We start from the raw sequence: 72,089 nt of genomic DNA, 5'->3' as shown, positions 1-72,089 counted from the left end.
CAAGTTTTATTACTGTTTCTGTAACTAGGAGTCAGAGGTGAACTGTAGTTCAGAATAATATCCTGATTCACCATCTGCAACCTGAACACCATAAATTAAGAGCAGGACAAATCTTCTGGGTGGACCACCTCTTCAGCAGTTGTCACAATGATTTTTGCTTTTCTATCTTCAGTTTGCTACAAACTGTTAAACTGGTCTGCTAGATGCAATTGTCTTTTTCATTTTCCTGTATCATCAGTGGTTTTACTGTAAATGTTACGAGTAGATGACATTTTTTGTTCTCCTGATGATAATAGATCGAATCTAGTGCCCTGTTACTGGAAAACAATATTATGTATGGGCTTAATCCCTTTGGTGAAGAAATGTAGCAGGAACAGCACACACTGGTAGCAGCTTTAGTAATAATAAATTAATTTTATGTGAAATCTTGTTATTTTCAACAAGACCAACACCAGTGAAAAGGCTTGGTGGCTATTGTAAAGGCTTAACAATGCCTTTAAGTTAATTCCTGGGCTAGCAATCTCAGAGCAGACCTTATTATTGCCAAACATGAAAAGTCATTAAGAATATAGAAAATTGTAAAACTACAGTTGTAGATTATGTAAGAGATGACCAAATTAAACATTTTGAGACCAGAATTCATTACTTGCATAAGGTTCCCTGTGTTAATTTTTCTCTAAATGTCTAATCACTCTGTAACACGTTTTAATGGTCCACTTGAGTCTTTTTAGAGGCTCACTTTTAGTTTGAGGTAGCGGTGAAGAGAGGCAATATAGTGTGGAGAGAGGCAACACAGTTCCAGTACAATATGGTGTTCAGTAACACTACTCAATGCAGTTGTGGGAAAAATTTATGGCAAATCTAGATCAACACCAACAGTACATTATTAAAAAAATAGTTTAAATGCAGGTGACGAGTCTCTCCTTGACCCACAAAGGAAGGATAAAATTGTCACAACTACTATGGCAGTAGCAATCTGAATGGATTCAGTTAAGTTTCAAATTTCTATGATGTAACCGGAATTATACATCACTACCAATCCCCAGTTAACCCTCAATTTATACCCAGCAATTTCATCCAAAATCTTAGCAAAGGAAAACAATCTGGATCACAGCTCAATAAAACATAGCTCTAACAGTCACAGAAAATCAAAAATGTCACTTCCCATGGAAACAATGTGGTTTATTTACACTTTCACAGGCCTCAGAGGGCCAGTACCTCCTCTGCTAGTTGTTTGCTCCATATGGCTACCTCTGGTTAACAGCATAGCTTGGAAGTCCCACACACTCTCCTTGGAAAACCAAATTGCAGACCAGCTATCACTACTGGAAGTTGACACCATACAGCCGTGGGCCACTATGCTAAATTACAACACTCGCTTCAAATGTTGGAAAATGCTGATGAAACTTCATATCTGTGAACCGGACTATAACAGAGTTTTGCACCCTTTTTATATTAGAAATCTAGCTTGGCCACTCCATATAAATCCCAAATGTTTGTCTTGAGAATCAGACTACTGAATTTCATCAACATATCCAAAGATTCCTCTGGATACTGAGACCCTTGACAAGGGCGGCCACTATCTCTTGTATTCTGCGAGTCCCCAGAGACCCTGTATTGTTTAATATCTACACATTTTCATCATTCAGCGCTGTGAGATCTTGGCACAGCCATGACCGTTTGGTCAAATGCATCTTCATATGCCCTTAATAGTACTACCCTATAACATGCTGTGTCCTGGCCAAGGATCTAGTAACTTCAATTCTCACCATAACCAGTAGAAACATTCTCAGTACGACACAGGAAAACCTCACTTCAGCTCCAGGACAATCAGCAGAATTTACACCCAACCACTAATAGCTGTTTACAAATGGAGGCATCCAGATCATGTTTCAACAACAGTGTGCTGAATTGAGGATTCCAAGTGACTTGTTAAGTCAGTATCTTCACTCCCAAGAAGAATTTGCAATCACAAATGACATGCGGTCCCCAAGCACTGTTTTCTGATATTGTTTGTCCATGTAGAACACATGTTAATCAGAGTGCAACACATAATCGTTTAAAAAGCTAATGCACAGGAAAATTTAGAACAGTGAAAGATGGGTTTCAGAGAGTTGCATTCAGTTACAAGAAGAGTACTACTTAATGTTGCAGTCATTATATCAATTGCACCATCATAACCCTCAAATGAGTACCTGTATTCTAATATCCTAGAGGCTTCATTAGTATGAAACTAATAGAAATTAAATTAAGAGCAAAAATCAAAGATTATGGGGCACTACGTAGATATTCCACACCTCTCAACTTGGTGGACCTCTTATTTTTTATTACAGTTTGAAGAATGCTTAAGACAGGAAAACAAAAATAATTATGAGAGCTACTGAAGAGGAGGACCATCCAAATAATTCTCCTGCTCTTAATTGTGCTATTCAGAATGCAACTGGCAAATCAAAATATTATTCATAACTACATTTCAGCTCCAAACATTAATTGAAGAAATCTTAATAAAGGTCATTGGCCTATTTGCTTGGTATTTTGCCCTTGACTGACAAGCTATGCAACATAAGAAATAGTTTGGATGTGGAAACATGTTCTTCCTGTTGCTAGTGTAACGAGACATTGCAATGTTACAAAACATGCGATTGAGTCTAGGAAGATCATTCCACACAGAAACTGCAACTAACCTCATCTTTCATGTTGCATATCACCTACCTTAGCTATTGGTGGGACAATGAAACAGTTAGGAATGAAGCAGTTATTTGGTAGCTCAGCAGTAACATGAGAACATAGTTTTTTGTGACAACATTCTTGAATAACTGCTTCATGGAGTTCTTGCCGCATCAGATTTGCCAGTTTTGAGCTTTTGACAATTTCCTCCATTATCAGGAGATATTTTAGTAGGCCATTAGGAACTTAAGTTTGCCAAATTATGTCATGGAGACATCACAGAGTCATGGAACAACCATATGCTACCAGAGATATTGCTGACATCTGTGACTGAAGAGCTTTGGTAGTGATGGTGAATTCATTACATTGTCGATGAGTCATCTGATTTTTCTGTTGTCTTTCAGAATCATGTGGCTGTTTCCACGCACCATTAGGAGTGAAGCCACTGCTGAATTGTGGTTTATTTGTCTCATAATGTACATAATCTAAATCATTTGATTCAGATACAGGAGATGGCAGTTTATTAATATTTGTAACTGATAATTTTTGAATGCTGAAACTGGATTCTTAACTTTCTTCTCAACACTGAGAATTCTGTATAATCTCAAAATTTATATAACTGAAGGTGGACAGGGGAGAAATGAAAGGGAAAGGACTGATGGTATCAGCTGCAACGAGGCTTTGTGCGAAATCGGCAGCAATGAGCGAAATTGAGAGCCAGACTGGGAATCAAACCCGGAATCTCTAGCTTACTAGGCAATTGCATTAACCACTATGCCATCCAGATACAGTTTTACTGCATGTCCATGGACTATCTCAGCATGCTCCCCGGCTGACTCATATTTCACCTAGTGGCAGCCCCATCTGTGTCCTCCATGTTCGCTAATTTTGTATTCCCACTGGAGACTGAATGAAATATGCATCCACACTGAAGGTTGTGGACTCATTACCCATCACAATCATTAAATTACATGAATGTGTGGTGTCTGCTCATTTGGAGATGTCCAAAAGAACAGACACCACGCTTCCATATAAATAACAATCAATTCCCCTTGTAAAACACCATGGTTCTAGACATGATCTCAAATGAAAATACCCAATTTCTAATAAACTCCATTCCAGTAACAGTTTTAGCCACCAACATGACATTTCCAGACACTTGCACAACCTATTGTACACAAAATTATGAGCTTTTGTAAGATCTTTAATGTGGTGCATCAATTAAACTATTTATATTTGTAGTACACAAGTATACATATGAAAAATACCATACACAGAACTTTAATTTTGCAAACACACAACTCAACTTGGTGTCTGATTACCTTTCAAGCTAACCTTGGCCACAGGCTAAACAACATCACCGAGCAAGGTGGAGCAGTGGTTTGCACACTGGACTCGCTTTCGGGAGGACGATGGCTCAATCCCACGTCCGGCCATCCTGATTTAGGTTTTCCGTGATTTCCCTAAATCGCTTCAAGCAAATGCTGGAATAGTTCCTTTGAATGGGCATGGCCGACTTCCTTCGCCATCCTTCCCTAATCTGATGAGACCGATGACCTCGCTGTTTGGTCTCTTCCACCAAATCAGTCAGTCAGTTAAACAACATCACACCACATCGCAACATCTGTCACCACAAACCTCATTCACAAAACAGCAGCACTGGCATGAACATGCTTGGAAACATTTTTCTATGCTGCATCGTCTCTAATACTTACGGCTGAGCATGTGACCACTCAGGCCAATTCACGAGCATCAACGACAACACCGTTTTCTAGTAGGACAGCTGTGTGATCAATGTACTAGGCAGAACACTTCGAGAAAGTTATCAAATGTACTGTGTGTGAAAGACTGATACTTTGCCTGTATCACATGATAAATTAATGTACAGAGACAGTTGTAAATACTCATGACATTCCTGTGGAAACAGATTGTAAAAAGTTAAGTAATACTTCCTACCTACGTTATAATAAAATGTGAAATGTTCCTCCTCACCCATTGTCTCAAAGCTTCTGTTGCACTTCGTGAAGTCGTGTCACGGCTGCAGCCAGAATCGAAGAACTCTCGGTGCTGTGCGGTGTGCAAAACAAATCATGCAATGTATCACTCCTTAGACTTTCTTCCAAACGTTTGTTGGCAGACCTGGATAATTTCTAGGCTCTCCTACACCTACGCTATAAAGACAAATAAGGGTCATCAGCCTCGCTTAGGCCCATGAGACAAGGTTGAATCAGTCATTTCCACTGTGCAACTACTCCCTCCCCTGCAAAAATGTAACTATTCTCAACAGACCCCCAAGTCTGACCACTGGATTGGACAACAAACACCGCAATCAGTTTCTTTACCATCACCAACTGGTTTCTACCATCTCCTCAATAAATCACACAGGAACACAGTCTAAAATCAAAGAGGGTAAGAGTATACACAAGAACCCCTCTCTTCAAATTTCTATTGAAGCAAAACACAGTTTACTCTCTTCTAGTATCCCTTGCCAAGTCTTCCTCGCCCATCAGACATGTCTCCAGTTAGCCCATTGCTTCACGCTCTGTTACGCTGCCCTTTAGTCCATGTATACTTGCTATTACCAAGCACCCACCTCGAAAACCAGCAACAGATTAAGATGTTTCCCATATTTGTGAAAGGGAATGCACTTCTGAACTTTCCACATCTAGAGAAAGAACCTTACTGCTCCGTGATTACGCACTTATAAAATACGCCTCCATGCCACCTATGTCTTCAAGAGCTCAACTCGCCTCGTGCACCTTACCACTGTCACCGACCGACCCCTCAATTTCATGAGGTGCCACAGCTCCAAGACATTATTTTCACATGCCAACATTTTGGCCAATCAGCCTTCAGAGTAGAAAATAGTCACTGTGATTATTCATTCCCTCCTAATGCTCAGAGTACATCAGTGCTGCTGCCTGTTGACACTTCCAGAAGTCTGTTCCCATAGGGTACCAGGAAACACCAGCCATTCTGTGGGAAACACATTCGCCTTGGCAGACCACCCAGTCAGGCCAGGCCAGCACCCTAAGTTGGATTGAGATTTATCTCTAGACAGGAGAATAGCCACAGTCCCACAGACACTGGCCAACTGTCACTGTCACTCACAATAGTGACCAGGCACTCGCTGACTATTGTGGTCCAGAAATGATCTGTTGCAGGTGAACTAAAACTTTGTGAGCAATAGTATCCACTCCTCCTGGAGAAAATGAAAGAACCCACTATCGTACCAATGAGTATACTTCCACTCAATGTAACAAATGGCACTGAGGCTGTTCATTATAAACTTGCCTTGACTGCTTCCGAAGTGTTACTGTGAGCATGTCCCGTGTGCTTTAGACACCTGGGATTTGCCTTGCCTCTGATACTATTTTTCTGTGTATTACACCAAATGTCTAACACTGTCTGAGCCGCAACAGGCAATGTCTGTGAATGTAGTTGTTCAGTTTCAGGTGCAGCAGACTGAATGACTGTCGCTCAGTGTCCAGCAAATGACTCAATTCTTCTCACAGCAAGCAGCACTGCCACAGGTTGCTGCATGTAAGTTTCGCGCTTTCAGTAATAAGGATGGGGAATGGTCAGAAAATCGGACTCAGTTGGAGGCCCACTTTGACACATAAAGCATTACAGGTATGGCCCGCAAAGCATTTTTTCTGTCAATGGTTGGAGTTGGCATGTACCATTTGTGTTTAAAACTGTGCCCTGATTCTCGCCCCGAGACTATTAGGCACTGAACTGGTTTAGCTGTTGACCGAACATTATGACTGTCAAGTCCATGTCGCTGCACCAAGAGTTAAATTTTGTAGACTTAAGAAGCAGCTGGCATAAACTTTCAAACATTGGATTGCTGAAGTCAAAGGGCTAGCAGGAATTGTAGGTTTCAGTGTTCTTATGGGCTCAGTTATAGTGATGTCATGTTATGTACAGAATGTGTCAGATGCATATATTCCCACTGCCTGATCTGAAAACAGATCTGTCTATTGTGGAACCTCAAACTCTTGTGGACACAAATGAAGCTGAGTTTGAGTCTACATGTATTTGCGTTGTTCAAAGTGCACACGACACTCAGTCTGAAGTTACTGCTAGTAATAAAGTGTATAAAAACAGGGCTCAGACACAAAGTAAATGTAGAGGTAAGCACTTTCAGTATCATGGTATATGACATATACTACAGAAAACTGTTAGGAAGACTTGTCCTCAGTGCTTACCGAATCATGACAAAAGCTTGTCCTAGTCATGATGCAAAATGCTTCCAGTGTGGATGGCAAGGTCATATTCAGACCACGAGTTTACAAGCCAACCCAGCTTAGGCAACATCCAATTCAGTACAGGCGCATGGCCGCAGCGTAACTATCAACAAGTGCATTCCGTAATGGTGAGGTAATTAAAGTCAGTCCAAGCAATGTCTCACAATTCTGCAGTATGAAAACCAGAAACCAAACTTTTTGTCCAGTCAAGAGCGGCTCAAAAGACCGTAAAATTGCTGTTAGACACTGGTGCATCTGTTTCCCTTGTTAATAAAGAACCATATGAAAGTATCAGTACCCCACAGCTACAGCAGCCTCCTCTGTTTTGCCTGCATACAATGGACACGAGATAACCGTATTTGTCATGTGCAGTTGGCCAACAATTTTAAGTAGAGTTACAAAAGTGTGTCATTTCATGTAATGTTCTAGAAACAGTGTAAACATACTTTGTTTAGGCTTGTCCACCCTGTGTATATAAAACAGTGTGTTACAAATCAGTGTTTCGGCGCCCCACACTAATGTTTCTGACTTGAGTAATAAGTAGAAAGAACTGTATGAACCAGGTTTATGAAGGGCTACTGATTTTGAAGTGCACATTACTGTTGAAGACAGTGTGCAATGACAGGTTTTTCGCATAAGGCTGTTCGGGAGCAGGTTGCAGAACCGCAAAGATTGAAAGACAAAGGGGTTATTCAACCCATTTCTGTGAGTCAATGGGCATTGCCCTTGGTAATTCTCAAAAAGCCATCAGGACATTTACATCTGTGAGCTGACTTTAAAGTAACAGTAAACCCACAAACCACGATGGATTCTTTTCCTTTGGAGACTTTGATAGGGAAGATTCTTTTCCAAGATTAATTTATGTGAGGCGTGCTTACAGTTACTGATGGACATGCAGTCCAAGCAATATTTCATGATAAATACTCGCCTATGTTCGTCCCAGTTTCAAAGACTACTGTTCGGAAGTACTTCAGCTCCTGCCATTTCTCATTGGTTCCTGGAACAATTAACAGCAGAAGTCCCTTATTGTACAAATTATTTGGATGATACTGTGGCTGCAGATCATACGCCTGCTGAACATTTGACAAATTTTGACTGCTTGTTTCAAGTTCTTTCCGTGGCTGGCTTAAAGTACAAAAAGGAAAATTGCTCTTTCTTCCAAGAACTATTTGATGGTTTATGGCATGTAATGAATACACAGGGAATTCATCCTGCTACTTCTAACTTGTCTGTGAAAAAAGATCTGCTAGTGGTCATAACATTAAGGAGCTCCAATCTGTCACGAGTCTTACTTATTACACCAAATTCATTAAAAACTATGCACAAATTGCAGCTCTGCTGAACTGGCTGCACTGGAAAAATATTCCTGTTGTGTGTTCCCATGAATGTCACAATGCATTTTAACAATAATGGATGCATTAAATTGTCATTTGATTCATTTTTATCCAGGTAACCTGTGGTGTTAACTGTGGATGCATCTTTTTATGGTATTAGGGTTGTGCTGTCTTGCAAAATTGGTTCTTCTGATAGACCTATTACTTTGCCTTGAAATTCTTAACAAAGCACAGTGTAATTACAGTCAACTTGAAAAAGAAGTGTTCACCGTTATCTATGGGGTTACCAAGTGCTTCCAATATGTGTACAGTTGGAAGTTCTATTAGATTACAGATCATCAGCCTTTAACAGCCTTGTTCAATTCTTCCAAGCCTGCCCCACTTTGGACAGCGCAAAACTTGTAATGTTGGGCTCTAGTATTGTCCAACTATCAGTACGAGTTTTTGCACAGGCCCACTACCCAACATTCGAATGCTGACTTCTTGTCTCAGTTACCGCTCAATACTGCCACAGTGGTTGATTCATCTGAGGAATTGTGGATTCAAATCGATACTCAGGATTTTGAAAGTATTCAAAATTTTAAGTGTATTGCAACAGCATCTGCTTCTGACCCAACTCTTAAGATTTTTTTGCAACATGAACGCTATAGGTGGTTTGAAAACCATTCCCCACCCGGTGGTGTGTTGCTATTTTTCACATCACCATGCACTATTTGCATTGTCAGGTTTTCTGCTGCTACATTTGCAGAATGACAATGTGCATGTTATGATTCCTCAGTCCCTGCAGCAGGAAGTTTTGTCTTTAGTACATCAAGGCCACTGTGATGTAGCTCGCGAAAAGCAACTCACCCATCGTCATTGTACATGGCTGGGCATGGATGCCCAGACTGAGCAAATGACCTCTCGTTGCATTGTGCATGCGTAACATCAATCAGCTCCATCACAATGCCTTTTTGAGTGGCTGTGTCAGTCTGGACCATGACGACCCAATGGTTGTTGATAGTGGACGCATAGAGTACATTTCCTTGTGTTTTTATCATGACATTCACCACTGATACAAGTACAGTATCGGCTTTGTCTTCTATTTTCTGTCTTTAAGGTCTTCCCACGGCCATTGCCTTGGACAATGGACCACAATTCACATTAGTTTATTTTCAACAGTTTTGTGCTGTCAACAGCATCCACTATGTGACTAATTCACCTTTTCACCCTCAGACTAACAGTGAAGCTGAATGGTTCATTAGAAAGTTCAAAGTGACATGGAGAACCTCTGTTTCTTCTACACATACCAACAAGCCTTAAAAAATTTTCTGTCCTCCTAGCACTCGTTGCCATGTGACAGGAAGTCGCCGGCAGTATTATTACACAGACAAAGACACCATGTCCTGTAGCAGCTTCTACAGCTGCTACAGAAACATTTTGTTTCAGCTGCAGGATGAAATGTTTTTTAAAGTGTTTGGCAAGAAACGGAGTTGGGAGCACAATTTCGTGGTCTGCATTGGCATCACCATATCCATCTGCGGTGCGTTTCCGAGCATGTCAGAGACACTGCCATAGAATTTTTTCCCACAGACCCAGCTTGCTGTTGGGGTTAATAACAGCAGTCACCTCCACCTCTCTGCCAGACGCAGCTGCCACCATCCACGAGGGTGCCCATGGAGGTTGACCCGCCACTGACGTCATCGCCATTGGCATCCTGCAGCCTGGACCAATGTCCACGGACATGCTGCAGCACCCCAAGATGGTCATCATGTCAGCCCAGAAGATCCCCTTGCTGTTCACATGACTACAGCATCTGTGTCTCCAGATGCAGGCGTGCATCATGTAACCAGTTTTTTGGTAGACATTATGGTCACTCGCGAGGTGGATACTGGGGCATGGGAAGGGAGCTGCCATCAGGTACAGTTAAGCTCTGTGTCTCCTCATCTGCATCCACATTTAGTCCCCCCCCCCCCCCCTTTTCCCTATCATCGCCATATGCTACTACACAATGATGGCCTGGAGGTTTGGGGCAGGGAGTACTGTGGTGTCATTCATAGAGCAGGGTGCAAAAGCAAGGTTGGTACCTCACAACGCAACCACAAGAAAAGATAGTCCCTGAAAGTCGCACTGATGAATGAGCAACACCATTGTAGCCATGCACAGAAACGTTTCGCCACGCTGGCACATCGGCTCTCGTACTTACAGCCGAGCACATGACACCTCAACACAGTCCGCGATCACTGCATAAGACAACAGCAGTGTCTCTTAGTAGGTCAGGTGTGTGATCAATGTTTTAGGCAGAACACTACATGAAAGTTATTGGTAAATGTACTCTGAGTGAGAGATCTGTATTTTGTCTCTGTCAAGTGATTCATTAATGTGCAGACAGCTGTATAAATGCTCATGACTTTCCTGTGGAAATTGATTGTACAAAATTAAGTAATTCTTCTTATCTATGTTATAATAAAGTGAGCTAATATTTTGTGTGTTATAGTATCCACTCCGATCTCCTCCCAGAGCAAACCAAAGAACCCCGTTGTACCGATGAGTGTATTTCTCTCCAATATCACATAATAAAAATTGAAATAAACATGTTCAGCACTCTGTTTTACAGCCAGAAGTACATTTGCATGATGTCATGTGTCCTGTGCTGTGATTGCCTGATAGAAAGAATCCACGTGGGTGCCATGTTGATGTGGCAATTTTCACATTTATATTTGCATACCACAGAAATATGCAGTTTAACTCATGAATTGCATTAAAGATCTCCCTTTGGTATGATTTGCTGTGCAAAAGTAGAGGAAAATCTTACACCACTGAATGCAACCATTATCTGTATTTCAAGTTGAAAATAAACATTTCTTCATTATTAAGGACAAATGAAGTTTTGATGTTTAAACCAACAAACTTCTGAGAAAAGTGAAGGGCAAATACTGCAGGCAGAGGAGATTGAAACAGTGAAACACCGGGTTGTATCTCTTATGATTACAGATCCGTGTAAGTCTGTGTAAACAGTTCTAGGTTCTTATTGCGACCATGGGATGATACTTAACTCTATTAATGTGCCTAGAATGGCCATGTAAGGTATTCTGAATGGATACAAAAGACAACTGCCATGTCATCATCCGCCAACTTTGTTATTGGATGCAGTGTGAAAAGGATGTGGGGTCAACAAATCACTCTCCTGGCCATGGTCAGTTTTCATTACATGGAGCTGCTACTACTCGATCAAGTAACATGAGGCTGAGTGCACCCCCTTCCAGTGCACCCACCATGAAAAATCCCTGATAGCCCCAGGAGTCGAAACCACGTTCTACACATGGCAGTCAGCTGTGCTAACACTCAGCTATGGAGATGGTCTCTAACAGCACACAAATCCCTTTAGAATTCAATAGAAAAGTAATTTTCCATCCCAGCAGGATATGTGCACATTGTTATATGTCTGGTGTTGTGCTGCAAGTACTTTATTGTTTGTGTTCAGATTTTGGTTCTGGGCAGCTGTTCTGGCACTATAGTGCTATAAAAAAAATACTAGGGCATTATTTTATGGACAATCCTCATAATATCAAAATCAGCAAAAACGAATGTCAGAACTGGGTGAAAATAAACAAACCAGGCAGACAATGACAAAAAAAGAAAATTATATTTTCCTGTCTCTACCCATGGGGTAAGGAGTTTAAAGTAGGAGAAGCACACAGTTGTACACTGAAATCACAAAGATTAGCTGAAAGGTAGCATAACACTTTGGAAGGGATACCTAGGGAAGAGAAGAAGACACTCCTAATTCCAGGTCATGATGTGAAATAGTCAAAACGTTGGCAGAGAATGTCATTTCGGCATACAGGAACACTAATTATTTGACAGAAATGTTATTTCTTTGGCTGGCACATATAAGAAAACTAAATAAGCAACTTTATTAATAAACTTTAGAATTACAACTGTCTTTAAATTTTTATAACAAAAACTACTTTGTACAAAATTAGCACAATTTACTGACTAATCCTTTTGAAATATTTATTTTCAATCAATTTGCACAACTGAATTATGTTTGAATAGCCTCGGAGAATGGCTGCAAATTTGTTGTTTGGCAATGGAGTTGTTAAGATGCTAAACACGTGTCCAAATACCAGGGCATCCAACTCTGTTGGACTGAAAAATGAAAAAAGAATGTCAAAAAATCAAGTAATTATAAATGGACATGATGATTACACATCTATTTTAAAATGAGTACAATGTCAAATTCAGCATCAATAACATAAAAACAATTATGAAAGTAATACTATTTTTAAGGAAAAATACACATTCAACTGTGTTCAAAATCTTACAAATTAGTACAAACTATGAAGCAAAATGATGCTGATGGAAGAAATGTACTTCACAGAAAGTAATGCACACCACAGAAGAATTAACAAGCGCCTTATAACATGGTGCTTCATGCAAAAATTGCAGTTTTCAGATAATTCTGAAATAATAACTTAATAATATAAAAGCAACTATAAGAAGTGGAAAGTCACACAGCAGATAATCTAAAATGCAAGGTCACAAGAAACTTAGTGCAGGCAGTGGAGAAAGGTTTTAGTAGAAAGAGGTTTACAATAATGGCCATTTTCATATACATATATTTTCAGTACCCTATTGCAAGCAACACAACATGAAAGGCCTTGGAATATGCAACATTTCACGCATTTCAGGTCATCCTTTCAGAAGATACCTGCTAATGTCAGGTTTTAAAATGCCATTTCACATCTTTCTTGTCAGTAGAATTTTTCTGTTTTTCTTTGTTATTTCCTAATTTAATATATTCAGTAACACCATAGTACATTTTCAGTAACACCATAGTAGGTACAGTTCTCCAACTGAGTGTGATACAAGAGAGGAGCGATATAGCACAGGATAACAACGGGAATATGCAGGTAAAGAAAACTTGCTCAGGTGCAGGAAGGTATAAATCCACTGGGATAAAACAGAATGGGGGTATGGGAAAAAGATGAGAAAACAATGCACAGGAGTAAATTATTCCTACACACGTAACTGGAATGTCAGATATCTATGAAACTGGTGAGAGGTTGTAGTTAAGGCAAATGAGGGGGCACATGATCCGAGGGAGTACATGAATAAAAAGAAGAGAGTGATGCATTCTGTGCAGTTTTCCCCTATCAGCCTGACACTACACATTTCAGTTGTTCCCTCACCTAGCAAGTCCCAACAATAGGCATGTTCCATATGGGGATGCAATTCCTGCTTCCAACTGTCCTGAAAAAAATTGATATAAATAGGAGGGTACCATTCTCACTTGTTTGTTTAATATTGATAACCCCATAACAAACACTATGATTGCAGAATAGGCATCTCCATACATGCATTAACGTAAAATTCCAAATTTAATGTTCAGCACACATGTAGAATTTCAAAAAATAGATCAAACTACTTCACACACACACACACACACACACACACACACACACACACACACAGAGAGAGAGAGAGAGAGAGAGAGAGAGAGAGAGAGAGAGAGAGAGAAGAGCATCCTGGCCCGAGATGCAGAGTAACGACACCAGAAAATGTTGAAAGGGTAAGGCAAGCGGCAGTCAGAAACCCAGGACGGTCAGCTAGACATCATGCTACTGAGTTACGAATCAATCGTGAATCGGTTAGACGAATTTTGCATAAAGAATTAAAATTCCATCCCTACAAAATGCTTATTGTCCAACAACTTAAGGAAACTGATTTTGCTGTACGAGAAGACTTCGCATACAGAATGCAAGTGATTTTGGGATAGAATAAAAATGAAATTTTATTAATGAGTGATGAAGCTCATTTTCATTTAAACGGGACTGTGAATAAGCAAAACCTACGTTACTCGGCTCCAGAGCATCCACACCTTATCCACCAGCGTCCTCTACACTCAGAAAAAGTAACAGTCTGGTGTGCTCTTGGCTCTGTTGGCATTATTGGACCTTATTTTTTTTTTTAAGAGAACAGGGCCACAGTTACTGTTAATTCGGTTTGTTACATTCGTAAGCTTGAAACATTCTTGAAACCAGAACTAAGAAGACGACGAATCCCTTTAAAACGCGTTTGGTTCCAGCAGGATGGGGCAACATCGCACACCGCAAACACTTCAATGACCGTTCTTAGACGCATGTTTCCTGGCCGGATTATCTCACGTTTTGGCAATGTTCCTTGGCCTCCCAGGTCTCCCGACTTGTCAGTATGTGACTTTTTTCTGTGGGGGTACCTTAAGAACTGTCTATAACCACAAAATTTGGATGAGTTGAAGAATGCAATCATTCAAGAAATTGCTGCCATCCCTGCAGAGATTTTAGTCCGTGTGATGAAGGATTCTGAGAAGAGACTTGAGTCCTGCATTCGAAATGATGGAAATCACCTTGACGACATTATTTTTCACAAATAACTTTGTTAACTAAAATGGAAAATAATGAGCTTTGATTTGCGTAAATAAACATGCAATAATTTTAAAGTTGGCCAAGTATTATTTCATTAAAAACCATCTGTCTCCCGTGTGTCACCCTCTACCTTTTATTAATAGTGTGCGAATATTAGAGAATATAGTTGTCTCATAGTTTAGAAACTTTATTTCATTGAGAAACAATTGGAAGCCACCTGAATAACAAAATCCTTGTACTAGTTAATGTTTCTTCATATCAGAAAATGGATCTGAGACTAACATCACATCCCAGAGAAGACAATGTGTCCACCAATGAAATAACAAGTACAAGTAGTATTTTATAACTATAGATGTGGATGAGGGATGTGATGCAACATACTTAAAATAGTGATCAACGTCTGTTTCAAACACAGATCATTGAACATTAAGAACTGAAGAACCCATTATGCAATGAATCCTGAAAAGAAGGGGAAGGTGGACTACTGTGTGGCTTAAACACTGTGGTTTAAGTATTAGCAGAAGGGTGAGATATAACACACAAGATATGTTGGTGGACGAAGTTTGGAGGGCAGTGCCTGTCTGTGATGGCCAGGGTTAAAGTCTTCATAATACTGAGAAAGAGACTGCTGATTAATTGTCTTCACTCATTGTATGCCATCCAGTAGTTTCCATTATGATATAAGATGTAATAGTTAAATGTTTAAAAATGCCATGTATGAATAAGTAATCAAATTCTTCACAAAATTCTTGAATTTTGAAGAAAAATTCTTGCACTCTGTTTTACATTAGAGACTTCTCCCCACTCTGATTATCCTATCTCACATCTCAAAACTTGACATTTTTAACAAAATGATATGAAAGTTGCATCTAATGTATTACTACAAGTAACATTAACTAAACAGCCATGTGGATGTGCACAATATCAGGAATTAAATCCTTTATTAAAATTATCTGATTTTTATAATTTACAAAATTGTACACTGCTTTAAATAATTCTCATTTTATGCATATATTTAACATGCTGGCTCAATTTTGAATACAGGGTATCAAGTGGAAGGAGAGAATCCATGTGACTAAAATATAAATATGTTGCTTGTTACATTAATTAGTAAAAGCTGGTAAGTGGATCATACAAATGAGGGGAGGGAAAACTTACTTGTCTCCAAAATAAAATGGCTTGTCACCCAGTCGCTCAGATAAGGCATTACAGCAGGTTTCTACTTCTTCGTACACCTACAAAATAAACAGTTCCCTAACAATGAGCAACAAATATCTGAAAACTGCTTTGGCCATAAAAAAATAAAACAACTTGTAATAGCATAAATTCTAAGAGAAGGAAATTGTTGCAAAATATATCTCATAGTATATCACTTTGTGAGTGCACTAGCAGCTGAATCATCTTTCTTTTATTTATTTAATCTGATTAGATTAGAGCCTTCTTATAATGTACCATGGTTTTACACCTAAAGTATTCTTTACACCATACCTATTTAAGAAATGATACTTTTAATATGATAAGTAGTAATAAAATGGTATTAATATAACTGAAAAAGATTTGACTGTATATAAAGAGAATGTGAATAACAGTACTGAATCCAAACTAACAACATTAATACTAGTGGTATTGCCACTGCTGCTGCTGCTGCTAATGATGATAATGGTAATAATAAATAGCTAATTATGAGGGACAGAAATTTAGATACACTGCACCAAGTAAGAGCTTTGGGAAATGAGGAACATCTGGTTGGAAAGAAGTGTACTTAGTTGTAAAGTTAATTCAGATATTACTGTTGCTTTAACAGATATGCCATTAACAGTCTTCTGAAGCTGGGACTGTTATTCAGCTCTCTGACATAATGGAGGAAGTCATTTCAGAGTTGGCTTCCTACTACTGAAAAGGACTTAGAGAAAGCGGTCTAGTGATGGGACCGAAGTAATTCAACTCTGACAGGAATGAATGTTTCCACTGCACTGTTTAGACAGGGCATTAAAGTTGAGGAAAGGTATGAGGGACTGTATACACTGATACAACAAGAGAAGAGAGAGAGTGTGTAAAAATCTCTGTTCCTGTATAGTAGCCAGGATAGCTGTGCATAAGATTGTGAAATACAATCAAAAAGTCAAACATCACAGATACAGATTGATGGTCTCATACACTTACAAGCTGTCAATATACCATGTTTACCCAAATATGAGATGACCTTCAATATAAGACAACCCTCCCTTTATTTTTTTTTAAAAAAAAGGCTCCTTGAGAAAAATTTATTTTTCACATATTCTGAATAATCAAAATTACAAATTTTTATTGACATGAAGTATCTGCCAAAAAGTTAAAATTATACATATTATATACTTATGCCTTTTGTTGATTGTCCACACATTTTGATAACACTAGGAGAAATAAAATAAACAAAAAGAAATGGTGTACATTAATTTTCAGACCATTTTCTTTTCTACCTGTTTTGCTTACTAACCCAGCAGTCTGTGGTATCACTATTTTAATCATCATCATCATCATCATCATCATCCAAACAGCATAGCTGTGAAATTTATATATTTGTTGTCACAAATATTTGGTTGTTTTGTCCAAATATGATGCTATTTTTGAGATTGCCATTATGGTAGGAACTGTGAACAATGCCGTTTTTTCCACATACATATCAGATTTTGCTTCCACACTGACAGGTGAATGTCACAATGTCTCGTTTCAAAACATTTTGCCTGCCTGCTGCTCTGTCATTCGCTGTGTAAGGCCAGCTGCCACATTCCCTTTCATTCTGACATATATGACGGTGAGCACTGACATATTGCAGCAAGAAACATGTAACTATGCCACTGGTCCCTTCCTATCTAGACTTCTACCACCTCCTGCAGAAATTAATACTATTGTTGAGTATTTATACAATTTTAAAGTCAATTCAATTCCGACTACAAATGGATTCAAGCAAACTGTGGTTTAAACATGGTAGAAGCTCATAAAAGCCAAAGCATGTGGTGTAGATTTCCACGGTTGGCAACAACGAAATTTGCTGCTCGCTCACCTCTCCCCTCCCCTCTATCATAATAGTTCTCTGCTGAGCTGGTGTCACTGTTTCCTTTCCAACCCTTCCTAAGTGCTGACCTTGAGCAACTGCGAAAAATAGATTCCAACATGATGAAATTTGCTGCTCGATCATCACTCCCCTACCAACAATCATAATAGTTCTCAACCAACCTGGTGTCACTGCTCCCCTTCCAACTCTTCTGAGGTGCTGACCTCGAACAACTTGAAAGACAGATTGCAATATCTTCTAGTAAGCAGGTGATATATATATATATAAAAACAACTAATACATAAATAAAAGTTTACAGTTACAATTCAGTCCCATTCTTGAACTTTTGCTCATACCGCGATCTAGTGATGTCTGTTGGTACTATCTCCATGACAGGTCTTGCCACTGCAATTTATTCTTGTGATAACAATTATGGTCAGTTTAATATGTTTTATTTCCTTTGTTAGACATTACATTCTGGATTAATTTTCCTTCTCATTTCAACTGAATGTCACCATCATTTTCTAGAGTTGGTAATGTTTTTTACCCAGTATTCTAATAATACATGACAGTGACTGAATTTCTCATTTGCAATGCACTTAGAAAAACAATAATCATTAAAGTCTCTCATAACCAAATAAAATATTGGTATGGGTTCTGAATCAAGTAATGATTTTTGAAGGAGTACATGTCTGTTTTGGAATGTTACCTTTATTTAAGAAGCAACATTAATGTTTGTACACTGTATCTGTACATGTATTAGAATGTTTATTGTAAACCTGTTCAAATACAACAAAAGTTTGTAAGGTGATAGAATTTAATGCTATTTCCTTCTCCGTTTCACAAAATTATCAAATTTTAATCAGAACAATAGACCGTCGCTGTGGCTAGTTCATAGTTTCTTATGTATCTCGTGCAAGTCAATGTCACATGATTGTATCAAGTGCCTAGGCCTATTGGGAAATCTTGAGCCTGTTGGAACATTAGTATCATTTGCAGAGCCCTGCCCTTCTGCATTCTTCAGAAGAACTCTGCACGTGACCTCAATAGCCAAAGCTTCATCTCTAAATGTAAGATGACCCCCAAATACTCTACTAAATAACATAAAAATGGTAACCTCAGCAGTAATAATTTAATCTGCAAATATAAGACAACAGTGTATTGTTTGAATTATGAATCTGGGAAAAAAACCTCATGTTATAATCGGGTAAACATGATATTTTATTTCTTTAGCCTCTGATAGTCTACAATGGTCTGCATTTCAACATGAAGTAATAATAATGTCTTCAAAAACATGTAGGGGTAATCACATGACATAACATTTCTTCTGTTGTTACAAATGAACTATATGAAGAAACTATTCACATTCTATATTAAGAGGTCAAGCTAATAATGTTTGTTCCTCACAACTTTTAGTTATACTTCCAAATTTGAACTTCAATAAAACTTTCAGTGTGCAGTAGAAGGTACACTGTAACAAAAGCTTCTGACACTAGGAGACAAGTACTGTCATAAAAAAGCTTTGAGTTGAGCCCCAGTGAGTGTTCGTACACAATTTCAATTTCTCTTCTAGGCTATAGTCTGTAGAAACTGATACATGCAAATTGCAACTGCTTACAAAAGTCCTGTTGGGAATCTTCCACTGTGAACTCTAAGATTTCCAGGAAGAACATCAGGAATACTGTCCACCATTTCAAACGAACAGACCTCTCTTTCTTTAAGATAAAACTTTTTCCTCTCCTTCACTGTGGTGATATTCTTTTTACAAAGAGTTCATATATGAAAGCATAGAAGTATTCAGAAAGCAGCTGAATACGTTTTACAATTCATGCAACATGGACACTTAATTTGAAGTTCTTAATGTTAATTTATGGGCACAGTGTTGTTAAAAAACAGTACGTTGTCTTTTAAAGAAAATCTATAAAGAGGAAAAAATAGAGAAAAGTCACAGAAGTTAAAGAAACATACCTCCTCTAATGTTTTGTTTGCCCATCCGAGAACTGATAATTTCTTCATAACCTGACTCCTCTTTTGCCAGTTAACAACATGATTCAATGGCCACGGATAAACTGAACCATTTCTAGGCAATGTAACTTCTTTCATTGTTCTTTTGTCACACCAGCAAATATAAAGCTGAAATAAACATAAATAATGTATATAAAATGTAAATTTCGCAGTTTTAATTTTTTAGACTGTCTTCCACAAACACAGAGGGCACTGAATATATTGCACACTTTTGCTATCCTCATGAGCATCTTTTATGACTATTCACCTTAGCTTGCTCCAAATCAGTTAGGATAATACTGCCAGGATATAACACAGCCATCATCAAAAAGGCTTTCTTTATTTCTGCATGTTCTTCACACTCTAATGAAGGTGCTAACCCATAATTTTATCTATCGAATAACTTGTCAAAACAGTTACACAGTCAGGCACTGACTACATTACTACGGGCCCTAACTGTTTATGTTTGTTTATAATTACTAGATCTGAAATGGTTAGCAGTAAAGAGAAGCATAGCGACATTTTGTTGCTTAAGGCGGAAACTGGAAAATATATATTAATTATACACAGATAAGGCTGAGGTGGCAGTGGTACACATGTACCCTCTGCCACACAATGTAAGAAGGCTTGCAGAACATTGATGTAGATATAAAAACACTAGGAAGGCTACAAATGAAGTGTCTATATAAAACCAAAGGGTAGTGTATCTGCAGGTAAACTGCAGCACAGGACAGAGCAAGTTTGGTTGCCAGGTATAATGTTTTCTTTTATTTTTACTTCCTTTCTTTCAGTTGTCCTCTTGCTCTCGGCACTGGTAAACTGCTACTTACAACATTAACTACACACTTCTTCTCTATTCTGAACCTGAACTACATGTCTCATAATCATTTCTTCCTTTACATAGGGAATTGCACTACTCAGTTTAATTATTGGAAAACCAAATTGACAAAAGAATTTATTTAAAAATGTGAATGATATACACTGAGGTAACGAATGTCATGAGATATCTCCTAATATCGTGTAGGACCTCACTTTGCCTGACACAGTGCAGCAACTTCATGTGGCATGTACTCTACAAGCCCACTGCAGAAATACTGAGCCATGCTGCCCCTACAGCCATCTATAACTGTTGAACTGTTGCTGGTGGAGGATTTTGTGCCTGAACTGACCTGTTGATTATGTCCCATAAATGTTCCATGGGATTAATGTCAGGTGATATGGGTGGCCAAATCATTCGCTCGAAGCATTCAGAATGTTCTTCAAACCAGTTGTCAACAATTGTGGCCCAGTGCTAATTCCGTCACTGTTTGGGAAGATAAAATGAAGTCCATGAATGGCTGCAAATGGTCTCCAAGTAGCCGAACATTTCCAGTCAATGATCAGTCCAGTTGGGAGAGAGGACCCAGTCCATTCAACGTAAACACAGCTCACACCATTATGGAGCAGTCACCAATTTCCACAGTGCCTTGTTGACAACCTAGGTCCAGCTTTGTGGGGTCTGTGCCACACTTGAACCCTACAATTGGCTCTTACCAACTAAAATTGGGACTCATCTGAACAGGCCACAGTTTTCCAGCCAACTAGGGTCCAACCAATATGGTCACGAGTCCAGGAGAGATACTGCAGGAGGTGTGTGTTGTTTCTGTGGTTATTTCATGCACAGTTGCTTGTCTGTTAGCACTGACAACTCTACGCAAACACTACGGCTCTCAGTCATTAAGTGAAGGTCATCGGCAACTGCACTGTCTGTGGTGAGAGATAATGCATGAAATCTGGTATTCTCGGCACACTCTTGACACTACTGATCTCAGAATATTGAATTCCCTAATGATTTCTGAAACAGAATGTCCCATGCATCTAGCTCCAGCTACCATTCCATGTTCAAAGTCTGTTAATTCCCCATCGTGTGGCCATAATCACACTGGAAACCATTTCATATATATCACCTGTGCACAAACGACATCTGCTAATGCACTGTCCTCTCACACCTTGTGTACGCAATAAGGTCGCCATCTGTATATGTGCATATCACTATCCCATGACTTTTGTCACCTCAGTGTGCTAAATAGGACGCATGGTATTGGGTAAATCTGAAACAATCATTTACTGAAAACAAGTTTTAACTATATTTAGTATCTCAATCATTAAAGTTGTCTATGAAGCAAAAGTTGTTCAGTGTTCGTATATGGAAAATCATGTGATGTAAAGCTAGGCAATGAGTTCAACCCATGCAAATAACAATTGCATGTAAAATATAATACATGGTTTTATTTTATAATGTGAGCTGAAAGTACGTAACAACTTCGGCCAGTCACACTGAGCAGCTAGTTCATTTCCACAATGAACAAAAGCCTTTAGTTTTTATAAAAATAAATCATCTGCTTTCACCAAGCAGTTATAGTAGAACAAATTGCACATCATAACTTATGTAAATAATGGAGGCCAACAAGCAATGAATGCAATCATGTTATACAAAATTTTACTGTTCTGCACACACTCATCAATATACACAAGAGAATCTCCTAAGTCTGTCTACTCTTAATAATGTTATACCAAGAATGTGTGAATTGTTGACATTATGTTGAGCCAAATAAAGTATGCATACTAAGTGCTGCAGGCTATTGCACAACTGTGTCGAAGTGAAAGCAAAATGAATTACATTACTTTTATATAGTTAACATCTTTAACTTCCTACTAGGTAATACAAATTCTGAATGGACTGCCATCTGCTCTGTCTTGTGTATTGGGGCTCTTGACACCAGGAAATATGAAACAAATGACTAGGTCTCACTTACATCATCATCATCATCATCATCATCATCATCATCGCCACCGCCACACCATTTATGATATTTAATATAATTGTAGTTGACAGCAATATTTCTATCTATCTTTCCTTCCTGCTTCCTCTCTCTTGGAGAATGAAGACAAGTTTTCAGTGCACAGAGCTCTGAGATATTAGTTATGGAAGGTCAGTATAATAGATAAAATAAATAATGTCTACATCCTTTAGTACAATATTTACTGTTGACACTATAGTGTTTTAAAATATTGTGTGTTGGTTGTTAAAAACAGAGAAAATTTTTCTTCTTTAGGGCCAGCAGCATATGTATCTGATAATGATATAATGTCGCAAGAGTGGAACTGTCTAACTGCTGTCACATCATAATTAACATTTTATTTTACACATCTGGACATAACATTTACCATCTTACTACAGCAGTGACAGTTATAAAACAGCCCACTAACGACGTAATATGGACATCACATCAATCTAGACGTAACTCCCGATTGGCTTCTGTCTCGGGTTCTTCGGCCGATGTTCATCTAATGATTTTACTGATGTTTCACCAGCACGAGTGGCTGGCATTGTCAAAGCTTCACCCTCCATTGCCGTTAGTGAACTGGAGCCGAGCTTGTGGGCGCAGACTATATGTACCTGGCGCGCCAACACCCGAGAGCTTCTCTGCGGTCATTTCCGGTGCGGTTCTCCTCTTGCTACCTGCAACGGTTGTTCGCTGCAGTACGGGAAGCCAGGATCCATTTACCTTAAGGCTTTCCTCTTTATTGTTGAAACTGTTCACGCGTTTTTGTATTTATACAGCTTTTCTGAACAAGCGCGTGTGATAGTGCTTCTCTACAGCCAGAACTTCCGTGTCGGCGAATTTTATTACGTGGTTGGTCTCACTCAGTGCGTACTCTGCCACGGTCGATTTCTCTACCTGCCCCAACCTGCAATGTTGCTTATGTTTTTTGATCCTGGTGTTAATTGATCATCCAGTCATTCCAATATAACTTTTCCGCATGTGCATGATATACGGTATATTCCAGACATTGCAAGTGGGTCCCTTTTCTCCTTTGCTGATCTAATGCTCTAAGACACTATTTGATCTTCCTTGCCGATTTGAGAATCGTCTTTTCGCCATGTTTGCGCATTATACGGCTGATTCTGTCCGTCACTTCATTGAGAAGCTCAAGAAACTGAAACTTGCACCAAACGACATCCTGGTCAGCTTTGATGTTGTTTCTTTTTTTTACAAAAGTGCCACTCAGTGACGCTCTGGAACAGATCGGTTCCATTTGCCCGCAAGACATCAAAAAGCTCTTCACGCATGTCTCACTATGAGCTATTTCATGTGGAATGGCGATTTCTACAAACAGCTGGAAGGCGTCGCCATGGGTAGTCCTCTTAGTCCAGTGGTGGCCAACTTCTTCACGGAACAATTTGAAGTACAGGCACTGGACTTGGCGACTTGCAAACCTAAGGTGTGGTACAGATACGTCGATGATACTTTCACTGTGTAGAGCCATGGTCACGAACAGCTCGGTGACGTCCTAAGACACTTTAACAGCCTCCATGCCAACATACAATTTACCATGCAAGTAGAAAAGGACAAAAAACTGGCCATTTCTACATGTGCTGATCACAAGGGATAGCGAAAACCTGGGACACAGCGTTTATAGAAAACCGACACACACAGACTGATACCTGCACAAACTATCAAACCTCCACCCAAGCCAGAAAAGAAGCATCATTAATACGCTCGTAACGCGAGCAGGAGCCGCAGCACCTCAGACGCGAAATGCAACACCTGGAAAGTATTCTGAGGAGCAATGGGTACTCCACAAATTATATTAGAAGTGTAACAGAGCCAAACACTCAGCGAAGTAAGGAATCAGGAAAAGAAATGTCAGATACGGCCTTTCTACCATACATTCCCAGAGTGACGGACAGAATCGGCCATATATTGCACAAACATGGCGTAAAGACGATTTTCAAACCGACAAGGAAGATCAAAGAGTGTCTTAGATACGCAAAGGAGAAAAGGGACCCACTTGCAATGTTGGGATATACCGTATACCATGCACATGCGGAAAAGTTTATGTCAGAATGACTGGATGATCAATCAACACCAGGATCAAAAAACATAAGCGACATTGCAGGTTGGAGCAGGTGGAGAAATCGGCCGTGGCAAAGCACGCACTGAGTGAGACTGACCACGTAATAAAATTCGCCGACACGGAAGTTCTGGCTGTTAAGAAGCACTATCATACGTGCTTGTTCAGAGAAGCTGTAGAAGTACAAAAACACGTGAACAGTTTCAACAAGAAAGGGGAAAGCCTTAAGGCAAACGGATCCTGGCTTCCCGTACTGCAGCGAACAACCGTTTCAGGTAGCAAGAGGAGAACCGCACCGGAAATGACCGCAGAGAAGCTCTCGGACGTTGGCACGCCAGGTACATATAGTCTGCGCCTGCGAGCTCGGCTCCGGTTCACCACCGGCAATGGAGGGCGAAGCTTTGACAATGCCAGCCACTCGTGCTGGCGAAACGTCAGTAAAATCATTAGATGAACATTGGCCAAAGAACCCGAGACAGAAGCCAATAGGCAGTCTGTCAACAAGTGGCCACGAAAGCCTTAACAATTTTGTAATCTAGACGTACTTGAAAATGGTGATAAAGTCGAAACAGTCTGTCATGAGACTGCACTGCCTACATAAACCACCAGACAAACGCCCCTCTAGCATGCTTTGAAGTTCCAAGATTTTAAGTTAAACACTGAACCTTAAATTCTGTATCAGTATATTTTTTGCTGTATACGATTTCAAGTACCATTCAAAGGTATGTCAAATGTCTCTCTAATCTGTTTTCTTAGTTACGTCACAAAAATTATTTTACAAGACATTTGACTGTATTATTTTTCAATTTCTTATTATGAACTTTTTATTAACAGTTAAATATCACACCAACATAACTTTCTATGTACAACATAGCGCTAGGGCTTGAATAGAATAATTTTTGGCACATTAGTTTCATAGCTGTTCTTGACATTTGAATTTTCCTTTGAATCAGTAATTAAGCTTATCTTAATCACCAATTCATTTCAAGCATCTAAATTATTCTTTACAAAACTAGTCCTCACGCTGGTCCATTTTTCCATTTCCCATGCTCTCTTTGTCTATGAAAATTCACACACAAACCCATTGCATAATTTTTATGGAGTCTTACAGTTGTTTTGCTCAAACATCTGACCATAAAAAACTAGGTGTTTCACAGAGGCAAATGGTGACAAACAGATGGAAATTAAAGGAACACATCTGCTACAATACCCTTTACAATAGTTCTTGCTCGCAATGAGAACATAGCAGTTCTATGCAATCAAGTGGGAGCGTATTACTATAGTAATAGTAGTAGAAATAGTAGTAGTAGTAGTAACAACAATAACAAAAATAGAAGAAAAACAGATACAAACATGTAGTACCGAACCACAATATTATTGCACTTGGCCTCCTGTGGCCATTATCAGAAACACGCAGTGGCGTTACATTAAACATGTATAGTGACGACTAAGGAAAATGCATTTCTCCACCAATGCTTTCAGGTAAACTGTGAATATACTATCAAGTGCTTTAGCATGTCCTCATGAAATATCACCAGAAATGCAGTGTGATGTTATCATGAATACCCTATGAGTGGAAAACAGGAGGAGGTGTCATGGAAGTGGCCACACTCAGATGGAAAAGAGCTTATATTCAAAGTTGTACAATATTGGCAGGAAGAATAAAAGCAGAAGTAGGTAATCATGCCTCTACAGGAAGCAGACTTGTGGGTCGAAAAAATGATAGGAAAGTCAGAAAGAACAGTAAAATACATTTTGAAAGACTTTAAGAAAGAGGAAGAAATCAGGGAAAAATTAAAACTCTTAGCAAACAACAGAATTCTAGAAAATTACTTTTTCTAGGCGACTTCAACAAAGCACTTATTTGAAGAAAATTTTTGGAGCATAACGTGCAGAAGAAGGAAACATTGGAAAAGCTGCTTATATTTTCAAAAACTGAAATATATTTCCAGAGGGAAAGGGAAAATTTGGAAAATTTTGAAACAGATGGAATTTTATTTAAAAAAAAAAAAAAAAAAATTGTAAAATAAGAGAAACATCCTAACAGAGCACTCCTACATTTTTGCAAAGTGTTTTGAATACTTGAGACCCAAATAAACCAGTGGTATTCACAGATGATTTCAAATCTAAGTTCCTTGATTTTCACAATTATATGACTCGATATAATTATCAGAAATAGTTAGAAGAGGAACTGGTTCCTAATATCCCAGCTGGTAGTATTGATAATGCACCATATCATACTGTTCAGACAAATAAAGCTCCCATTACTGGAACTCGCAAAAAGGACATAACTGAATGGGTCATTCAGAGCAAAATCAGTTTTAAACCAAGCTGAACAACAAAAGAGCTTTCAAGTGTGTTACAAGCCAAAGCCTGTTTTTAAAGCAGATACAGTCTTAAAATTTAAGGGATATAATGCTCTGACGATCCCACCATACCACTGTGACCTGAACCCTATAGAGTTAATCTGGGGTACAATGAAACATAACACTGCAGGACAAAAGTTTATTCTATTAATTTAACTACCCTGAAACAGATAACCAAACAGACCTCATGTAATATTACACAAAATGTTTGGTTAGAACCTGCAACATGTCAAAGAAATTGAAAATGAATATTGATGCAGAGATGGGTTAATGGAAGACACAGTAAAGAATATAATCATCAGTATTAGTCTGAAGAGCTAAGATGAATATGCAACACGACTATGACAATAAACTTACACAGTGGATGAAATTGGAATGGATTCCGGTGAAACGGATACAGCAGATGAATCACTCAGCATTTATCCCTTATGGACCATCCACTTAATAACTATTAATCACCAAGATTAGTGCAGTTTTAATTGCATAACTGTACTTGTGCCATCCTTCCTTCATAACTGTACTTGTGCCATCCTTCCTTCATAACTGTACTTGTGCCATCCTTCCTTCATAACTGTACTTGTGCCATCCTTCCTTCCCTCCGCAACCCCGATTATATGCTGTGTCACAATCAGCCAACTGAAGCAGCCTCACTCCCAGGTGCAATAATATTGTGATTGACTAATTAAAAAAAAAAGTAGTAGCTTTACCTCAGCAACTGCAAGTACAGTGTTTACGAGTGACATGTAAGCTCTCATGTCTCCTTTGTCAGCTGTATCCAAATCATTCGTCAACGATATTCCCTAGAAAATAAAATTAAAAAATATAACATAAACCTTGCAAATCAACAGGAATCTAACAAATACGAAACATCATATATTGGAATAAAGCACTTGCTTATTCATATTAAATAAACTTGAAAAGTAATGGTATGTCAGGGTATCATGTTGAATTAATGATTAAGTCATTAGAGACAGATCACATGCATGGATTGGAGAAGAAACAGAATGCAAATTGGCCATTTTCAAAGAAATTTGCCTAATCTGATTTAAGGAAACCAAAGAAATTCTAAATCAGGAAACACATGGCATAGTGGTAACCACAAACTACTTTTATTCAGGAGGAAAAATGTGTAAATTACTGTTTTTTCTATAAATCATATGAGCTAGAAGAAATAATTTGGATAAACAAAGATTTGTTGAAACGAAGCATATTAAAAAAATTAACTAATTTCAGTGATGATGGTGAGTACTCAGTCGACACCCACCCACCCCAACCATGTGCTGAGCTTATTCCTATACACATCTTAATGACGTTTTGGGTTTTCTGCTTCCTGTAGATTGGCTTACACAGTGAGTTTTCCTTTCCTCTCAGGTTTCTATTCCCCAGTTATTATCGGGCAACTGTCGCCTGTACAGTACCCATGTCAACAGTGTAGTGCAGCTTGGTTATCATACCTGTGCAGAAGTGGAAATGAACGACATTCTTACACATATGCTGCCACTATTTTTTGTTTCCCTTTTCCTGGTGTTAATTTTGGGCTACCATCAACATGGCATTTTTGCCATTCTGGCAGGAACAGCTGCACCTATAGAGGGAACAGTAGAAGTAGAAGCAGCAACAACAGCAGCAGCAGAAGGTGCAGATTCAGGAGTTGATTCAGGGGCTGATGAACCAAAATGCAGATTTCCTTGGTACCCGTGCCAGTGGGACGCCAGGCACCTGTTGTGCAGTTTCCTCCTCCACCCCCACCACTATTTGCCAGTTTCAGTGAGTCTATGGAAAGGTGGGAGAATTACCTACACCAGTTCTTGCTACACTGTAAGGTAAGGTGTATCGTTTATCCAGTCAACAAGACCGCGTTGTTGTTGTTGTTGTTGTTAACCGCAGGTTTACACAAAGTTGTCCAGAATTTGAAGCCCTCCACTGAACCCAAGAAACTCCGCTTTGACAGGATTTGTCTGTTGCAAACTATTTTGGACATCCACCCCATGTGGTGGTTGTATGACTGCAATTCAACAAGCACCACAAGAGCCATGGGCACTCGTACGCGGCCCGGATGACCGATTTGCAGGGTCCCTCATGTAAGTGTAGTTTTCAGTGTCCCAAATGTGCTACCTCTTATCTTTGCCTGCACAAAGCTCGGCATGTTTGCATCGGTTGTGGTGTCACTATTCCCACCTGTGGTGGTTTTTGTATCCATGGCGTCATTCTCCTTCTGCTTGTTGGGCAAGCCAATGGTCCTGTCCCAACTGTCACTTGTTGCATGTCTGACGAGACTGCCCACATGTGGAAGCCACGTGTGGCATGTGCCATCGGATAGTCCACCTGACAACTGTTTGTGACAGCAGGCGAGACACGAGTCTGTCATTGGATGCCCAAGTGTTTTCACTGGACTCTGGGGCCATCCCTGAAACCGCCACGTGTTGTCCAGCCGTATTTTGCTGACAATGATTGTGGAAGGATGGCCGGTCACATTTAAGGTCAACGTAGGAATGACGATCAGCCTCATTTTGTCTTGGGGTGCCCAGCATTGCAACGCCCACTAAGTCAGGTTATGTCTTATAGTAAACAGTGCATTCCTTTGTGTTTATGCATGTTTTAAAAATGTGGAATGGCAACTTACATTGTCAGTGGTCAATTCACCATCGGTGCTAAACATTTTTGGGCTGGACGCTTTTTTGTTTTTGGCTTGCAAATCATTGATGAAGCACATTTAGTGTCTCAATCTGTTCCTTTCAACAATTTGGACTTCTTAATGTAGTCACACAGCCCACAGTTTGAGAATACCTCACGTCAGGCAGCAACTTTGGAGGCGCATGTTTCTCTTAAGCAGTCAGTGGTACCAACATTTTGTCATCCTTACCCCATTCCCTTTGCAATGCGTGGCAAGGTAAAGGCCAAGCTGCAGTGCTGGCAAGATCAAGTCATCATTTCTCCACTTCGTTGAGTCAGTGGGTTGGTTGGATGGTGGTGATTCAGAAGCCTAATGGTGCAGCACACCCTTGCGGTGATTTTTCACTGCCAGTCTATACGTGATGTGCTGCAGATTTGTATCCTATTCCATAGCAGGCAGAGTTTCTGGAAAAGGTGTTGGGGAACCAGCATCTTTTTGTGCATCGTCTCACCACAATACCTAACCGCAGTTGCCTTTGATGAGGGTTCTTGGACTTCATTGGTCCTCAACACTGGCTTTGTGCTTTACCAGTTTAATCGCTTGCCTTTTGGCAACTTGTCTGTGCCTCAAATTTATGAACTGTATTTCAACCAGTTGACTGAAGACATTCCCTGTTGCATCCGTTATCTTGATGAAATCTGGGTACTACTCTGGAGGAGTATTTACGAAACCTTCAGTCAGTTTCCAATGCCTCCTGAAGAACAGTCTTCACTGCATTTGGAAAAGTGCAGGTTTTTCTGCCCAAAGGTGCATTTTTTGGGTCATGCGCATATCCCTACAGACAACCATACTGAAGCCATCGTCAACCTGCCAGCACCCAAGAACCTGAAAGCGCTCCAGTCTTATTTGGGTGAGATTCTGTATTATGCTCAGTCCATTCCCCAGTCAGCACACATCTGCCAACCTCTTAACTGGCTTCACCAGAAAGGCATTAAGTTCGTCTGTAGACTGTCAACCAGCTATTCAGTCTATCAAGCAGTGTTTACCCTTTGCTCCCTGTATGGCTTCTTTTTACACCAGTAAAACCTTTAACCCTGGCCTGTGAAGTGTCCCAGTATGGTACTGGCGCAGTCATGAACCATCGGAATCAGGAGGACAATGAACAGTCCATTGCTTACGCATTAAAGATGCTTCCCGCTGTGCAGCATAATTACTCACAACTGGAAACAGAGGTGCTTCCTATTATTTTTGGAGTTAAAGAGTTTCACGTTTTCTTGTGTGGGATGAGGTTCCTCCTCATCACTGACCACAAGCTGCTGTTTTCCTTTCTCAGCCTTCATTCCAAGCTGCTCAATATGACTGTCCACCAACTGTATTGGTGGGCCCTCATTCTCAGTAACCACTGTTATGACATTCGATACCACTCCACCGCCCAGCATGTCAGTGCAGATGCACTATCGCAGCTACTGGTGAGGCCTGCTCCAAAGTTCGACTCACAGGAGGCTCTTGTGTTTGCATTGGATGATGCCTCACGGTCAACCCAGTTGGACTTTCTGCTGAAAGCACAAAAGGTCGCAACTGCCAAGGCTGCTGACCCGCTTTACCGGAAAACTGTTGTGTCCAGGTGGGTTGGTCAGAGTGCATCTCTCAGGGTGTGGATCCAGTGTGGTGTATGTTTTTTCTCCTACATTATTAACTCAACATTGTCCAGGGGGTCCTCATCCTTTCCACAGAGGAGCAATGTTATCAAGTGGTCATCCCCCTGGCGTTGCACCCTTGAATACTCCAGTTGCTGCATGCATCACACTGGGGAATGAAGCGTATGAAGGTGTTGGTGCAATATCATGTCCAATGGTCGGTGATTGATCACGACACCGAACATTTGGTGTGGGCTTGTGGGGCCTATGCAGAGAACCAGAGAACCAGGCTGTGCCATCATGCAAGTTTGCTCCTTCGCCGTTCCTGGAGCGCCCTTGGGACAGGCTGTACATCAATTTCACAGGTCCATTTTTGGGCAGCATATGGTTGCTGGTGGTCAGTTATTTGTCCGATGGCCAGGCTGTCCTCCACATTATTGATCACCAATATTCATGCATTGTCAGTTACTTTTGCCATTGAGGGGTCCCCACAGAGCTGGTGTCCAATTATGGCAGTTGATTTCTGTTATGGTAGTTTGAAGACTTTTGCTTTTTTAATGGTATCTGACATCTGACCACCATCCAGCTTCTAACTTGGAGATGGAAGGCTTCATATGTACATTCAAGATCCAAATGCAGTAGTTAGTGTGTGTCTCTTCCCCCAATGATGCACTGTTGAGTTTTCTAGCTACATATCGGGCAATGCCAGGTAACAGGTGTAGTCTGGCGGATGTTTGGACGGGTGCCAGCCACATGGTCTCCTGGATTTGTAGCACTCTGAGTCAAGTTCTATGGACCACTGTGTTTTCCTCATGGAGCTGCTGTTTGGCCCCAATCCTTTGTCCGTCGGCAAGGGTGGCTGCCAGGTGTTGAAGTGAGCGATAAAGGTTGGAAGTTGTTGGTGGCGGATGTCAATATGGAGTAGCTGACCACCATGCAAATCAGTTGTGTTCACACTCTATTGAGGCATCACCACTGCTGTCTTCTGGTCAGCTAGATGGTAGAGTTAATCATGACATTCTTCTGGATGCATGCTCCCACTTGCAGTGGTGTGCTTTCATGTTGCTCCCCATCTGCTCTCCTATTGCCTACTGCCTCAGGCCCCAGGGAGACTTCCTTCTGAGCCTGCCGATGTGCAGGCTGTGGATTTTGATACGCCCTGCTCCTCCTCCTCTCCCTCCCCTGTCACCTATGGGGGTGGCCTCATCTCCACTGCTGCCAGTGGACACCCACCCCAACCCCCACCCCCGCCCTCCATTGCCTCAGCCTCCGTGCCTCTCCACGTTGTGGCAGAGCCAGCAGAATCAGCATCACCTCCTTCCGTGGTTGATCTGCAGCTGGGTTCTCTGGCAGCCGCTCCAGTTTTTCACCAAATCAGGATCATAAATGCCCATGTCAGAACTGTAGATCATGAAGACAAAGAGAGGAGTTAAAAATGACTATACATTAATCCCAACTGACAGAAGAGAAGACAGCTAAAAACAGGGACGTAGAGAAATGTCTACAAAATACGCCATTGAGAAAATGAGGTCCTAAACTAAAAATTAAATAGCCTCCGCCATACTGCTAAAATGCTGTCGACAGTTTGGGCATCGTTTGCTAAAACAGCCGATAATTCAGCTGGCAAACACAAACAAGAATGCAAATGGTTAAAAAAAGGGCATTCCATCGGGAAATGGTGAACAGTCAAAGGTTGAGCGCAATGAGTACAAAGTGGTAGGAGAGCATCACTTAACAAATGGCAATAGCTAAAAAGACAGTGCCCAATGCACAACCTACCTAAAATGATCTCCTCACGCCAAGAGGAGGTTGTCCAAGCTCCTGGACAGGCTTAATAACCTGAAGTTTGCTCAGACAAAGGGAGGACCAGTGGTGATGCCAAACCGACACCATCTACTGACAGACGGCATCATAGAGATCATCGGAGGAAATGTAAGAACTATCGGGGTGAGGTACAAGGACTGCAGCCTCGTTTCCTATCAGGCCATGACCACATAAATACAACAGTGGCTCCATCAACAGTGAGCAAAGTGACAGCACTAAGGGATGGACGGTGTACAGTACACAGCTTTGAAGGACACCGAGAGAGTCGGAGCAGATGACACAATTGAAAAGCCTGTGTCACGGGATGTACTGCATGACTGATACAGGGCGGAGAGTTCTGCTGTAAATACAAGCCAGTGTTCCAGAAGCCATTACCAAAAAGCGTCGATGCTAATGATGAAGAGACACCCGACACCACGGTCAATCCGAGAGCCTCTCAGTGTCCACAAAGGTACTATCTATCACAAAGTTCCATGGGAAGGTCGTGAAATTGAAGACAACAGAGTGAGGCTGGAGTAGTGTCCTTAGAAAGCGAATTATGGCCAAGGTGAATATGGGCCACTGCGCGAAGCTGAGTGGGTGAATAGTTCATGCCCATTGGGAAAGTGGCAGGTAGCATGAAGTTGCCAGAGCAAGAGTGGGAAGCAAACTCCAGGAGGTAACAGAGAAGAGGAATGTGGCCCATACTGGTGATCAAAGGAGTCATCGAAGGAGGAGGCATAGGATGGATGGACACATTTGGCAGACAAATGGCATGCATATCTGCTGAGGAGAAAGTCAAGGCGGTGGGACAATGGTAGTTTGGCAGCTTCTGCATACAAACGCTCAACTGGGCTAGTGTAAAAGGCACCAGTGCCCAAACGGGTGTCATGATAGTGGATAGTATTGAGACAGCATAAGAGGGACGGACGTGCAGATACATAAACGAAACACCCATAGTCTAGTTTCAAATGAACAAGGGACGGGTACAAAGAGAGGAGGGTGGTTAAATCTGCTCCCCAGGAAGTACCACTGAGGACACGCAGGACATTGAGGGACCCCATACAGCGGGCTGCCAGGTAAAACACGTGGGAGGACAAAGAAAGTTTCCTATCGAGCATGAGACCCAGAAATTTCATGGTTTCAATTAATGGAAGAGCTACAGGCCCAAGATGTAAAGGTGGAAGAAACCAACTGCACCACCAGAAATTCATACAAACAGTTTTGTCAGTGAAAAAAATGAATGCCACTGTCCATTCTCCATAAGTGAAGACAATCGAGACATTGCTGAAGATGCTGCTCAATGAGACAAGTCCATGGAGAACTGCAATAGACAGAAAAATCGTCAACGGAGATGTTCGGCAGGAGACAGGCCATTGTAGATGTAGATGTGTGTGTGTGTGTGTGTGTGTGTGTGTGTGAGAATTCCTAAGGGACCAAACTGCTGAGGTCATCGGTCCCTGCCATTATCGGGTTAACGGCAATAGCAAAGAGGATGACAATCAGGACAGAACCCTGAGGCACACCATTTTCCTGGATAAAGGTGTCTGACAAGGCAGAACCCACACGTATCTTGAAAACTTGAAAAATTCCTAAAGGAAATGGGGCATGCGGTCACACAAGCACCATGTATAGAGAGTGCGAAAGATACCAGTCCTCCAGCATGTGTTGAAGGCTTTCTCCAAATCGAAAAACATGGCCATAGTCTGGGATTTCTGCAGAAAACCATTCATGACATGGGTGGACAAAGTGACAAGATGGTCAACTGCAGAACAGTGCACTCGAAATCCACACAGTGCAGTGGTTAGTAAATTGCGAGATTCGAGCCACCATACCATCCGCGCATGAGAGTAATAGGTTCCATCACCTTGCAAACACAGCTGGTGAGAGAAATGGGGTGGTAGCTAGAAGGAAGGTGTTTGTTCTTACCGGGATTAGGTACGGGTATGACAGTAGCTTCACACTAAAGTCCTCTATGCCCAGGTGTATTTGTACATACGAACCAGAAAGTGCTTGCCCGCAAGAGAAAGCTGCTGCAACATCTGAGTGTGAACATCGTCTGTCCCTGGGGTGGGGGATCGAGATGAAGTGACAGCATGATCTAGCTCCCTCATAGTAAGGGTGGCATTGTAGCACTCATGATTCTGAGAAGAGACAGGTATCCCCTGAGCCTCCTCCACTTTTCCAATGTAGGAAGGCAGGGTGATAGTGACAGGAGCTCGAAATCTCCACAAAATAGTGGCCCAAGATGGTCGAGATAGCAATAGGATCCACTATGACACTGTCTGCTACTGTCAGGCTGGAAATTGGGTATTGGATCTTGGTCCCAGAGAGCTGTCGGAGGTTGGCCCACATGACGGAAGAGGGAGTGGACCTGTTAAAAGCACTAGTGAATGAAATCCAGCTAGCTTTTTTGCTAACCCAGAAGAATGCGACGACACTGTGCATGCAACTGTTTATAATGAATGCAGTTTGCCATCGTAGAATGATGATTAAAAACGCAGAGAGCACGTCTCTGCAAGTGAATTGCATTGTGGCACATCTCAGTCCACCAAGGGACTGTGACACAGTGTGGTAAAGAGGAAGTGCACAGAATGGAATGCTCTACAGCGGTAAGGTTAATGTTTGTAAGACATTCTACCTGTCCATCACAGCTGGGGTAATGTTCTTCATCAACGGTCGCCAGGGAGGAAAGCCTCCAGTTAGACTTAGTAAGCTGTCATTTGGGTGCGCACACAGGTGGGGTAGGAGTCAGCAAACGGAGAGCACATGGGAAATCGTCACTCGAGTATGTGTCAGAGAGAACGGACCACTCGAGACAATGAGCAAGCTGGGCAGTGCAGAAGGATATGTCCAAATGGGAATAAGTGTGTGCGGAGTCTGAAAGGACTGTGGGTGCTCCTGTATTAAGGCAGAGGACGTTAAGTTGATTGAGAAGGTCAGACAGGTTCTGGGAGAAACCCAAAGGGAATGGTGTGCATTAAAGTCACTGAGCAGCAGAAAGGGATGAGGTAACCGCCAAATAAGCTGGAGAAAGTCTGCCCTGGTCCCATCCAATGATAGAGGGATGTAAACAGTACAAAGGGAAAAGGTCTAGAGAGGAAGGAAAAGGCAAACTGCAACAGCTTGAATGTGGGTAGTCAGGGAGATGGGTGAACTATGAACTTCATCCCGTATGAGCAGCACGACTCCCCCATGAGACGGAATGCTGTCCTCAGGGGGATGGTCAAACCGGACCAGGAAGAAATGCAAGAGCTCGAAGTGATTGTGAGGACACAATTTTGTTTCCTGGAGGCAGAGAACAACCTGATGCTGCAATTCTTAGAGCAGCCGTAAATCCTCTTTGTTTGATCAAAGGCCACAAATGTTCCACTGGAGAATAATCGTAATGAGGAAAGGCGGGAAGGGAGAAATGAAGGGCTGTCATCTTGGAGGCTGCTGAGTGCCAGCCTTCAAAGACTCATGGTTATAGGGTGCAGAGACTGGAGTATCCTGCTCCATGAGATCCACAGGGGCATCACCATTCTCCCACTGTTGATCTGCAGAGTCCAGGGCAGAAAAACGGTTGGCGGTGTGCACCAGCGACATGGAGGTCGAATGGGTGAGGGTACCACATGGCGACACCATCAAAGAGGATCTCCAAGTCGGCAGAGTAGAAGACCATTTGCCTTTGTTTGACTTCTTGGACCCTTTTGGCAGAGAAACACTCAGATGTTTGTTGGCTGGAGGGACGTAGGAAGTCTTTGTGGGAGTATTCCTTCAGTCCTTTCTGGCCTGCCGGTTGTGTATGTAGGAGGTGCCTTTGGCCGTGATGCGAAAGTTTGGTGACTTCTTGCACAGCTGGACGAGGAAACGGTGATGCTACCATGACACTGGCCGATTTCACAACTGCAGGGCTGAATTTGAGGTTGCATGTCTGCATGGCCATGTTCTTCAGGGAGTGAGATGTAGCAATAACAACAACAACAACAACAACAACAACAATAATAATAATAATAATAATAATAATGTAAGTGTCAGATGGTAGAATGCAGTGTTCGTGACTAGCCATTAAGCCGGCAGCTGTGGCCGAGCGGTTTTAGGTGCTTCAGTCCGGAACCGCACTGCTGCTACGGTCGCAGGTTCGAATTCTGCCTTGGGCATGGAAGTGTGTGATGTCCTTAGGTTAGTTAGGTTTAAATAGTTCTAAGTCTAGGGGACTGATGACTTCAGATGTTAAGTCTCATAATGCTTACAGCCATTTCATTTCAACTGGCCAATAACTTGCGAGCAACAGGGTAAGGCACTTTTAACCAGATCTCCTGGACAGCCCACTCATCAAGATAATCTTGAGAGGAGGCAGGATGATCGCCATTGCAGTTGATACAGCGAGAGAAGGAGGGTGGACAATCGCCCTCGTGCACATCCCTACCAAAGATTACACATTTGGATGGGTGTCGACAGGACACTTGAGTGTGGTTGAAACAATGACACTGGCAACAGTGCATCCAGTTCAGAATGTACGGTCAGACTGTGATAACTTCATAGCCTGCTTTGATCTTGGACGGAAGCACCACTCTATCAAAAGTGAAAAAAAAGAGTGTGTGTGGGCACTAAGAATGCATCTACCTTTTTCATCACCCAATGGGCTGCAATGACACCCCAATCAGATTGGTATGTTCGTATTTCTGCCTCGGTCAGACCATTGAGCAGCCTAGTGTAAATAACACCATGGGAAGAATTCAGAGTTTTATGGGCCTCGGCACAAACAGGATAGCCGTGGAGAAGTGAAGCGTCAAGCAGTTGTTGAGCTTGGGAATCAGAAGTAGTCTTCAAAAGCAAAAGGCTATTGCATAAACAAGAGCAGGATTTCACAGGGGTGGCAATTGCATCAACACTTTTCTGAATAAGAAACGGATTTCCCGTTGCAAAGGACTGACGATCTTCAGTACGTGAAACCAAGAGTAACTGTGGTGCAGTTGGGAGGGTCTTTGAATTGGGAGCTTCATTCCATTTATGTTTGGTAGACATTGGCTGTGAAGACGATGATTGGCTCATTGTGAGAAAATCCCCCCCCCCCCCCCCCCCCCGATTGTCAGCGTCCCCAAAGGAGTGATCCTTCCAACTGCCCCCCCTCTCTCCCCTCAGATCCTCAGAGGGGTGCTCACTCATCTTAGGTGATTGTTGACACCTCAGGTCACAGGGTCACAGCTCCCGAACTCCTGACAGAGGGACCAATCAGCAATTTGGGAAGGTAGCAGCTCAGGCAATCACCCCTCCCTGGGTCTGGCCTGTACCAGGGGGTACGTGTGCCCCCTGTCAACCTGGGGCTGGAAATTACACATTACCCACTCACCTGTTATGTGTCAGACACATGGGTTGACCTTCAGGAGCACACAGGAAGGAAGAAGAAGAAGAGGAACCTCAAATACTAAAGCGGAGGAATGACAGGAGAAGGTGAATGAAGAAAGAAAAAAAGGAATGAAACACAGTGGTGAGAGCAGCAAGCCCCCTGAGAGTGGACATTGTGATGGGCGCAGATGAGCTGGCATGGGCAACTCATCGGACTAGTGCAGGAACTTGCCATGGAGGATGCATGGGCCATGTAGTATCTACAGACCCACTGACGGAGGTGTTTACTTGTGGGCAGCAGTAAGCCAGGTGGGCCACTGCTTACACCAGAGTTCAAATATTGCAAATTGCACCTTGCAGTTCATACTGAGTTGTTGTTGCCACCAAGTTATCAGTTGACAGCCATCGGCAACAACCGTGTGCCGAGTTTATACCTGTGCACGTCTCTACGAGTTTTCGGACTTAATGCTTCCTGTATATTGAGTCACACACTGAGTTTTCATTTCCTCCCAGGGTTCTATTCCCTAGTTAGTACTGAGCCACCATCAGCTGTGAAGTACCCACATCAACAATGTAGTGTAGCGGGGTTGTCATGTCTGTGCAGATATTAAATTGTGTATCCAAGATCTAAAATTATTAATTAATATGGTTAAATATAATTTTATGATTTTAAAAACTATGTTTCTGGCTGTTTATTGCTTCACATCAGACAACAATCAATAGTATGTATGAATTTTCAGTGCATCTTTGTTAACAAATTTAACTTTTGGAAAGAACAAATCCACCAAACATGAAGAAATCTTAATAGAAAGCTATAAAGTACAAAATCTGAATGTCATCTTAACATGAGGCTTTAAAGCTCAACCAACATGGGCACTCAAAATGGAAAGATGAATTTCAGTCCTTAAGAGTAAAATATTTCAGCTTTGAAAGTTGAAAAGAAGACTGGATAAGGAAAAGGAATTGTTTGTGATGGAAATTATAAATTATCACAAGTTCTTATAAAACACTGCAGCTTATCATTTCAATTTGAGTCACTGTAACTATAAATGATTCATCTAATTTATAGACAATTCAATTTATCAAATATGAGAGCTGGGACCTACTTAATATATCGCTTGCTATCTATGAGTTAAGCCATAATTATTATTATTATTATTATTATTATTATTATGGGTTTAAAGAAACTAAACATCTTGGTTATCAGCACTGGAAAGTCATGTAAAGCAATGAGAAACTGAAAAAGGAGACTTGTCAGCTCCAAGCTGTGTGATCTTGTCATTGTCATCAAAAATTTATATACTATTAGCTTAAGTCAGATGGTTAAAAGTGAGATGAAATACGGCAGGTAAAAATTATAGCTGGTCACTGTAGGACACACTAAGAAGGATCATCATAGTCAGTACTACTAAGACAGGGTGAGAAAATGAATAAAGTTAATCTATGCATATTATAAATTACGAATCCCCTGCCGTGTTTTTCTGTCTGTATGTTTGGGCTAATCTCAAGAACTTTTGTGGGGATTTCTATTCGGTTTACACTAATAGATACAATGATTCTCCAGAAAGGTTTGTGTATATAATTTATTACTGCTAAATAATGATGAGTGTGTAATGTAAGTACACTCCTGGAAATTGAAATAAGAACACCGTGAATTCATTGTCCCAGGAAGGGGAAACTTTATTGACACATTCCTGGGGCCAGATACACCACATGATCACACTGACAGAACCACAGGCACATAGACACAGGCAACAGAGCATGCACAATGTCGGCACTAGTACAGCGTATATCCACCTTTCGCAGCAATGCAGGCTGCTATTCTCCCATGGAGACGATTGTAGAGATGCTGGATGTAGTCCTGTGGAACGGCTTGCCATGCCATTTCCACCTGGCGCCTCAGTTGGACCAGCGTTCGTGCTGGACGTGCAGACCGCGTGAGACGACGCTTCATCCAGTCCCAAACATGCTCAATGGGGGACAGATCCGGAGATCTTGCTGGCCAGGGTAGTTGACTTACACCTTCTAGAGCACGTTGGGTGGCACGGGATACATGCGGACGTGCATTGTCCTGTTGGAACAGCAAGTTCCCTTGCCAGTCTAGGAATGGTAGAACGATGGGTTCGATGACGGTTTGGATGTACCGTGCACTATTCAGTGTCCCCTCGACGATCACCAGTGGTGTACGGCCAGTGTAGGAGATCGCTCCCCACACCATGATGCCGGGTGTTGGCCCTGTGTGCCTCGGTCGTATGCAGTCCTGATTGTGGCGCTCACCTGCACGGCGCCAAACACGCATACGACCATCATTGGCACCAAGGCAGAAGCGACTCTCATCGCTGAAGACGACACATCTCCATTCGTCCCTCCATTCACGCCTGTCGCGACACCACTGGAGGCGGGCTGCACAATGTTGGGGCGTGAGCGGAAGACGGCCTAACGGTGTGCGGGACCGTAGCCCAGCTTCATGGAGACGGTTGCGAATGGTCCTCGCCGATACCCCAGGAGCAACAGTGTCCCTAATTTGCTGGGAAGTGGCGGTGCGGTCCCCTACGGCACTGCGTAGGATCCTACGGTCTTGGCGTGCATCCGTGCGTCGCTGCGGTCCGGTCCCAGGTCTACGGGCCCGTGCACCTTCCGCCGACCACTGGCGACAACATCGATGTACTGTGGAGACCTCACGCCCCATGTGTTGAGCAATTCGGCAGTACGTCCACCCGGCCTCCCGCATGCCCACTATACGCCTTCGCTCAAAGTCCGTCAACTGCACATACGGTTCACGTCCACGCTGTCGCGGCATGCTACCAGTGTTAAAGACTGCGATGGAGCTCCGTATGCCACGGCAAACTGGCTGACACTGACGGCGGCGGTGCACAAATGCTGCGCAGCTAGCGCCATTCGACGGCCAACACCGCGGTTCCTGGTGTGTCCGCTGTGCCGTGCGTGTGATCATTGCTTGTACAGCCCTCTCGCAGTGTCCGGAGCAAGTATGGTGAGTCTGACACACCGGTGTCAATGTGTTCTTTTTTCCATTTCCAGGAGTGTATTTTTATATGTTCCATATTTAACTTGCATTTGGAGTGACAGCTCATGGTTATGATGAGAACTATGAGCTGGTAAGCTAGAGAGGAGGATGTACCTGGTAGGAAAGAAGCAAAGTAAGAGCTACCACAGCAAAACTTGATCAGAATCTATACAAATTATAAATTAAAGTCCACCACAATGTTTTTCTGTATGTGACGGCTAATCTCAGGAACTGCTGTAGGGATTTTGATGCAGCTTTCACTAATACACTGATTCACGAGGACAGTTTGTGTGTATCACTACATACTACAAACAAGTCTTATGGTCATAGATACTTAGTTCTACCTGTGTGAAATTTGGTTGGATCACTAGTTTCATTACAAAATCCACTTCCGCTCAAGAAATGTCTGACTTTGTTAGGTACTATCACACTCTCTGCAAGTGGAGGTAGCAAGGTAGATGGCTCATTTCAAATGAGCCAGCAAGGAACACAAACTGTCAAAATACGGCTATCATGAGATGATAGCTGCATTGGGAGGAGTCCTCTTGACATAAAAGGAACTTGTGGGTAAGTCTGGAGTGGCCAATATGTAGTTGGCACAGTACTATGGCATCTTCCCAGGAGGCTCAGAGAGATGTGTGCCACATCCCGGTGGTCCCCTCGATTTTTATCAGCTTGTTGATGATTGTGGTGGTTGGGTGGCCTGGAATCTACATATCAGTTTTCAAAATTTGATAACGTAGTTACAATTGCAGATTTGGTTTAGAACCAATCCCTGAGGGACCTCAGTTTACTGTATGTATTGGTTGCTGAGGAATGAACATATGTGTATCTGGAACAGTCATAGGAATACGAAATTCTGGATAAGAATGGATAAACAGCCCTTTAAGACCCACTTGTGCAGTGTAGACACAATGTAATGGTGCCTGATGATATCATACACCTTCTGCAGGTCAAAAAGCATGAAAGTGTTGCATACAGAAGATTCCTAATTAATCAGGTCATCCATGGTGGAGCAGAATGTCTGAAAGCCAATTTGAAATTGCGACAAAGAGTCCTCTGCTTGCAGATACCAACAATGTTGTCGGTGACCATTCTTTTGAATAATTTACACAGCTCATTCATTAGAGAGATTAGTCCACAATCAGTCATAAGGTGAGGGTCTTGTCTCAGTTGAGAAATCCGCGGATGTGTTTTATGCTGTCATTGCTAAAGTGTTTATGGATTTTATTGGATGCAGTGGCTGTGTCTTGACACTCTGATAAAGCACTAAATGGAACATGGTATGACTCAAGGCCTTGTGCACAGAAGGATAAGTAGTTTCACTGTGCCAGTACTGATGTTGCCACTGAGGGAGATACCAGGAAGTATTAAGGATAGGAGGTGACCATAAATGTGGCCGAGTTTAGTCCATACATGAGATGATGGCACACTTTCGTAGATGATACATATTGTTCCCAATGTCCCTGCCTTCTTTCTTATTAATAACTGTGCCTTCACTCAAAGTGAACGCTATCAAATGTTCTGTAGAAGGATGGCATCTGTGTTGTTGAAGTGTCATTCAACATTGTCTGATAACAGCTATTCCTTCAGAGCACCATGAAACAAGTTTCCTGTTGGGAGGGCCTGAAGAACAGGGTATTGTTGCTTCCTCAGTGTGGGTTATCATATCAATAGTATCTTGTACCACTCTTTCGATATCCTTCCCTTGACTGGTTTCAAACGTTGCTTTGGGGGTGAAAGCTTGCCAGTTTATTTCTGAAATGACCAAGATGGCACATGTTACATTAGTCCGTGGTTTGAGGTAGGAAAGTGGTCGCTGTCATAGAGGTCACCATGGACATACCAATGGATCAAGGATGAGATGCTTGGGCTGCAGACTGTAACATCAATGGCTGAGCATATTCCATGGACAGTACTGAAGTGTGTTGCAGCTCCAGTGTTAAGTAGGTAGACTTCCAGGTCTGAAATTAATTGTTCCACACTTGGCTTCTGTCACATGTGGTTTGACTACCCACAGAAGTTCAGGGCATTGAAGTCCCCCAGTAAAGGGATGGGTGGAAGCAGCTGTTTCAAGGGCTTCACCAACTTATACTATAAATGTCTGGAGGTATACAGTTATTACATATTGTTGTCTGGAGGTACACAGTTATTACATATTGTTACCCTAACTGACAGGCAGACACAACCACCACAGCTTCTAATGCAGTGGTTAGTGGACCTACTCACTGAAAATATCAGAGCCTAAGTGCGTGCTGACTTCTCCAGATGTCCTCTCGATGTTACCGTATTTTATGGACTATAAGACGCTACACACTATAAGACACCCCTTAATAATTTTTAACCAATTTAAAAAAACAACTTTTACCATTTTTATTATTAGATTGCAAAGCTAGACTAAAAAAGTATCGTAGTTTATAGATCCGAACTGATCTTTAAAATCCCTGCAAATCATCTGCACTTTCTTCTTTTTCTTTCTATTCATCATCATCTTTGTCCTCTCCATATATAAAATTGTCTTCACTGCCATCGAGAGCTTTTCTTATAACAATAACGTCTTTTCTCACTCTGAACCATGAATGTTTTATCCACTGACACTTGTAGGTCGTTTTAAAGCTCCCTTTGGTGTAAATTCATGTTGGGTTTCATTCATCATCCAGTTGTTCCATTCACTCTCAAAAACACTTTAAATTGTTTTCCTATCGAGACATCAAGAAGTTGCAATTGTAAAGTAAGTCCTCCAGGAATAAAAGCAAGTTCTGTATTTCTCTGTCTTCATTTCTCTTTCACAGAATTTTTCAAATGCCTGCTAAACTGGTCTAGCACAAGAAGAGAACTCTTCTTCAATAAAGCAGTTTTCCTTTTCTCCCACACTCTGTTAATCCATAATTTCATACGAGCTCTGTCCATCCAACACTTGTCATGTATGCGAACATCACCTGGCAGTATTTCAGAAGGTTTTTGGCATTGTTTTGCACTCGAAAATGATCATTAGATTAAGTTTAGTACCATCACCACAACGAGAAAGGACAACAGTGTTGTGCATTTTTTCATGTCCACTTGTTTTTATAGTTACAGTTTTAGCACCTTTCATCGCAACAGTTCTGTTACTCAGCACATCAAATGTCAGAGGAGTTTCATCCATATTCGCTATATGGCTTAGTTGCACACTGGTTTTCTCTTGATGTTGTATAATAAAGCAATGCAAAGGTAATCTCTGCTGTTCATACTCTAGTGGCATTTTTTAAACATTTTGGTTTTGCTTCGCATGATGCTCCATAAACCTTTAGCACCAACCAACTCCACCCTTAAAGTCTGTTAAAGTTCCACTGTAGCACTAGCTTACGAGCATGTATTTCAATCATTTTTGTATTAATTCCAATGCCATTTTGATGGTGTTCTTGAATCAATTTCAATATGTCATGTTCTAGTTTTGGCCTCATTTTCTTCAGTTGTTCTTTATGAGTCTGCCAATCGTTATTGGTTTTTTCTGTTGGTGGATGACTGAAATGCCACTCGACTGCTCTGTTTCCATGTTCTTTTGCATATGCTATTACTTCCAATTTATAGCCCACATCTTATGAGTAGGTTTCATTTTTTCCATTACAAAACTAGCTACTAACAAAAATATTGTACTGTTACCGATAACACAAATCACTTTCAATTCAAGTTCACTGGCACCACAGACTCTAATGATGCATATTGGGCTAGACAGTGTTCTGGTGATGGCGGGGCAGGAGGGAGACAGTGTTAGTAAGCTTGTGAATCCTCACAGCGCATGTTCATCGCATCAGTGCACTGCTACTGTCAGTTGAATCCAATGTTGCCAGATAGAGATCGCTATCCCACAGCATTGAATATATGGTCTTTTTAAGACTGGCAAGAATTTTAAATTAAACACTGGACTTTTTATATTAATTTCGAGTATAAGATGCACCAGAATTTTGGAGGCAATTTCTTGAAGAAAAAAGTGCATCTTATAGTCCGTAAAATACGGCAATGTGGTTTTTTACAATAGGATTTGTAATTTTTAGTAGTAGTGAGCTGGGTTTCTGAGAACCATTCCTCTTGAAGTGCTAGACCAACTACAGAGTAACTAGCCATTAACTTATAAGCGTTTGGACATGTGACAGTTCCATTGAAGGAACATCAGATTGAGAGCTGAGAAAGCAGCGAAGGGGAAACAGGAGTTCAAATTACTTTGATGATGAGCGGTATTCCATCAGTATGTGATTCTTCATCAGCGTTCATGGGCATAACCTTTGGGGGAGAGGGGTGGGGGTCCAGATCGACCAGAGCACCAGAATTCAAATTAACTTTCTATTTTTTCTTGTGCTGGTGAAGTTTCAGCTTCTGTGAGGATTTTCCTGTCTTGATTTCAAGGACAGAAGAGGAACATTTTTTTTCTATGAACTGCAGCCCATGACTCATTCAGCCATTGGTTAGTGGTAGACTGCTTGTCTGTTTCATGCTTGGAGAGGGGCATCTTGGCAGATGTCCTATGCACTGGTAATGCCCAAGAAGGATGAGGCATCTCCAGATGTAGTGATGGGGTGGTTAGCACCGGTACTGTGGGTTCGGGAGTCAAAGGAGCCGATTTCCCCTCGCTTAATTGAAAAATAGGCATTGACATATGGGTATTTCTCCTTGCCTGACTCTCATCCCATGGTGTGGACAAGATGGAAACACAACATGGGATTGTAAGCTTATGCATTAAAATCTTGTTTTCTATCTGCAGAGACAGACATATTGGCATGGCCACCAGCACAGGTGAGTTTGATCCACTCCATAGTGTACTGCCCACTCTGATGGCACTTACTGAGAGCAGAGGCTCTTCCTGTGGGCACCATGCCTCTCACAGCCCAGTAGAATTAGGTATTATAATCTCTTTGTACGGCTCTTTTCCCTTTAAATAAATAAATGGCCTTGGTGTTGTGAAAGAAAATGGTGTCTCTTACTTATTTAAGCTGGATCTGCAACAAATATTTTGGTAACGAAATCCAGGAGCAAGGATCACTGCAGCCAACACATTGAAGAATTTCTGTGAGCAAAACTTCTGCCTTTGCTAATAAGGAGGGGCAGCCATGCAATCATTATATGGCATTCACACTCGCAGAAAGGGACTGTTTCACAATTCACGTCAATCCACTTTTCAAATAAAAATTACACGTGCATTACTGCTATTAATGCTGCTGTGGGCCATTTACTACAGATCTTGATGTACTGAAGATCAGTGTAGCTCATGATTGGTATTATCTCTGGTTGATTCCCGTATTTGTCACCAGCAGCTGTCACCTTGTGTTTACTTGTTGCTGCCACAATTTTCATTTTGTACATTACACTTACTGCCTTGCGAGAACACTATTACGTTCTGACAGCACTCTGGACACATCAACTGATTTAATCAAAGAATCCAAGCTCCAGAAGAAACTAACAGAGGACATTCGGAATCGCTGGAGCAATACTGCTACTCAGGAACTTTCAAGTACAGAATGTCAATAGAAGACACAGGATCAGAATCAGTGACATTGTCGTCCTCCAAGAAGACGTCCTACCCTGACATATGTGGAAAAGGACGAGGGTAAATGACTTACAAATTGTCTGTGACACTTTATCATGTTGTTATTCTCTCTTCTCCAGAGGAAAGAGATTACCAGGCCAATCCAACAGCTTATACCATTGGAGGTAGTCCAGGTGAGGAGGAAGCCACAGTAAAGTAGAATTATGTATTATAATATTGTTGTAGGGCTCTTTTCTCTATGATGTAAAGACATCTTCTTCTTGTGAAAACAAGCGGCATTTCTTACTTATTTAATATGGAGCTATACCAAATAACACCACCACGGAAAGAGCTACCTGCCGTAGTAACCACTGCCCAGAGTCCCAATGCCCCAGACTGGACAGGCATCAACCCCTTGGCATACATAGGGAGGCTACAGCTTAAGGGTCAGCAGTGGCATCTGTGCTCTGTCAGTATGATGGTACATGATAATCCCTCCATCACAGATTGGCTACCATGCTGGATTTCAGGTGTTATCATAAATTAACTCTCCTAGTACATGCAGATCACAGCACAGGGTGGATAGATGAACCATGAAGGTGTTCTTCCCCAAACAGGCTGCACTTCTGTGAAATTTAGAAATATAGAGGTCAAACCCTAAAAGGCGACCATAAGTAAGCAAGCCAAAAAGGTTGGGGAAGAGATTGTGAAATGAGCTTAAACTAAAAGATGTCCAAATAATAGCGAAACTGTTAACATAAAAGTTTGACTTGGTATGAGACTATTTTTAGTCACTCCACATGACAGACAAGGAATTATGGCATGTTGAAGTTAGGCCATATCTCACAGTATGGATGTTAGCAACAGTTCCACATTGACTTGTACAAAATAATGTTACACATAAACACAAACACATCAGCAGCAAATACATGAAACGTATCTTAAATCCTAAAGCAGCAGTTTGAAAGAATTTGTAATTCCACATCGAGATTAAAGCAATATAAAATTTCAAACAAAAGCTTTAAACACAAAACATCGGTATAGTAAAGGTAACACATAACACAAAGAACTTCATTTTTAATTGATCCTATAACCTTCAAAATTCTACTTCATAAATTTTACAATAGTACAGTGATTGATAAGATATCTTCTGTCAGTTGCATGCATTACATGGTTCATTCCCAGCTGCAGCATTGTTGGTAAATAATGAAACCTGCATTTGATGCTAGCTTTCCTCTATATGACTGATGATTTATTCTCTACCAATATATGGTTTGTTTTCTCTAAATGGTAGAGATGTTATGCAGACTCTGATTGCGGGTCGACAGAAGCGTCCGATCCCACGCGTCGGCTTTGACCCGTGACGTAAGGGTGTTGTGTGTGACGTCATGACGGCGCGGAGTTTGGTTTGAGTGTGGCTGTCTCCAGTTCTGTTTTATTTTATTTACTTTTCTGATCTGTTCGTTCTATCTCGTGAGATTTTTTTAAAATTTAAAAACACTTATTACTTATTTTAATTATCTGTTTCCTTCAATTTCTGTTTTAGTTTATTAAATTTATCTTTCTGATCTGTTCGTTCTATCCCGTGAGATTTTTTTTTTTAAAAGACAAAAAACACTAATCAGCTACTGAAGCATCTTTATCTTCTATGGGTTGCAGGGGTTGCGACCCCTGGGGAGGTGGGTAGGTATTCATGCATGGCTGTCTTCACTTACACGTTGTAGCTACGCAAGGCGTCTAAATTTGTTTATATTTCGTTTACCCCCCACTCAAAACACCCCATTTCCCGCGCTTGTCCCGTTAGTGTCATTAGGCTTCTTGTGGAAAGTGTGTGTGTTTGTTTTTGTTTCCGCCATATTTGTGACATCATGGGTCAAAGCAGACGGGCGGGATCGGACGCTTCAGTATTTCCCTGATTGCTTCATGGCAGAAAAGATGAATATTAAAGGCAGCATTCAACACCCGATCAATCGTGATGAAGTCATTTGATGTAGAGCACAAGCTCAGATTGAGAAAAGAATGAGGAGGGAATTATCCACAATCATTTCAATATAACAATGCTGTACGCCATTTTGAGAACCACAGAAAACCTGAATGTGGCTGGATGGACAGGAAATTTGAATCACCACCACCTCAAATGGTAACCAAAGTGCCACCTTACTCAGGGAGTTGCTTCAGACACTATCATAATATCTAACCACTCAGTGGCATTACTTGTGCGGCCAGTTTTCTGGCAACCAGCTCCACATGTCCAGCAGTCATAGAAGCGCATTAACATAAGGCGCAAAATTCTTATTACTCCCTATGCATAATATTCTTATACAAAAGACACTAACAAAACAGACATGACAAACACCTAAAAGTATTAATCTTCCATATTTATCTCAGGTAAAAACTGTCGATACTATTCCTCGTGTTGTCTAAGCTGCCTGAAAGTAAAATAATGTGGCAGTTTATTACATGTCTGACCCTAAAGGATTTGTGATTCAAAGGTGTCAGATTAGGTATTCATATGTTCGTGGTTTAACTGCAGTCTTATCAGACAACTGCTGTACAAATGATACTGTTCATGCATCATTACCAATGTGAGTTAAAGCAATATGCACATCAAGTATGCTGTAGGCAGCATATTTAGTGATAAAAGTTCAGTACCAAACTTTAATGTTTGTCTGTAGGCATAATTACAAGGGCTATGGCCGTTTCTCGTGGTGGTGGTGGTGGTGGTGGTGGTGGTGGTATGGGTGAAGTTTATGAAGAACTATGATAAGAATATTTGAAAAAAATCTTTTGAAACAAGACCTGCCAACACCAAGATACAAACAATGTGTGGATAAAAAACTAACTGTGGCCTTTTCTGAGGAACAATCCTGCCATGCACATAAAGTGATATGGGAAACTGGATGGCCTGATGAGGACTTGAATCCTGTTCCTCCCAAATGGGAGTTCATAACCTTACAACTGGATCACTTCACTTGATACAGCTTTCAGAAGAAAAAATGAAAATATCCCATTTGTAATCGATGATGAGAGTAACTGAAAATTTAAGAAACAGGAAGGAACAAACCACAAATCCAAAAATTCTGGATATAATCTTTGCGTGAACAGGCAAAAGCAGCATTCAATTAATCGTATATTTAGAATAATCAAAGAAATGGCATACTGAATTGCCACTACCAGCATCCATTTTCTGTTTGATGTTTAAATCAGAATTAGCATATGATGGTACTATGACAAGGGCTGCTATACACACCATAATTTGTTCAAAACTTGAGTTATGATAATCCTGCACCTAAAGTGTAACAACTAAATGCAGATGACTGTTCACTTCTGTGGGATTTCCAATATAATGAAATGAGGTGGCCCTCAACCATGTACCCTCTGACTCAGAGTTTAAATATTAAACATTTTGGCTGGTTTCGTTGTCTAGGGGCTGGGATTGTAGTTGCTGCATTACAGGCCAAATACTGCTGAGTTTACAGTATACGATAATAATAAACACATGAATCGAATGGTCGAAGGTTTCTATTACCCAGCAATTGCGAATTATGAATGTAACATATAAATTTATAAATGAAAGATTGCAATTAAATAAAATCTGCAGGTATTAACTTAACGACTTTAAATGATGAGTATGATAGTTGAAGTACTTTTGAGAATGCGGTATATTTCTGCAAAACACTTACTGGTGTCGATGGCCCAGTAATTAAATAGAATGTAAGTTGAATAACAGGCAAACAATAGATTCCTACTGCACGTAATTAGTTCTGAACAACAACAAAGCTCATGAGATATTCACTTCTAAACGCACACTACGTCTTCACTGTAGAAGCCATGGAAATCTCACAAGTGCACAAGTCAGCACTACGAAATATTTCTATCTTCCGCGACCACACGCAAACTGCTCCACTCCAAGTCTTTCCCACCACTGTGCATCTGTCATGCCGTCCAGCACCTCCCATGTCCTGAGCTGTCCTGTCCAGAACTCCCCATTCACAAGCGCTGTGATTGGCTAGAGCGCTCCCGTCATATCTTCAAGCAAACGCACATTCACAAACATAATGAAACACTTTATAAATACTGGATTTACTCTTAAATAACTTGAAATTACATAATTATTCCTATGGCTGGACCATAAACGTGCTCTAACACACATTATTAGATACATAAACAAATTTAAATAAACATATATCAAAGGAATAGAACAAAAGGTAGGCTAGCAGCCTAATGTCTCTGTGCTTTCTAAAACACAGGAAATATTTAACCAATTTCTTCATGAATAGTATATATTGGATATAAACAAAGACATAGATGAATAAATATATTTATAAGCATGCTGCTAATGTTTTTTCGTGCAACTGTGGAGTACTTACAGCCTGACGCGATCAATAGTAATCGGCCACTTTGACCTTCAATAACTCATGTACTATTTAAGTTACATGCCTGTAATTCATACCAATTTACGTTTACACTAATAGCTTTCTAAAGACACAGCGATCGACAAAATCGGATGAAGTGTTTATATTCTGGAAATTCGTTGCTGGGTGTTACTTGTATAATTTACAGTCAGATACTAAACTTTAAACTAATAAAGATATTGAAAATCTGATTACACCATCAGAATTGTCGTGCAAATAATAGTAATGTACATGTTTCTTTTTGAGGTATCATGATTCATCTGGCTACTATTAATTTCTATACGAACTGTGAAATGTCTGCCATGATGGTTTCACAAGTCCGCCATCTTTGGCACTCTCGGCATACGCATCTCCTTCATCGACACAAAGCACTGTCCTCATCACAGCGGAATTCCCAGACACGTGGCTGGATGGACCATGTGCTCCGGCTGTAGTGAGGCACTATGTGGATGCAACAAGCTCAGTCCTGCCGTGTGGCACCAGCGGTGGCCGCCAACTCTGAACTTAGAATATTTCCAGGGCGCCACAACTCACTCGTTACCTCACACACTTCCACTTATTAACATTTTGGCTTGCCAGAATGTTCAGAAGTAGCATCCTTTAGTTCATACAAGTACATATAAACCAAATTTCAAAGAACAGAATATTCTGATTAAACGCCAGGCCAATAGTGTTTACAAAATTTTTGTCGTGGTGTGGCAGCAGCATGAATTTCAAAATAAACTTAAACTAACCCAAATTATGAACAAAACGGCATATTAAATAAATGCCTGCATTTTTTTGTTTTGTTTTGGACAAGATGTAAAATTTTTAAATGCACTTTCACTCACTTATGTGCGCTTTTGTAAGCATGTCTTGTACCACTCACTCAGCGCTAAGGCATCTTCTTGCACTAATTTTTTCCGTCGCACTATACACGCCCACACGGATTTTCGCACGAAGTATTGATCAACTCACATCAGTCTTTTGACCAAGTGCCTCGCAGAAATCGTGTCTGCCTCTGAATTCTGAGATCCACCGTTTATCGTGACAAATCTGTCTATAACGAAAATCAAAAGTAGAAACCTATCAACAAACCACTTCCCAAAACTGAAGATTCCCTCCAGTGGAAACAATACTTTAGAAACAAAGTCATAAGGCAAACGACTGAATCAGAGTAAGCTCAAATTCCTCCAAGTTCTATTTAACTGACTTTAATAAATCCTTCTTACCTCAATGTACCAAAAAATGTGTGCACATACAATTAAAATTTTAATACCCTTCAAATTTGACCACTAAATTCTTTGCCACACTCTTATACAAAGCAAAAAATCAATACATATTTTACTTAAATTCACGAGTTCACTGACCTCCACGCACCCTCAGTGCCTAAACTTCCCCCTTTTGCACATGCACAGTGACAGAATAAAGTAAGAAATTACTAATGAATCCCCAAGTAATACATATAAATTATCCCTCCAAAATTACTACCACTGATTACAGATTAGAACAGCTTTTCACTTCTGCCCTTTCTCTATATACAGCCTCAGATCCGTCACATTTCTTAGACGCAAAGGTTTTCCTGAGACAGGGTATTTTAAATGGTAAGCATTTCGATGGGTGACCATCCAGCCGCCACGCACTGTTGCCATTTTTCGGGGTGCATTCAGCCTCGTGATGCCAATTGAGGAGCTACTCAACCGAATAGTAGCGGCTTCGGTCAAGAATACCATCATAACAACCGGGAGAGTGGTGTGCTGACCCCACGTCCCTCCTACCCGCATCCTCCTCTGAGGATGACACGGCGGTCGGATGGTCCCGGTAGGCCACTCATGGCCTGAAGACAGAGTGATAATGCATTTGGATGAGGGCACTCTGCCACAACAAATGGTCCATAGTATAACTCGAACAATTTCTTAATCTCCCTGTCCACCTCGCTGGAACACTCTTTGGTGTGTACAAGCACTTTGTCCCCCACTTTGTACTTCATCGGCCTGTATCGTCCATCATGTCGCCTTTTCCTTTCAGTGACTAACTTTTTCATGCAGGCTGTTACTGCTTGTTCTCTTTCAACAGCCGATTCAGCTTTTCGTGGCGGGAATTCTACAGTTTCTGTGAGTAGGAACTTTGGTTTCACCCCGGTCATGACTTCCAAAGGTGAGTACCCCGTAGCCATACTTTTTACACTGTTGAGTACGTCCTCAAATGCACTCACGTACTCCACCCACTTGGAATGACGATTGCTGGCATACGTCCTACATAAATGTCCTACTTCCCGCATATACCGTTCACACGCGTTGCTCGCTGGGTGGTACGGATACGGATATGTTGCACACACTGGTTGTTCATGAATGTGTTCTAATCATTCGTAGTAAACTGTGATCAAATGGTTCAAATGGCTCTGAGCACTATGGGACTTAACTTCTATGGTCATCAGGCCCCTAGAACTACTTAAACCTAACTAACCTAAGGACATCACACAACACCCAGTCATAAACTGTGATCCATTGTAACACAACAGCCTTACTGGTTTTACAATATTCTCGAAATAATCCTTCTCCAATTTGGCGATCAGAGTTTTAGTATTCACTTTCCGTATCAGATACGGTTTAATAAACTTAAAGAACACGTCCACCATAACAAACATGTACTTCATGATGCCACACACTGTGGGTAGAGGGCCAAAATTGTCCACAGCCAGTAACTCGCCCACTTTGATAGGTATAATGCTTTGCATTTCCACCTGTTGCGCGGTCATGCAGTATTTGAGCCGTTGGCAATGGCCGCATGCCGCCAGCTGCGTGTGGACCTGCCTGGCCTGGTTATTTACGTGGGCGTATTCCTTGATGATTTCGGTGCACTTTTCGGCCCCATAATGTCCATGACTTATATGGACGTAGCCTATCAACTGTTCCACATACTTATTGGGAAAACATAGTCTCCATTTGTCAGTCTCTTCATCTTTCTGCCAGAATAACACTCCCTTTTGTATCTTAAAATATTTTGGTATTTTCTCGTATCCCTTGCTGTTGAAATTCACCTTAATGTGTTTCAGCTCAGGATCGTCGTTTTGTGCTCGCCACATATCTTTGCACACCACATGAATTTTGTTCTCCCCCGCTACCCCCTTCATATATCCACTCCGTCTTGAAGCCATGAAAGGCCTACCGGGACCATCCAACCACCGTGTCATCCTCAGTGGAGGATGCGGATAGGAGGGGCATGGGGTCAGCACACCGCTCTCCCAGTCGTTATGACAGTATTCTTGACCGAAGCCGCTACTATTCAGTCAGGTAGCTCCTCAATTGGCATCACGAGGCTGAGTGTACCCTGAAAAATGGCAACAGCGCATGGCGGCCTGGATGGTCACCCATCCAAGTGCCGACCACACCTGACAGCACTTAACTTTGGTGATCTCACGGGAACCAGTGTACCCACTGTGGCAAGGCCACTGCCTCCTTCATATACAGTAGCTTAAATTCGTTCGGCTCCTCCCTTCCATCGTCTTCTGCCCCCACTGGTAATCTGGACATTTTCTGTACCCTAGATGTAACGGATTTCATATTTCAATTGCTGCATGAACATTGCCCTATGCATTAAGCGGTCGTTCAGTATCTTGCAGTCCTGCAGATAACTCAGAGCCTTGTGGTCCGACAATACTGTCACTTTTCTGCCCTATAGATACATATGGAATTTCTTAAATCCAAGCATGATTGCGAGCATCTCCTTCTTCGATATGCTGTATCCCCATTTGTGCTTATTTAGCATGCGGCTGGAGAATGCCACACTACAGTGTTCAATTTTTCCATCGACTAGCTTTTCCTGAAATAGCTCACAACCTATTCCATAGTCTGAACTGTCCGACACTAAACAGAAAGGGAGATTCATATCTGGGTAGTACAACATCTTACTATTGCACAATTTATCTTTTATAACCTGGAATTCTACACCCCTACCCCCCCCCCCCCCCCCCCCCCCCCGACATGAACCATAGACCTTGCTGTTGGTGGGGAGGCTTGCGTGCCTCAGCGATACAGATAGCCATACCATAGAACCACAACGGAGGGGTATCTGTTCAGAGGCCAGACAAACGTTTGGTTCCTTAAGAGGGGCAGCAGCCTTTTCAGTAGTTGCAGGGGCAACAGTCTGGATGATTGACTGATCTGGCCTTGTAACACTAACCAAAACGGCCTTCCTGTACCGGTACTGCGAACAGCTCAAAGCAAGGGGAAACTACAGCCGTAATTTTTCCCGAGGGCATGCAGCTTTACTGTATGGTTAAATGATGATGGCGTCCTCTTGGGTAAAATATTTCGGAGGTAAAATAGTCCCCCCTTCGGATCTATGGGCGTGGACTACTCAGGTGAGGGGTTTTCTTTGGAGTGTCTTCAGGAAGTAAGACAGAAGCAATACTGTTTATGACATATCTACAGAACCTGGTAGATAGTTTTCTTGGTTCTCTCGAGGCTGTTGGCAGACAACTCTGTCATATATGATGAGTTTGTATAGTTAGAAAATTGCTAGAAATGCGAGATGACTTGGAGAAAGTCAACACTTGGAGCAAAAACTAACAGCTAACTCACAATGTATAGAATTGTAATGTAATGCTTGTAAGCAGAAAAGAAGACAATAATGAATGACTGTACAACTGACAATCAGCTGTCAAATATCTGAGTACACGTCTTGGGTAATTTAAGGTGGAATGGCAATATAAACAAATACAGAAGTCAGAGTGAGATTGAGAAGATGAATTCTAAGAAGGTGTAATTCACTCGCAATGAAGTTTGTTCACAAAATCCTCATCTGACCAATTCACGAGCACTGTTCATTAATCTGGGTCCCTTACAAAGTCTGGTTAATGGAAGGAAAAAAATTCAAAGTCGACCTACATGTTTTGTTACAAGTTTGTTTAGTCAGTGTCATAGCTTCATAGAAATATTCAACAAACTCCAATGGGTGATACTACAAGAAAGGTGCTATGCATTGCACAGAGCAGTTCTTGCAGCCCACTTCCCAATATAACATTTTGTGTAATGGACACAATGGTAAAAAAAGAAGAGAAACTGGTGTGTGAGAAGAGTATCAATTATCTTTGTTTCCATGCACTATTTGCAAATGAAACAGGAAGAGGGGGGGGGGGGGGCAAAGTGATTCTGATACACCATGAAACCACTTCATACCACACAATGGGCTGGAGAGTGCAGAGGTAGATTGACCACAAGTGTACACTAATAGCCATCTGGTCTGAAGACTATAATGTTGGAGTTTACTCCCAACTGGAGGAATACAGTGAAAAATATAACTGCCACAATCACAGTAAATAATAACAACAACAACAACAACAATAATAATAATAATAATAATCCTCATCAACAACAACAACAATAACAGACTGGAAACTTTAGATAAATAGTACAATAATGGAGACCATGACATGAGAGCTCACAGCAGCTTGGGGATTTGTGAATAAAGTATATAAGATCAGGCTATGAGGCCACAATTATAATAGCACTAATAAATGCAATGTTCAGTCTTGGTCCCTTTATAACCATACAACGCAGGCATTCTGGCTTAAGCTATAATAAGAAACACAGTTAAAACGATATCAATACACAGTATGTAGTCAGGTTTTTATGTGCAACACTAGTTTATGATAAGTGTCATACATAAACATCTGACAATATTCTGTGTACAGAACTAGTATTGAATGTGTTTCTGGTGATGGCTTAAACCAAAATGTACTACACGGTGTGGTATTGCAAACAAAAGGCAGTTAAGACAAAATAGTATATTAAATGTGGATTTGTGTCAGTATTGTTTTACTAGAAAAAAAAAATAAAATAAAATAAAAAAATAAAAAAAAATGGATTCATTATGCACACATAATGCCCCAACGGTGAAGAGAGAAGAAGATTAATTTAAAGAATCCAGAATGAGATTTTCACTCTGCAGCGGTGCGTGCGCTGATATGAAACTTCCTGGCAGATTAAAACTGTGTGCCTGACCGAGACTCGAAATCGGGACCTTTGCCTTTCGCGGGCAAGTGCTCTACCATCTGAGCTACCTAAGCACGACTCACGGCTGGTCCTCACAGCTTTACTTCTGCCAGTATCTCGTCTCCTACCTTCCAAACTTTACAGAAGCTCTCCTGCGAAGCTTCTGTAAAGTTTGGAAGGTAGGAGATGAGATACTGGCAGAAGTAAAGCTGTGAGGACCGGCCGTGAGTCGTGCTTCGGTAGCTCAGATGGTAGAGCACTTGCCCGCGAAAAGCAAAGGTCCTGAGTTCGAGTCTCGGTCGGGCACACAGTTTTAATCTGCCAGGAAGTTTCAATTTAAAGAATACTATCAATTTGCTCCTAGCTACAAATAAGTCAACATGACTATACAGTTTAAGGAGTTCCCAACAAGTTAAAAATGAAATAAGGAATAAGGGAGAGTGTCTTTGGTAACTAGTTTCCTAGAATTAAATTAAATATACACATATCAAATGAATGTTATTACCATATCAGTGAATGAAGCCATAGCAAGTATAACTGTGCCAGACTCCCATGAGACAATTTAATGTTTCAAAACAGTAAATGAAACAACTTTTAAAATTATTATTCACAGCTTAGAAAATAATGGTAAAAATCTTGTAAATATGGCCATCTAGAAAATAATGTTACTCTTTAATGACAAATTTATTTCAATATAAGTGGCCTGTGTCACACTTTTCTTATTTATCAGAGATAGCTGTTTCAGCTTGTTTCTCCAAATTGAACTCTTTTTCTTTCTTTTTTATTCACTGGTTCCATAAAATGAATTATAGCTTTTACATCATTTACAAGAAGGTAACTGATTCACCTACACACAAACAAAAAATGTTATCTAGTATTACCACTTCAACCAAACACTGTAGATGAGGCAGATTATAACAGCTTATTCAATGCCAAAATTAACATAGTATTTAAAATCAGAAAAATTACCTTGCTGTTGACAAATGAAATTATAGGATCCAATTCTGCCACAATAAATGCACCGCACTTGAGGAAGGGTACTCTACCTATTTAAAAAAAAAAAAACCTGTAAATTTCTGTTCAAAGTTGGTTATAACATTACAGTAGTAATGACCTAAATCCAACTAGCAGACAAGTCTTCCCATGCTATATAAAGCTTGAAATATAACTGAATAACAGAAGTATCATGGACTTGTAATAGCAAGAAAAGAATTTCTGAAAAAGACAACTTTATTAACATTGAACATAAATTTAAATGATTAAATTTCTTTTTCAAGAGTATCTGTGTGGAGTCTATCCTTGTACAGAGGTGAAATGTGGACAATAAACAGTTCAGACAGGTCCTGAAGTTTCAGCTCGCAGCATGGGTGGCTTCCAATTGTAGTGGTAGGCCACAAAGGTTGGCATTTTTTTTGTGGAGGATGTCGGTCTTACTCCCACTCGTGGAATAGGATGCCAGTGACTCCCACTGAAGAACCCATGGATCTGGAACTTATACCCTCCTTTTCGCATTTACCATTGGATGAGTTCTCATGCCCGCCAAGACAGGTGGACCAGCTGTTACACCAGCCTTCACAGTCTTCCACTGTTCTGGAGGTGTCAGCTGTGTTGGCTTCGCTTACTTTTGGAGTAGACCCTCCGCTGGGGAATCTGGTGCCCCCTCCAGTTTTGTAACGATGGTCACAGTACAAACCTAGTCATTTTTGGTGCTATGTGGCCTTTCCAGGTGGGACCAACTTAGTGTCATTGGGAGCAGACATCAATGTGAATACAGATGAGCTGGTGTGGGTCTTGTGGCAGAGTGGTTTCGCAAGCTGTCACAGACAGTGAGTGTAGAGCACTGAATGGGCAGAGCCACAGGCGAATGTGGTTACCTGTTGGCAACAAAAGGCCAGATCCACTAGTTCTTACACTGACTTCAACTATTTCAGACCCGGACTTCACCTTGTGCTGTGCTCTGTTTCTGCATACTTGGTTGTTCAATCACTCACATGTCTTGTGCTTTTATCTGTGCAGACAGTGTTTAGACTCTCTGCTCCACCATAAATTAACTCACACATCAAGTTTTGTCCCCTCTTAGAGGATTCAGCTCCCCAGTTTTGTAATCAAGCCACTGTCAGCTACTACAGTTACATTTATTTCAACTGTAACAGTTTTGCAGCATTGTTACACACTACGCAGATATAAAACTTGCGAAAGTTCAAAACATATTTTTCAAAACAATGCAAATGTGACACATGATATTCAACCAAAAATACAACACAAATCACTGTGAGACATCTGTAACCTCGGATCACTTACTATCTTTTTAATCAATAGCAAAATTGTTCACTGAGAGTCTTCTCACAATAACAAATTTGTTGATTACACCAATTTGCAACCAAACTGTGATCTCCTAACTAAGCCTAAGACTTGGAGCTATGCTACATATAAGCCGCTAACCACAGCCTCCATTCCAAACAAAAGTAGTAAAAACAAAATTGAAGCTGTGGTGACAGCGACAACATTCTGAAACATTTTATCCCCAAATACAAATAATCTATAAGGAAAATTGAACAATTTAAACTGCAGTGCTCAGTGACTTTTCTAATCTCCCATTGATTACCTAAAACTACATTCTTGTTTTATATGTGAAACTCATGCAGCTTCATCCTAGGAAATGTTCCCTGGCTAAAATAGCCCTTATCGGCAATTAACATATGCATTACTGCTGGAAGTCTGTTCAAGTCTTGGGCAAGATTATTTTGAGATGATGAGTGCACTGCTGTGCTCAGTAAAGCAACTAGATAATTAACAATTAATTATGAAATTCTGTAAGACTAAATTGTGCCATTATTTGCACAAACTGTGGAATCTAATGTTTTCATACCTGATGGTGACATATATTCACAGTTGCTGCGAAGCTCAACTTCATATTTGAGACCACACATGCGAAGGTAAGCCTGAACAGCAAGACAGTTTGCATTGTCAGGTAGTAGTATCTGTTCCACCTCATAAGGTTGGAATAATTTGGCATCGGATGGCCACGGCTCTCGAGCTGGAAAACAGTAACATTTTAAAAATGCTTTGCATCAAGCTGTTAATAACAAAAGGGTTAATAAACTCTTGAATACCCGTACTTCCAGAAAGTTTGGAGCATTCATTACCTTTGTTCAATGGTAATTTTCACTCATGGAAAACAAAAGCTATGTAAAATAAGATGTAAGAACAGAAAACTTAGTAAAGTTGGATGAGGAATATTATTTTTGTCCTGCAAACAGCAAATTAATTGGAATTCTTATACGCAACATCAATTAAATTGGTTGCTGTTTTGAATATGGAATTATTTCAAACGTGAAAACTCCTTTATGATAATCACTACAAGGTCACTAGCTGCCAAGTCAGTTGGGTCGATTTAGTTAAGATATGTCCTATTATTTTGAACAAAAAATATATATCTGAATCTAGGTGGGAAAACCATACCTATCTGGTTTAGGATGACATGCCTACCCAATATCAGTAAACACCTCAAGGTTCTTTATTTTGTTACTGCAGAGAACCACCAGCCGCCAATATGGACTAACAATCAAAACGCTAAGAGTAGATTGACAGTCAGTAATTCCATCACACCAGCCTCACAGCTAGCAGTTAAAAAGCAACCATGCACTTAACATGAAGAAAACACAAGAAGCAGAGCAACATCATTTCTGAGCTGCTACTAGCAAAGACAAACATGGGCCATTCTGATTCTGAAGAAACAGGACAGCATGCAAAGAAGAACCAAGAGTTTCCCCACACTTCTCAAAGCACAGAAAACTAATTTTTGGTACTGCAAACATACAGATGTTAAACAAAACAAGGAAACACAAGTTATTGACAAATATCTGTGAAAGTTTCACAGTTTTTACACTTGCAAAACAGGACATGTTTTTCTGATTATTGTTCTTTTGATTCAGATGGATGCCATATACACAAGTAAAACCTACAGTTAAACTCACAAACAGTATGGTATTAATATTAGGCACTGCATTCCTGGACATAGTAGTATCTCAGAATGTATCTCTCTTTTCTCGCCATTAAATGTGCTCACAAGGCCCACATGTTGGTGAATACACATGCTCCTGTGAACAATGAAACTAATGAAAATAAAGTTGAGAAGTTCTGGTCACAACCTCAACCTCCATTGAAAACTTTAATGTGAAAATTGGCTGAGAAAGAGAGTACACATAGGTTATTATGAATTTCTCTGCATACAATAAGACAATGCATGCATGTAGAATGGTCAACCTTCAGTTAACGTTCATATGCCTTAAGAAACCCCATGAAAAATGACCACCTGGAAATGACCAGTCAACTACATTGGTCAATTCTAGTCCAAAAATATAGCTATCACTAGAAAATAATCCCCAGAAATAATGAATGTATGAGTATGCAAAAATTAAAGAAAGTCCAATCATCATCTCTTACAAATCAGAATCTGCTTCAGACCTAATCATAAAAATATTAGACACCTAAAATACTACACAATGATCCAGAGTATGGTACTTAAATTGCAGCCATTTATACAGTCACTTCATATAAATATACAAACATGGGATGCACTGTTTGAGACCATTCAGTAATCAGCATGGAAACTTGGCATTACTCTTTAAAAATGAAAACACAGGTGATTGAACCCAGAATATGATAGCACCCCAGAATTTCACATCCAAGTCTGGAAAAACTGGAATAGCCACGAAGTCCAGAGACCTCCCTTTCATTTCAGACACATCATATCAAACAAAAAGAAATTCACAATACATTGATCACTGTCCTCCTTCAAGGGAATGTCTTTTTTTCCAAAAGTTCAGACATTTGGCTGTATTTTTTACAGAAGCAAACATCCAAAACAATCAGACAAATTAAACATGCTTACCACTTCAAAGCACTGGAAAGAATCTGCAATAACTTCAAACAGAACAACACTAAATCACAGTACGACACAGTTTTTACAGTTTCTAACACACAATTCAACAAAACCTGACGTTTTAATTTCACAAAATGGGCATATGATTAGTGAAACTGAACAGTTCAAATTTCTAGGTGTTCAGATAGATAGTAAGCTGTCATGGAAAGCCCACATTCAGGATCTTGTTCAAAGACTTAATACTGCCATTTTTACTATTCGAACGGCATCAGAAGTGAGTGATCATTTGACACGAAAATTAGTCTACCTATTATTTTCTTTCGCTTATGTCATATGGTATTATATTTTGGGGTAGCTCTTCCCATTCTAAAAGGATATTTTTGGCTCAGAAACAGGCAGTTTGGGCGATAAAAGGTTTAAGTTCACGAACCTCTTGTCAACCCCTGTTCACTAATTGTGACATTCTGTAGTATTACTTCGAGACAACTGTGAAACTCCTTCAGAAAAACTGCAGTTCAATAGAGCCGTCCAAACCAAGACTCAATTCCACAGAAACACAATCAGATGTATAATATCATATTACACCTCAAAAACAAGAAACTACCACAGGGGAGACAGCATAATTGTCAAGATGCTCAAGATCAGGGGCAAATTAATGATTTACTAACTGCAAGCCAACGTAGTGAATATATGAGAGACCAATATAATACCTACATCTACATACATACTCTGCAAGCCACCTTTCGCAAATAGTGCAAGGGAACGAAGACTGTCTATATTACTCTGTATAAACCCTCATTTCCATCTTCATGGTCCTTACACAAAATGTATGTTGGCAGCAGTCAGCTTCAATGCTGGTTCCCTAAATTTTCTCAACAGTGTTCCACAAAAGATAATCGCCTTGCCACAAGGGATTCCCTTTTCAGTTCCCAAAACATCTCTGTAAGACTTCCGTGTTGTTCGAACTTACTGGTAACAAATCTACCAGCTCACCTCTGCATTGCTTCGATGTCTTCCTTAAATCCAACCTGGTACAGATTCCAAACACTCAAGCAGTACTCTGGAATAGGCCACACTATCATCCTGTATGCTGTCTCCTTTACAGATGAGCCACACTTTCCCAAAATTCTCCCAATAAACCGAAGTCAGCCATTTGCACTCCCTACCACAATGCTCACATGCTCAATCCATTTCATATGGCTTTGGAACATTACACCAGATATTTAAATGGCATGGCTGTGTCAAGTAGCACACCACTAATGCCATATTCCAACATTACAGATTATTTTTTCCTATTCATCTGCATTAACTCACATTTTTCTACACTTAGAGCTAGTTACCATTCCTCACACCAGTTAGAAATTTTTTCTGCATCATCTTGTATTCTCCTACAGTCACCCAACAACACCTTCATATACATCATAGTATCATCAGCAAACAGCTTTAGATTGCTGGCCACCCTCTCTGCCAGATTATTTATGTAACAATATTATGAAAAGGAAAGTTGCTACTCACCATATAGCAGAGATGCTGAGTCACAGATAGGCCTATCTGCTTATTGTTGTGCCTATCTGCAACTCAGCATCTCCGCTATATGGTGAGTAGCAACTTTCCTATTCATAATATTGTTACATTCCAACCTGGATTTTCCATTGTTACATCATTTATGTACACAGAAAACACCTGCAGTGCTATCACACTTCTCTGGGGCACTCCTGATGATATGCTTGTCCCTGATAAACACTCATTGTTGAGGACAAAATATAGGGTTTCATTGCTTAAAAAGTCTTTGAACCACTCTCATGTCTGGAAACCTATTCCAGGATCTTCATCTACATCTACATTTATACTCCGCAAGCCACCCAACGGTGTGTGGTGGAGGGCACTTTACGTGCCACTGTCATTACCTCCCTTTCCTGTTCCAGTCGCGTATGGTTCGGGGGAAGAACGACTGTCTGAAAGCCTCCGTGCGCACTCTAATCTCTCTAATTTTACATTCATGATCTTCTCGGGAGGTATAAGTAGGGGGAAGCAATATATTCGATACCTCATCCAGAAACGCACCCTCTCGAAACCTGGACAGCAAGCGCCTCTCTTGCAGAGTCTGCCACTTGAGTTTATTAAACATTTCCGTAATGCTATCACGGTTACCAAATAACCCTGTGACGAAACGCGCCGCTCTTCTTTCGATCTTCTCTATCTCCTCCGTCAGACCGATCTGGTACGGATCCCACACTGATGAGCAATACTCAAGTATAGGTCGAACGAGTGTTTTGTAAGCCACCTCCTTTGTTGATGGACTACATTTTCTAAGCACTCTCCCAATGAATCTCAACCTGGTACCCGCCTTACCAACAATTAATTTTATATGATCATTCCATTTCAAATCGTTCCGCACGCATACTCCCAGATATTTTACAGAGGAATGTTTCATATGAGTCATCGGCTTTGGCCAGTGACATAATGTTAATGGCTGCTGTCATGTCACTTTTGGTGCATATATTCACAGTTTTGTTGTTTAGTTGACAAAGTCAATGAATTCAAAAGAAAAAACAAATAAATAAATAAAAATAAAACTGGTTGTGGTGACACACTGATCTGTAGCCTAGCCTGAGGTGTAGGTTGAATGTGATACTCAAAAAACCTGGGTGTGGTGACAGACTGATCTGTACTTTAGCCCGTTTGAAAAAAAAATTGCCAATAATGTAACATTATAGTCACCATACTGTTTAAGACTTTTGTCGCATGTTTCCTACGTCACTGGTCAAAGCCAACATTTCGTATGAAACATTCCTCTATATTCCGTATCCCATTTGCCCACACCTATGTTAAGTCTGCAGTGGGGCATGGTGTCAAATGCTTCCTGGAAATCTAAAAATATGGAATCTGTCTGCTGCCCTTCACCCATAGTTCGCAGTATATTGTGTCAGAAAATGGCAAGGTGAGTTCCTTGCGAGCGATATTTTCTAAAACCATGCTGATTCCTGGTCATAAGCTTGTTAGTCTCAAGAAAATTTACTATATTTGAACTAAGAAAATGTTCAAGGGTTCTGCAGCAAACCAATGTTGGGGATACTGGTCTGTAATTTGCGGGTCCACTCTTTTACCATTCTTACATACAGCAGTCTCTTTTTTTCCAGTCACTTGGGACTTTGTGCTGGGCAAGAGATCCATGAGAAATGCAAGCTAAGTAAGAGACCAATGACCTAGAGTACTCTTCATGAAACTGAACTGGGATACATGTATATTGGAAAACTGTTCCTTTTTACCCACCACAAAAAAGGTGCCTATATGGACCCACACAATTAATTACCAGAGCAATTCTCTTCCACCAGCTGCCTACATTGTATTCACTCATAACCTACTTGTCAGATTAGAGCCAAAGAACTAAAATAATAGAAGGCAGGTGAATAAAAGTGGGCTTTCAATTAGGTTGATTTTGTGGAGAGCAGCTCGAGAACTAAAGATGACACTAAGTACGGATTCACACAGAGGTCGAGAGAGAGAGAGAGAGAGAGAGAGAGAGAGAGAGAGAGAGAGAGAGAGAGAGAGAGACTCACTCTGTCTCTTTCTATCTCTCTCTCTCTCAACTGACCACACTACCCTGTGTGAACATGGTGCGCATAAGAAAAGAACCGACATAATCCAAATCATTTAAACTAAAAACAGGAGTATGGCAATATGAGGGGTTATCTCCCCTCCAATTCATTATGGTATTACATATGATAATCAAACTATGAGAGAAAGAAAGTCTGGAACAATTAGTGACAAAAATGAATCAATATCAAATGTCTTGTCTTTGCTGGTGCCCTAGCAGTAATTGCCGGAACCAGTACCAAAGCCAGACATACCACAGAAAAGCTCCACAGGATTGCTATCAAAACTGGTCTCCAAATCTCTTACAAAAATGCACAGTACATGGACTTGCATTGTGAAGACCTTGGACCCATCAAGACAAAATATGACAATATTACTCAGGTTAAACACTTCACATACTTGGGTGAAATGACTGAGAACACTGGCATGGCTGGCATAACATGGACACCTACAACACAAAAAGCATTCCACCAAAGCCAAACTTCACTACTATCAGACAGTCATTCTTCCACAAGCACTCAACACAGTTAAGATACCACCACCACCACCACCATTAACTATCAGTGTCAACATATTTTCAGCAGGCCGTGCCATCAGCTTTTACATATTTGAAAAATGTGAATGAAGAATCTTACCAACAGGTCAAGATGGTAATACGAAATTTTTCTTCAATGTCACTGAGAAAGTGGACCGATAGATATTGTTGAAAATATTTCGACTCAAGATCCAAGTTGGTATCTGGATGCAAAGATGCTCAGAAGAACGCACTCCTTGACAACAATTTACAAGAGAAATAGCTAAAATTTCATGAACTTCTAGTGAGTACAGATTCAAATGGAAGCCAAAAACTGAAGTACAATGGTTAGCCAACACCCAAAACAATCTTGTAGAAGTCACAATTAATCAACGGGCAACAACTGAAATTACTAACAAACAGAAGAGTGATTCTCATATTTTTACAAACAAACAACTGATGGAAAGCCACCTTCAATTCAAACACACTAAGAAGAAGAAAGGCCAATACTGATAGGATGAAGAAGTGTTGGGAAGATATGAGCCTCTATATGCTTTTTAAAGGGTCAAATGACATCACCATGATGATAATTGCCTAATTTAAGATACCAATGTGGTTGCAGACTGAAAACCACAAATAAACATATTGCGCATCCAAGAAACTAGCAGAGAGAACGGTAGTACTAGACACATAACCAGAATTATCCCAATACTTAAATATCATAGTTTGTAATAGCATACGTAAAACGAATGACAATGCACATGCTGGCAGTGAAAGTTAAAAATGTTTAACATTTTGACAGCACAAATCAAAATGTCTACATATCATCTAGTTCTTTAATATTGGCAGGTGACACTTTTCCTGTATCACATAATAGAACTTCACCTGAAGTGGAATTATTGTCAGATATTAAAATTCAGTTGTTTCACAGCAGTAATACTGAATGAAATATTAGATAATAATTTTTAAAATTAAAACAGGAAATTGTGAGTCTAGTGTACAACACAACTTTATGTGTATTCTTTTAATCATGAAGCAATAATGTGTGTAGACGGAGTCAGGGATTTTTTTTTTTTATTTGTACATTTCATTTGTAGATGTCAGTCCTATGTTTTGTTTACAATATGTAATATTTTTAGATGCTGATGTGTTGTATACTAGACCTATATAGGTCTATAGAGATGATCTACTGAGCGAATGACATATTGCATTGTGTTGTACACTACATCAATATACATGTTTATTTCTTTTTTACTATTTTTTCATTATTACATGGTGGCAAACAGAGCTGTAGCATAGCCTATCAAGGTTAGGTTGGGAGGTGAAGTTTCGTTGTGAACTGACAAAGCCTGCAAAGCACATCACAATGTATTATACATGAAGCATACTGCATAGCTACATTTACGTCCCCAATGAATAATAGTATGCAATCGGGCGCAGTGAGTAGCACAATGGACTCACATTCGAGAGGACAATGTTCAAGTTCCTCTCCAGCCATCCAGATTTAATTTTCCCATGGCTTCTGTAAATCAATCCAGCCAATTGTCAGGGTTTTTCCTTTGCAAAGGGCATAGCTGACTTCATTCCTTGTCCTTCCATAATCAGAGCTTTTCCTGCATTTCTAATGTCCGCACTGTAAATGGGACAACTCATCTTCGTTCCTTTCCCCGATCAGAACCCCCTTTTTACCCCACTGTAGTTTGTTACGTCTTGAATATAAAGGAAGATCTTTTGCTAAATTTTTTGTGTCCATAGTGGCGTCAACCACTGGTCATTTCTGCTTGAATCATCGCAATGTTAATGACTTCAACAATCTATCGGAGCGCGTAACGCAGTGTTAACTATTGTGGTCTAGAAACCAACAAACGAAAGTAAAGTGTTCTGTAAAAATCAAAATTCAAGCGTATTCTATAGGACAGGATATAACAGTTCAAAGGGAAGCATCAGTACCTGTGCCCAATATATACGTCAATATTATTATTACTATAAATGTGACTGTGTGGAAACGGCAATGTAACCTTATAATAACCTCCCATTACAAACTGTATATCATCATTCTTAGCATAAACACGTTTGTTTCTCTTCTAATATCATCTCACACAACGTAGCCATTAAGTAACTGGACTATTTCTTCTAGCAAGTCGTTTCATTCAACCGCACATCTTTTATCAGCCTGCCTTTTCATCGCCCACAAGTTGCCATTATGTACTTATATCATCTATCCACTTCGAATTAAATGCCACTTCTTTCAACGCGGCCTCAGATGTTGCCTGACAATATCCTGTTCACCGACAACCTAACGATTCTTTTTACAACACATGGTGCCGTACATTGTCACTAAAACCCAAAACGACGTTTTTGTATAATATTTGTTACAAAACAACGGCAGAGACCGCTGCGAGTATTATCAATAAAGACCCCGGGAGAAAAATAGGTTTTAACAGTATTCGAGCGATCTGTTGAATCTGTCAGTCAAATCACAATACGTTAAAAACGGCTCATAACAGTTACATTATCACACTGACGCGAAACACCGGTAACTGCAGAAATTGAACCATGAAAACTTAAACACAGCCCCTACAGTAATAACGGAGCCAAACACCGTCATAATTATGAAGTCACCACTGAGTTTTCGCCACGTAATAAAAAATGCTACACAACGCTGCAGTACCTCCCATTTCCACAAACATGTAGTCTGGCATTATTCTTCCTGGCATTTTGCCCTACTGCCCGTGTTTATAAATGTCTTGCAGACTAAAACGTAAACAAATTAGTAACCCACACCAAACAAACACATATCAACAGTGCAGCCAACGTTACTTCATGTGGCAGTAAGCGTTTCGACCATGGAGATTAGGAACGTCTTTGGTTACGACTCACGGTTTCGGCTACAGTCTAATTATGTTAGACTGTTGTTTCGACCATGGAGGTACTCCTTATACCTCCATGGTTTCGGCGGTGGTTTCGACTATACCCTATAATTCCGACCACAGTCTGTGGTTCCGACAAAGGAGGTTCGATTATTCTAACCACCTTGATTTCGACAGGCATAAAAAGCTGACACAAGCGTCGCTCCATCATCTCCTTCAGAGGACAGTAAGTGTTTCCACAAGGGCATCCGATTCCCTACTGGCACAGTATTAAAGATGCGGTCAACAGAAATAGAGCGAGCTAGCGTAAATGTAATTATGGAGATTTAAGCTCAAGAATTCACAGAAACGTCAACGTTATGGTCCCGTAAATGTCAGGAGCGAAAATGGATTTCTCAGATATATCAATTGGGATACTAAAAACTCTAGAGAAAAGCACAAAGTGTCTGTCGAAACATAAATGAAAAAAAACCTACTTCTGAATTCTTTTTGAGGTATATTTCTTGCTTTATGCGGGACTCAGATATATGCTTACGAGATAACACGGCAGCTCGCGTTCAGTTACGAGTAACATTGATAAATTTGGCAACTGGACAGCTGTAGTATGCTTGCTGTATTCTTACAAGCATAATTACTAAGTTTTTGGTGGGAAATTCGGGCTCCTATTTACACTACCCTGCATGTACATCGGAATGTAAGGGCCTTGCATCAACAGTTCCACATGGTTTTCTGTTTTTAGAGTACTTCAGTGTTCTGAGAGCTCACAGATGCTGTAAACATAACACTTATGGACTACGTTAACATTACTCTTGACTACTTGCTTACTTTCAATGCTTGATGTCTTCCTTGACGGTGATGGCTTCTTTCAGTGGGATAACTGTCTATGTCACAAGACCAGAATCGTACTGATGTGGGTTGAGGAGCATGATAGTGAACACTTATTGATGTCGTGGCCACAAAATTCGCCTGATCTGAAACCAATGGAACACATCTAGAACGCACAAATCACTAGCTCGTAATTTACGGGTATTGGATAGACATCTGGTGTCACATACCTTCAAAAACTTAGCAACGGAGTTGGCGAAACCATACCATGCCGAATCACTACTGTATTGTGCCCCAAAGGTGGGCCAATATCCTATTATACAGGTGGCCATGCTATTTTGGTTTATCAGCATTTACTACAGAATAAATATCATTTGGCAACATTCGAGTAATTGAAGAAATATTCAGCAATCAAAAATATGTGTTTCACTCACCTGTACAGATACACTAAGTATGGAATAAGGCTTCATAAAACCCTTGTAATTAAGTTGTGTTTGCGAAATTTATTTTAGTCCTGCAGTGTTATCTACTATGTGACAGGTCAATGTGTCAGAATAACATACATGAATGGCTTAGATGGTATTTTAGATACTAATATTTCATGTACTCTAATCGAACTGTGAAGATAATAAACTAAAGAAAAATCCAGTAAAGCTGCTACAATGATTAAATAGTGTGTGTGTTGTTCTTTTCTGATTTCTCTATCTAATTTTGACAATTTGCATTCAGTGTGATGATTTCTTATCGATAGACACTCTTTCCACCCATCCTTTTCTCTCTCTGTAACCCACACGTAATTATTCCCTATGCCTTACAAACAAATAGTGTAGCTTAGTATTGCAACTGTCTTAAAATAAGCAGAGTAGTTTAAAAATCTGCATAGAAGAGAAGAAATGGCTCAGAATATTGAGTAAAATCTTCTCTGTGGATGAACATAGCTTTGAATGCGTACATATTCAACAGGTTGACTGATACATATTCTCACGCTGTCAAATTGATCTATCTATTTTCTTGTATACAGACCTGGTTACACAATCACAGAAAATAGCCCTACTATATGAAGGGTAGGTTACGTTGTTTTTCAACAAATAAAGCGCCTCCTACTAGTATAGTTAGCTCTTGTAGGACTCTTCAACGAAAAATAACTGTTCCTCATTTCATATACTTATATATACGAGGGTTGGAACTTTAATAGTGGCAACTATTTATTTACAGCTCATACAAAATAGATATGTGTTTCAAAGTTTTACTGACCTTCAAAGTAGTCTTCAGCATTGTGTGTAACCTGTTGCCAGCGATGCTGAAGTCGTAGGATACTCTTAGCAGTGTGTAGCAGTTCTGAAGCAAATGCTGTGAAGTGTTGCCTTCAGTTTAGAAATCGAATTGAACTCAAGAGGGCTTCAGTCAGGGGAGTACAGTAGGTGGTATAGCACTTAGCAGCCCCATCAGTCAAATAAATCAGTTCCAGCTTGCACTTTAAGTGCTTAAGCGTTGTCCTGCAAAACGATGGTCAGGTCCTGCAGAAAGTGTCATCACTTCTGTCTCTAAGCTGGTCGTATGTTGTGTTCCAAAAATGAACAGCAGCGGGTTATACACAATGCTGGTGACTACTTTGAAGGTCAGTAAAACTTTGAAACATGTATCTATTTTGTACAAACTGTAAATAAATAGTTGCCACCTTAAAGTTCCAACCTTCGTGTTTGAATCCATAACAGCAGCAGCAGTTCACCATAGCCGTTACCAATAAAGAAAAATGTAAAAACAAGACAAATATGCATCATACTACAATTGCAATCTGTGGGTAACGTGAAAAAAATAAGTGATATCCTGAAATCATGTGACACTCCCTCCTTTGGTTTGACAACATGTGTAATATGCTATTCTCAGCCCAGAGATGTCTATACTTCATTATAAATTCCAAAGGTCAGTATCTACTACTTAGATCATTGTAAATATCACCAAGAAACACAACAGAGCAGATATTTCTATGGTCAACACATAGTTAATATTATAGACACTACAAGAAACGAGTAAAACTTTTTATTTGAAAGAATGAAGGGCTATTAAGATTTCATGTCCTGTCGACAATGACGTCATTAGGTGTGGACTTGAAGCTTGCATTGGGGGAAGAATAGGGAAGGGAATAGACCATCGC

At 40.7% G+C, this 72,089-nt stretch overlaps 1 protein-coding gene across 3 annotated transcripts; it reads right to left on the bottom strand.

Moving 5' to 3' along the window:
- Positions 1-12,124: 12,124 nt before the first annotated feature.
- LOC124555232 (metaxin-2) lies at positions 12,125-69,065 on the bottom strand. 3 transcript variants are annotated; one of them, XM_047129090.1, is made up of 7 exons: positions 68,911-69,065; positions 60,113-60,280; positions 58,213-58,289; positions 27,651-27,743; positions 19,643-19,807; positions 15,799-15,875; positions 12,125-12,382 (listed from the first exon to the last, which is right to left on the bottom strand). In XM_047129090.1, exons 1-7 carry the CDS (start codon positions 68,954-68,956, stop codon positions 12,223-12,225), a joined length of 786 nt encoding a protein of 261 aa, XP_046985046.1. In that variant the 5' UTR covers positions 68,957-69,065; the 3' UTR covers positions 12,125-12,222. The 3 variants fall into 3 exon arrangements, with proteins under 3 accessions (XP_046985046.1, XP_046985047.1, XP_046985048.1); XM_047129091.1 differs by lacking the exon at positions 68,911-69,065 and adding an exon at positions 67,701-68,154; XM_047129092.1 differs by lacking the exon at positions 12,125-12,382 and adding an exon at positions 13,411-13,486.
- Between the last annotated feature and the right edge of the window lie 3,024 nt (positions 69,066-72,089).

Source organism: Schistocerca americana, chromosome X (genome assembly GCF_021461395.2).
Source record: "Schistocerca americana isolate TAMUIC-IGC-003095 chromosome X, iqSchAmer2.1, whole genome shotgun sequence".
NCBI classification, from domain to species: domain Eukaryota; kingdom Metazoa; phylum Arthropoda; class Insecta; order Orthoptera; family Acrididae; genus Schistocerca; species Schistocerca americana.
This window is presented reverse-complemented; position numbering and strand designations above follow the sequence as displayed.

Bases quoted from the DNA above. Each gene is read 5' to 3' on its own strand.
- LOC124555232 (XM_047129090.1), bottom strand. From the start codon at position 68,956: ATGCCAGGAAGAATAATGCCAGACTACATGTTTGTGGAAATGGGAG. The intron at 58,290-60,112 runs GTATGAAAACAT...TTTTTTAAATAG, and splicing joins TGAATATATGTCACCATCAG to GTAGAGTACCCTTCCTCAAG. The intron at 12,383-15,798 runs GTAAGTTTTCCC...TTCATTTTTCAG, and splicing joins CCATTTTATTTTGGAGACAA to TCCAACAGAGTTGGATGCCC.